The sequence below is a fragment of the Phaseolus vulgaris genome, chromosome 6, assembly GCF_000499845.2.
Source record: "Phaseolus vulgaris cultivar G19833 chromosome 6, P. vulgaris v2.0, whole genome shotgun sequence".
Lineage (NCBI taxonomy): Eukaryota > Viridiplantae > Streptophyta > Magnoliopsida > Fabales > Fabaceae > Phaseolus > Phaseolus vulgaris.
The window spans coordinates 1-62145 of NC_023754.2; the positions used below are offsets into that span (position 1 = coordinate 1).

General features: G+C 41.0%; 3 protein-coding genes and 1 long non-coding RNA gene across 4 annotated transcripts; 1 reads left to right on the plus strand and 3 right to left on the minus strand.

The window, feature by feature from the left end:
- Positions 1-12934: 12934 nt before the first annotated feature.
- On the minus strand, positions 12935-15472 carry LOC137832951 (uncharacterized). The gene is made up of 3 exons (XM_068641356.1): positions 14969-15472; positions 13310-13779; positions 12935-13181 (listed from the first exon to the last, which is right to left on the minus strand). The coding sequence occupies exons 1-3, from the start codon at positions 15470-15472 to the stop codon at positions 12935-12937; spliced, it is 1221 nt and encodes a 406-aa protein (XP_068497457.1).
- Positions 15473-30612: 15140 nt separating this feature from the next.
- Positions 30613-31169, minus strand: LOC137833000 (uncharacterized). The gene is made up of 3 exons (XR_011084641.1): positions 31071-31169; positions 30775-30924; positions 30613-30661 (listed from the first exon to the last, which is right to left on the minus strand). It is a non-coding gene; the product is annotated as an uncharacterized lncRNA (long non-coding RNA).
- An 11336-nt stretch (positions 31170-42505) lies between these two features.
- LOC137832953 (protein arginine N-methyltransferase 1.6-like) lies at positions 42506-48609 on the minus strand. Its single transcript, XM_068641357.1, has 5 exons — positions 48435-48609; positions 44685-44796; positions 44532-44611; positions 44030-44301; positions 42506-43875 (listed from the first exon to the last, which is right to left on the minus strand). Exons 1-5 carry the CDS (start codon positions 48607-48609, stop codon positions 43786-43788), a joined length of 729 nt encoding a protein of 242 aa, XP_068497458.1. The 3' UTR covers positions 42506-43785.
- A 4611-nt stretch (positions 48610-53220) lies between these two features.
- LOC137832954 (uncharacterized) lies at positions 53221-56095 on the plus strand. Its single transcript, XM_068641359.1, has 4 exons — positions 53221-53244; positions 53868-54413; positions 54461-54845; positions 54975-56095. The coding sequence occupies exons 1-4, from the start codon at positions 53221-53223 to the stop codon at positions 56093-56095; spliced, it is 2076 nt and encodes a 691-aa protein (XP_068497460.1).
- Positions 56096-62145: the final 6050 nt, after the last annotated feature.

Here is a 62145-nt window from a genome sequence, read left to right on the forward strand (position 1 = left end):
AAGTATGAAACGGCCAAGGGCTATAGATCGACTTCAACTCCTCGGGAGGTGCCTTGTGCCAATCGGCGTGCTGCTGGCATTGTTTGCAGCACTGGGCATACTTCTTGCAATCTTCTCTCATAGATGGCCAATAGTAGCCTGCACGGAGAGTCCTCGCGGCCAGAGCTCGACCCCCGACGTGGCTTCCACATATACCTTCGTGGAGCTCTGCCATAATTCTCGTGCACTTCTCGCCGTGTATGCATTCCAGGAGTGGGTGAGTGAACCCAAACCTGTACAGATCGCCATCAATCAACGTATACTTGCTGGAATTTTTCTTTACCTTCCTAGCTTCTGTTGGATCCAGCGGGAGGAGGCCATCTGCCAAGCACCGCTTGTACTGTGTTATCCAAGTGTCTGGCTCGTGGGTGGCGCAGACCTGCATCACATTCACCTTCTCTCCTCGACATGCTCTGATTCTCGGCGATCTCAGAGTTTCTTGCGTCAAGGACTTATGGCTTCTCGCTGCTCTCTCCGTCGACTTGCTTATTTGAAGGACCAGGTGATCTGCTACAAATGCCCTCGGCGTCTTCAGAGTTTCTTGAATCACCGTCCTCTGCCTACCCCCCTTGCCTGAGCTGGCGAGCTTAGCAAGCAAGTCAGCTCGGGCATTCTGCTCTCTGGGCACATGCACTACTTCAAAGGAGGCAAAGGAACTCTTCAATTCATGCACATACGCCAAGTAAGCCGCCATTTGTGGATCTTTAGCCTGGAACTTACCTGTTACTTGCCCTGTGACTAGCAGCGAGTCACTCTTAGCCATCAGCACCCTAGCTCCCATTTCCTTGGCCAGCAGAATCCCGGCGATCAGCGCCTCATACTCCGCTTGATTGTTGCTGGCTTTGAAGGCAAATCTCAACGATTGTTCGATCAGCACGCCGTTGGGTCCTTCCAATATGACTCCAGCACCGCTGCCCTGCTGGTTCGACGATCCATCCACCGAAAGCACCCAACGGAAATCGTCTCCCTCAACCCGCGTCGCCTCCGATGAGAGCTCAACCACAAAATCTGCAAAGATTTGCCCCTTGATCGGGCCTCGGGGCTCATATTTAATATCAAACTCTGACAACTCTACCGCCCACTTCACCATCCTTCCCGCAACGTCGGGTTTCTTCAAGACCTTCTGGATGGGCAGGTCAGTCATCACCAGTATTGTGAAGCTGTGGAAGTAGTGGCGCAACCTCCTCGCCGAAAACACCACAGCCAGCGCAGCCTTCTCCAGGGCCTGATATCTCGTTTCTGGGCCCTGCAACACCTTGCTCACAAAATAAATAGGCTTCTGAGCCTGATCTTGATCCTGGGCGAGCACCGCACTCACCGCCCTCTCAGTTACAGCAAAATACAACCTGAGAGGGGTTCCCGCCAGCGGTTTGCACAGAACCGGCGGGCTCGCCAGATACTCCTTCAGCTTGACGAAAGCTTCCTCGCACTCTTTCGTCCAAGCAAACTTATTATTGCGCCGCAGACATTGAAAATAGGGATGCCCCTTTTCTCCGCTAGCTGACACGAAGCGAGATAGGGCTGCCATCCAACCTGTTAGCTGCTGGACTTCTTTCACCGTAGCCGGGCTTCTCATCGCCAAGATGGCGGCACACTTGTCTGGGTTAGCTTCTATCCCCCTTTCAGTCAAGAGAAAACCCAAAAACTTTCCAGCCTCCACGCCGAAAATGCATTTCTCCGGGTTGAGCTTTAACTTGAACTTGGCGATCGTCGTGAACAATTCTTCCAAGTCCGCAACGTGCTTGCTCTTCTCCTGCGAGGTCACGACCATGTCATCGACGTAGGCTTGCACGTTCCTTCCCAGCATCGGTGCAAGTACTCGATCCATCAACCTCTGGTACGTGGCCCCCGCGTTCTTCAGCCCAAACGGCATCACCTTATAGCAGTAGCACGACCTCTCCGTCATGAAGGCTGTTTTTTCTTCATCCATGGGATGCATCTTGATCTGATTATAGCCCGAGAAGGCATCCAGGAAACTCAGCATCTTGCACCCTGCAGCACTATCAACCAGGGCATCAATGCTTGGTAAAGGATACGAATCCTTTGGGCAAGCTTTGTTCAGATCGGTGAAATCGACGCATATGCGCCATTTCCCGTTACTCTTCTTCACCAGTACGACATTTGCCAACCATTCAGGGTACTGGACTTCCCTGATGTGGCCTGCAGCGAGGAGTTTTTGTGTTTCGTCCTTGATCGCCTGCCTCCTCTCCTCATTGAATTTTCTTCTCCTTTGTCGCACCGGTCTCACCAAATTGTCCATCGCCAGGCGATGGCACAAGAAGTCGGGATCAATCCCGGGCATGTCCGAAGCGGACCATGCAAACGCATCCAGATGCCGCTCAATCACCTTGGCGATCTGGTCCTGGAGATCGACCTCCAGAGATCTTCCGAGCTTGAAGATTTTCCCTCCGATCTCCTTCTCGAGCCACTGCTCGACAGGTTTGGGCCTGGATTCTCTCGCGATCACCGCCCTGGCGATTCCCTGTTCCCTTGCTTCCTCGGGGCGATTTCGCGCCTCTTCCTCCTCCAGGCCAGCATTCCTCTCCCCTAGTTCAGCGTCTACCATCTCTACATCCCTTCCGGCGGCCTCCTCTGTTACCGGCGGTCTGGGCTTCACACCGGGAGGTGGGGTGGTTGTTACATAACTCACTGATCTTTTGTTTTTCAGGCTATTCTCATAGCACCTTTTCGCTTCTTTCTGATCAGACTTTATCGTGATCACCACCCCTTCCATGGACGACAACTTCACCTTCATGTGCCGAGTCGACGGGATGGCACCTATCCTGTTAAGAGTGGGCCTTCCCAACAGGATGTTATACGCTGAGGGGGCGTTTACGATGAGGTACTTGATTTTCTCCGTCCTCGACCCAGCCTCATCTGTAAACGTGGTTCTCAGCTCGATGTACCCCCTGACCTCTACCTGGTCACCAGCGAACCCATACAAGCACCCTCCATAGGGCCTTAGCTGGTCAAGGGGCAATTCCAGCTGCGTGAAAGTCGGCCAGAACATCACGTCTGCCGAGCTTCCTTGGTCCACCAGAACTCTGTGGACCTTCCTCCCTGCTGTAACCACCGAAATAACTATGGGATCGTTGTCATGAGGCACAACGTCCCGAAGATCCTGCCTGGTGAACGTAATGTCCACTTCCGGCGAGTGATCTTCAAACATGTCCACTGTCATCACCGATCGCGCATACTTTTTCCTCTGCGATGCGGTGCATCCACCACCTGAGAAACCCCCTGCAATGGTGTGGATCTCCCTGTGGATAGGCATCTCGTGTTGCTGGGCTTCTCCACCTGCTGGCTGGGAACTCGACGCTCCCCCCGTCCTTCTATCCAGCAGATAGTCATTTAGGAACCCGCTCTTAACCAGATCGTCGAGCTGGTATCCTAAAGACAAACACGAGTCCAGGTTGTGGCCAAAACACTGGTGGAACTCGCACCAGGCGTCCGGCTTTGACCCCAGCACCTTGTCGCCCACCTTCTCAGGCGCCTTCAACCTAGCCGATATGTTGGGGATAGCGATCAGGTCCGCTAGTCCTATGACAAATTTGTGTTTAGGCGGGCGATTGTATTCCCGGCGTGCTGGTTGTTGGCGTGCTTGGCTTCTTCCCTTGTTTCTCCTGTCGTAAGGATGGCGAATCCTCTGGTCTTTTCTGGCCGCCGCCGCCGTTTCCAGCACCCTCTGCGGCTGGATCCTGGTCTGGGCGCGTGGCCTGGCGGGAGCCACGCTGCCTCTCTTCTCGGCGACTTCACTCTCGTCGGCGATGTGGGCCACCGCAAGTCGCCTGACTTCAGCAAACGTCGCTGGATGAGCCCTGATCAAGGCCTCGCAGAATGGCCCTGGCTGCACGCCCTTCTTGAAGGCATAGACCAGCATTTCTTCATCCTTGGCTGGCGATCTGACCATCTGCGCTCCGAAGCGATTGAGGTAGTCTCTGAGGGACTCCCCATGGTACTGCCTTATATCAAACAGATCGTAGGACACCCTGGGCGGTGCCTTATTCACAATGTACTGCTCAACAAAGATTTTCGAGAACTGTTGAAAATTGGTTATGTGGCCGTTAGGCAAGCTCACAAACCACTCCATCGCCGTTCCCTGGAGCGTACTCACAAACATCTTGCAGTAGACGGCGTCTGACCCTCCCGACAGCATCATCTGCGTGTGGAACGTGGTCAGATGAGCCTCTGGATCCTCCACGCCGGTAAAGACAGCCTCAACCGGAACCACGCTCGTGGGAATAGGCGTGTCGGTAATCGCCTGAACGAAAGGCATTGGGAAAACACGAGGTGGCGTCGACGGTGCCACCTCTTCAACAGAAGTACGTCCTTGCTGCTCCTGAAGAGCTCGACACAGCTCCTCAGTCACCTTGCTGAGTTCCTCGTTCCTGGCGCGAGAGGCGACCAGGTCCTCATGTATCCTCGCCTGCTCCACACGCGAGGCTTCCACAGTTGCCTGCAACGAGCGCATCATCTCTGCCATCTGCGCCATGGTCATGGCGGCGTCGCCTTCAGCAGCGACAGGCGCCACGGGACTGGAACGATTGCTTCTCATTTTTCTCATTAACTTCAGCGAAACACAGGAATGCAGCGAACAACACTTCAGCCACGATCGAATCAGCGATCAATCAGAGGAAATAGCGCGAAACTTGCGCAAGAAAATTCAAGAACACCGTAAGCCTTCAACGAAAACCGCAACTTCACCAGAAACCAACGTTTCCCTGCGAACGACCAAACAAACGAAAGAACTCGAACTTCCACCAAACAGATTGCGCGCAGGCAACAAAAGACCTCACTCCACCGATCGAAAAGCCACACGAACGGTTCAAAACGCAGATTCACCGAACGAAACTCAAAGAAACTGCGAACGACAGTCGCACCAGCACACAACCACGCAGAAAACCTCGAAAACTTCCACGAACTCGCGCTGTGGATGGGAGCAAGTTTTACACGACCCCACGGTGGGCGCCTGATGATCCTGCCTGTTGACCGGAACGCTGGAGAATGCCTCGTCAAAGGATCGACGTGCGCACCGCTTCTCACCTTCGTTCCTCTCCGGGATCTACCTCAAGAACCTGCAAAAAAACGATACGGCGCCGCTGCGGCCGATCGCACTCCGACGCTCAAGTCAGTGACGGTATCACCAAAAACTAAGAGAACTAGAACCGTGCAAATCCTCTCTCACAATCAGCTCTATCACTCGCAAGCGTAAAGTGTATGAACTGAACGTGCGTACCTCAGAAAGTTTGTTAAGAACTCTTATATACCTGGTGGCTTTCTCTCTCCTTGCAGTTACAGACTTGGACACGTGGCTCGCATCCAACTGTACACGTGCCATCATCTGGAGGCTCCCTGACCCGGCGCTGCTTCTGCTCTCATTTTGGCTAAGTTACTTATGCATGGTATTGCCCAGTGCATAGCTAACTTAGGAGTGCGATCTCTACTGGAACTGGCGAGTTAGGGCCTTCATACACCTTCCCTGTGGTCTCGCCGGCCGCCTTCATAATCTGCTTCTCCTTCATCTTCGGCGATGTGCTCGCTCTAGCGATCTCCGACCGCTTGGTCGCCTGGGTCTACATCTGGCGACTTCATCTTCAACCTGGCGATCGCCTATTCTGGTAAGCTGGAAATCGGAACACGCCAGCTTAACAACTGGCGACTACACGTGCCCCCCGACTTCCTTCCCTTCTGCCAACCTGGCGTCTTATCAACACGCCTATACTGTAGCAGGATGCCACGTCATCAAACCCGACCACCAGGGCGGTACAACTCTCAAATAATTTACCAGATTAACAACAGTCTTACCATATTATAAGATAGAATAAAGATGAACAAAAGATAATAAAGATGAACAAAAGAGTAAAAGGAAGACAAATGATATGAGAATGAATATATCTTTTTTATTGATTGAAATCAAATCAAATAGTTTGAATATATACAAGCAGTACACTCATTCTAGGTCTAGCTAAAAAGAGAAAGAATTAATCAATAAATACTAGAATCATAACAGACAAAGACAAAAATAAAGGTTATTCACCTCTATAAAGAGAAACAACTAAGAATTAGAAAAGACACAATTAATATTAGCATCCTTCTACAACTCTTTTATCCATATCTTTTAATATCCCCCACAAGCTGGGAAACAAATACTCTTGAAAGATTGAGGACTTAAAGTTTTGGTATAAATGTCAGTCAGTTGCTCTGTGGTGGAAATGGGAAGCAAATGGATGAGACCCTTCTTTAATTTTTCCTTAACAACGTGACAATATATTTCTATTTGTTCTTACGCTCGTGAAACACTGTGGATTTGTTGCAATATATCTTGCTGAGTCATTGTCACAATATAAAAGAGATGGTTGCTCAAAAGGAATTTTGAAATCTTGAAGAAGATAAGTTAGCCATTAAATTTCACATGTAACAGTGGTCATCTCCCTGCATTCAGCTTCATAAGAACTCTTTGATATTGTTCCTTGCTTCTTTGATTTCCATATGAGAGAATTCCCAAGATACACACTAGAACCATCACTGATTTTCTTGAATCACTACAGGTGCCCCAATCACTAACACAAAAGGCTTTGAGATGAGCAGAAGTGTTGGAAGAGAAAAATAAACCAAGACTTAGAGAAAAATAAACCAAGACTTAGAGCTCCTTTAATATATATGAGAATTCTAATCGTTGCAGTATAGTGAGCAATTGTAGGCTTAACAAGAAATTGAGACAGTTGTTGCACGAAAAATGTTATGTCAGGTCGGGTATTAGTAAGATATATAAGTCTTCCAATCAATCTTCTGTAGGCTTGAATATCTGTGAAAGGAACACTTCCAGTAGAAGAGATTTTTTCATGATTATTAATAGGAATGAGTGCAGGTTTGCAGGCTAAAAGGCATGCATCTGTTAACAATTCCAATGCATATTTCCTTTGATTCACCATTAATCCTTTCTTACTTCTTGCTACTTCTAGACCAAGAAAATATCTTAAATCCCCAAGATCTTTAATCTTGAATTTCTGATTCAAGGGTTCTTTAATTCGAGCAATCTCTTCTTTATCATTTCCTGCCAATATTATATCATCCACATACACCAATAATGTTGTAAAAGATCCTTCAGAAGAATTAATGTTCCCGTCGGTTGACAGGGTGCGTCTTCGTGCGTGGCTTGTCCTCGCGAGCTAGGACACCTTCGTTCTGCTCCGTCTGTGAGTACCTGAAAAGAAGTGAACAAAGGGGTGCCCTCGCGGCCGTTTGCACTCCGACGATCAAGTCAGCTAGCGAGAAACATCAAAGGGTGACACACCCCCGTATCGGAACACCGTGAAGGGTTGCTCTGAAGGTGGTCGAAAATACTGAGGAACTAATACTGTGTTGCCCTAATTGTCTGTGCGTACAGTGGGTGCACAGCGAAGCAACTAGGGTTTACGTGTGTGTAAAACTGCGAGAATTAGGTGAAAACTCGGATCCTCTTTCAAACATCCCAAGGCCCTTTTTTTATACACCTCCCGCATTTAAAACGCGTTGAAGCGCATTGAAAGTGTGTAAAAATATGCCTTGAAATATTTGATATGTAAACTAAATTAACGCGTACCTTAGCGAACTTTCAGGAGAATATTGATGTTCCAGTACTTATTGCCATGTGTTCTTCTGACTTGATTGTTATCCTACGCGGAGAGCCTCACAGCGTCGTAACCCAACTTAGGATTATTCCATTGTGCGAGTCCTCTTTCCTTGAAGTGCATCTGGCGCGTGGGGTGACTTTCTGGGTGCCAACTCAGACCCCCCCAATCCTCTAGTCGCTTCCCCTGGGAGTGTATCTACCTTCCTCTCGCACTACGCACATGGTTTGCCCCTAGGCGTGGCCCTCTCATGGGTCGTATCTATCCCAGGGGCCTCCCAGCGGTGGCATGAGTACTTCACGAGTCAGGTTACTCCCTATTGGTACTAGAACTATGGCCTTGAAGCCACCTTTCTCTTCTCTTTGTTACTGTTCTAGGCTACATCTTAACCTGGCGATGCTTCAACTTGACGACACCCTCTCCTGGCGACGCCTTACTTTGGCGACGCCTTCTCTTGGCGACGCCTCATCTTGGCGACGCCTCAAGCGGTCAGTCTGTTGACTTCCTTCCTTGGACTCCTCGAGTGGTCCCACTATATGTTGACTTTGACTTAATCATTGACTTTGACTTTGGTCAACGCCCGGGGACGGGACGGTACAATTAATAAACAAGGAATGATCATTCATAGATTGAGTATATCCCATAGAAAGCAAAAAAGATGACAGTTTGACAAACCACTTTCTGTTGGATTGCTTAAGGCCATATAAAGCCTTTTTTAGTTTACAAGCTTTTTCTGGTGGAATGGAAGTCAATCTAGGAGGAGCAACCATGTATACATCTTCTTTCAAATCTCCATTTAAAAAGGCATTATTTATATGTAATTGTTTCAATTCCCAACTATAGATAGAAGATAGAGAAAGAAGCAACCTTATGGTGGTCATTTTTGCTACTGGAGAGAAAGTATTAAGGTAGTCAATGCCTTCTGTTTGTGTGTATCCTTTTCCCACTAACCTTGCTTTATACCTCTCAATTGTCCCATCAGTCTTATATTTTATTTTGAATACCCATTTGCAACCTGTGGCAGCTTTGTTCTTAGGAAGAAAAGCAGTCTCCCAAGTTTGATTTGACTCCAAAGCAAATATCTCACATTGTATAGCTTTTCTCCAACAGTCATGTTTCACAACTTCATAATAAGTGTTTGGCTCACCATGTGAAGAAATAGACATGACAAAAGATGTGTAAGAAAGTGATAAATTGTTATAAGACAAAACAGAATTCAAAGGATATTTAACTATTGAAGATGTATTGGAAACATTAAGATTACAATGATAGGTGGTCTTTTTATTCTTGTACTCATTCGGATAAATTGATCTGATTCAAAATTTTGTTCTATGGCATGACCTTCATTGAGGTTTTGGTCTATATGGGAACAAACTTCATCTGGAAACTCAATGTGTGACTCACATTTATTATTACTGTTATTTTCAGCATTATCACAAGGTGCGAAAATGGCTTGTTATGGCTGACTCAAAACAGGTTGATTGTGAATGATCATGAATTTCTTTAGTAAAAAAAATTGATCATGAATGTTAGGACTGTTAGTTTCATTGTTAGTATCTTGAACCCTTTGATATGGAAAAACATGTTCATAAAAGACAACATCCTTAGACACAAAAATTTCTCTTGATTGAATATTCAACAAAATATATCTTTTTGTCCCCCTTTTAAAACCAATAAAAACGCATTTTGATGCCCTTGGATCAAATTTTCTTCTATTTGTTGACAAAGTGCTAACATAACATAAAGAACCAAACACTTTTAATCCATTAAAATCTGCTTCAATTTTGTAAAGCATTTCATGAGGAGAAGAATAGTTTAAAACAGGTGTGAGAAACATGTTTATAATATACGCAACATGCATCACAGAATATGACCAATAAATTTTGGGTAAATGAGATTGTATCATGAGAGCTCTTGCTACATTTAATAAATGAGCATTTTCCTTTCAACTATACTATTTTGTTGTGGAGTATTGACACATGATGTTTGATGTACTATTCCATTATTGACAAAGAAATTAGTCATGAAAAATTCAGTCCCATTATCGCTTCTTATTATTTTTATTGTTGTCTCAAATTGTGTTTGAACAAAAACAACAAAAATTTTCAAAACCTTGACAACTTCAGATTTTTGTTTTAAAGGAAAAATCCATGTGTACCTCGAATAGTCATCAACTATGGTTAAGAAATATTTATGACCATGAATTGATGGTATTGAGGATGATCCCCAAATATCTTCTGGTACTAAATTTTGCTCAATTAGTTACAACCACGAGGGCTAGTACTGGTGTGACTAAGAGCAACTCTTTGGTTTTTCTTAATGTTCAATAATATGTTCCAGTACCAAGTTTTGTTATCTGTATTTCTGTAGATCTACAGTTCTACCATACTATGCCCTTTTCTATATCTTAGGTTGCTTCTACTGATATGTATATATCATGCTATAGAAAATAAAAGGAGACAAAATAAATCACTTATTCATGGTTAAATAAAACACAGTTAACATAGCAGGTAGTAAAACTACAATTTCAAAGAACCAAGGAGAGTATCAATTCACTTGGTAAATAACTGATACCCCTTTCACCTCAAAAACCCATTTTCCCCAACCAATTTCTCTGTGATTTACAATAAAATAAATTGCGTCTTTACTGTGAATAAAATATAACTAAACTGTGAAAGAAAATGTCACTTGTTTTATTATTCATATCTTATTTTGTTCATCAGAATGTATGATCACATTGTGTTCCTGCTAGGGAGATGGGACCTAGAGAACTATTGAAGTCTTTGTCTTCCTCCTTCGGTCGGGCAGGTTGCTAGGGCTTCACTGGGATCCTTCTCGCCTTCGTGTTACTCGGTCTCGGGTGAATGCCAAATGGGGGAGGTACCTGCAGAACCTCGCAAAATTTCTTTTTATCTTCTTGCCCTCCTCGGGCTCTACTGGGAGTATCCCATCAGCAAGGTAGCGCCTATAGGGCGTCATCCACGTGTCCCCTTCTTCCAGGACGCACACCTGCATGGGGTCCTTTCCTCCTGGTGAGATCGGGTAAATGCTCACGCTGGGGGTTCTTACCGTGCCCTGAGTCCACGATCGATGACTCCTCGCCCTTCCTTTAGACGTGCTGATCTGGAGGACGTTCACCCTGTTATCTACCACAAACGTTCGCGACGTTTTGAGGGTCTCCTATATGATCGTCCTCTGCCTTCCCCCCTTGCCCGAGCTGGCCAGCTTGGCGAGCAGGTCAGCACGGGCATTCTGCTCCCTCGGGACGTGCACCAGCTCAAACGCCACGAATGCCCCCTTCAGGACTTGAACATAACTTAGGTACGCAGCCATTTGTGGATCTTTGGCTTGGTAATCCCCGGTTACCTGTCCCGTGACCAACTGCGAGTCACTCTTTGCCAGCAGACTCCGTGCACCCATCTCTTTGGCCAAAAGCATTCTAGCTATCAAGGCCTCAAACTCTGCCTGGTTATTACTTGCCTTGAAGGTGAACCTCAGGGCCTATTCGATCAACAACCCGTTTGGCCCCTCCAGGACTATGCCGGCTCCACTTCCATGCTGATTCGAGGATCCATCCACCGAAAGCACCCACTAAGAGCCAACTTCCTCTTCCTGTTGCGCGCTCCCTGGCGAGAGCTCCGCCACGAAGTTCGCGTAGACTTGTCCCTTTATAGACCCCCTAGGCTTGTACCAGATGTCAAACTCAAACAGCTCCACCGCCCAGTGGACCATCCTTCCTGCCACGTCTGGCTTTTGCAACACTTTCTGAATAGGGACGTTCGTCATTACCACCACCGTGAAGCTTTGGAAGTAGTGACGGAGCCTCCTGGCCGAGAACACCACGACCAAAGCTTCCTTCTCCAAAGTTTGATACCTCGCTTTTGTCCCTTACAGGACCTTGCTTACGAAGTATATCGGCTTCTGCGTTTGGTACTGCTCCTGAACTAGCACCGAACTAATTGCCCACTCAGTTACCGCGAAATACAACCGGAGGGGCACGCCTATCTGCGGCTTACATAGCACGAGAGGAGCATCCAGATACTCATTGAGGTTGAGGAATGTCGCCTCGCACTTCGCAGTCCATACGAACCAGCTGTTTCTCTTCAAGCACTGGAAATAAGGGTGACCCTTGTCCCCTCCAACAGACACGAATCTGGACAGGGCCGCCATCCGCCCTGTCAACTGCTGCACCTTTTTCACCGAGGCGGGGCTCCTCATCGCAAGGATCGCCGCACACTTGTCAGGGTTTGCCTCTTTCCCGCTCGGTCAGCAGAGTAGGCCTGCACGTTCCTACCTAACATGGGTGCAAGGACCTTGTCCATCAATATTTGATAAGTGGCGCCTGCGTTCTTCAACCCAAACGCCATCACCTTGTAGCAGTAACAGCACCTTTCGGTCATGAACGCCGTTTTACACTCGTCGCGAGGGTGCATCTTAATCTGGTTGTACCCAGAGAACGCGTCCAGGAAGTTAAGCATTTTTCAGCCCGAGGCGCTGTCCACCAGCGCATCGATGCTTGGCAACGGGTACGAGTCTTTTGGGCATGCCTTGTTCAGGTCAGTGAAGTCCACGCACATCCTCCACTTCCCATTCGCCTTTTTTACTAACACCACGTTGGCCAGCCACTCAGGGTATTGGATCTCCCTGATGTGGCCAACGCACAACAGTTTTTTCGTCTCCTCCTGCACGACCAGTCGCCTCTCCTCATTGAACTTTCTTCTTCTTTGGCGCACGGGTCGAACCTTGGGGTCCATGGTGAGATGATTGCACAGAAAGTCCGGGTCGATGCCTGGCATATCCGAGGCGGTCCACGCGAAGGCGTTCAGGTGACATGAGATCACTTCCGCCACCTGGTCCTGCTCCTCTCGATCCAACGATCGACCTAGCTTAAACGTCTTACCACCAATTTGTCTCCCCACCACATTCTCGACCATCTCGGACCGCCTCTCCCGAGCGCTATCTACGCGAGATACGCCTATGCGGCCCTTCTCCCTAGGTATGGCCTCTACAGGCGCCTCCTCCATGGTTAATACCTCCGCAGGCGCCTCCTCCATGGGTACTATTTCCATGGGCGTCTCCTCCATGGGTGGGCGCTCCACCACCATGAATACACCCCTCTTCGTTTTAAGGCTATTTTCATAGCACTTCTTGGCTTCCTTCTGATCAGATTTAATCACGATCACCTTCCCACTAAGGTCGGGCAGCTTCAACTTCATGTGTCGTGTAGACGACACCCCCTTAGTCTATTCAAGGCTGGCCTTCCTAGCAAAATGTTGTACGCCGAGTTAGCGTTCACAACCAAGTACCTTATGTTCTCGGTGCGAGACGCGGTGCCATCTGTGAAAGTCGTCCTCAGCTCCAGATAGCCGCGCACCTCCACCTGATCCCCTGTGAAGCCATACAAACATCCTGTGTATGGTCTCAACAGGTCGGGAGACAACTGTAGCTTGTTGAACGTGGACCAGAACACCACATCTGCCGAACTGCCCTAGTCCACGAGCACTCGGTGCACCTTTCTTCCCGCGGTCACAACTGAAATCACCACGCGGTCGTTATCATGCGAAACAACATCGTGAAGATCGACCTTAGTGAACGTGAGGTCGATGTCTAGCGAGTCGTCCGCCCCCTGCGCTGCTATTGACATTATTGACCGCACGTACCTCTTGTGCTGAGAGGCAGTGCATCCTCCACCCGAGAAACCGCCAGAGATGGTGTGGACCTCCCCATGGATAGGCATCTCATGGGCCTGGTCCTCTGCTGATGTCGTCAAGGTCGCGGCTTCTGATGACCCCACCAGGTAATTGTTCAAGAAACCGCTCTTCACAAGCTCATCCAATTGATGGCCCAAAGCCAAGCAGTTGGTGATCGGATGCCCGAACGCCTGATGGAACTCACACCACGCATCCTTGCGTGGTCCCAACACCTTATCCGTCTTCGCCGGGATCCTTAACCTATTCGCTATGTTGGGCACAACGATTAGATCTTTCAGCTCTACCACAAAATTGTGCCTTACCGGCCTATTCTCCCCTGAGCGTCCCCTGGCCTGAGGCTTTCTGGGCTCGTATGGGCACTTCCTTTCTTGACCTCTCCGTTGAACCAAGTGGTGTTCAAGCTTTGAAGAATCCAAACCCTTTGAAGGATGTTGAAGGCTAGGTTATGCTTGTTGTTGCTGAGTTGTCTTAGATAGGATCTGGGGTAGATTAAGTTTTGTAATCCACTCTTGATTGAATCCAAAGCATAGGCATTCTCAATCTTTTTAAAAGAAAAGTGTTTTTCAAGCTAAGTGAAAAACAACCTGTTGTTTTGCCAAAACAATCGATTGTTTTATACTTAGGTGTTTTTAAAAAAGATTGAAAACTGTTTTTCAAATGGTTGAGCTGTCAAAACCAAAACAACCGATTGATTCATGGAAACAACTGATTGTTTGTTTTGGTACCTTAACAGAAAACTGTTTTGTACTTTGACTGAGCATTAAATGATTTTCTAACTGTTTACTCTCCAATTTTTAATGCTTTGACCAATTTTTAAATGCAATGAAAAGTTTGTTAAGATTTGATAACAACAACAACTTTGATATATTCAGGAAAACAAATTTGAGTTTTCAATTAACACAAGTTTTGAGATTTTGAAAGAGTTGAGATTTGCTTAGAGATTGAGATTGATCAAAGAGTGTGAGCTAGGATTTCTGCTTGTATTGATTTCAGATTTGCTTATGTAACAAGTGTAATCCTTGTATCTGTTGAAAGAACTTTGTGTGTTTGCTGAGAAGTGTTGTGTGTTCTTGAGGGGATAAAGATCAGCATTCTTAGTGTTGGTGTGGTTACCAAGAGAAGTGTGTTTCTTGAAGGGATCAAGGTCACTTTCTTGGTTGTGTTGTAAGTGATCTAGGTTTGATTGCTTAGTGGAATTCCTCAGTGGTTTCTGAGAAGACTGGACGTAGCTCTCGGTTTAGAGTGAACCAGTAAAAATCTCTGTGTGCATTTTCTCTATCCCTTAACTCTTTAAATTCAGTTTTGATATTTGTGAACTGATATAAAAAACCGATTGTTTCTGCGAAACAACCGATTGTTTTTCTGGTGTTGTGCTTTTTGCTTTGTGTTTTGAAAAACTGATTTCTTTATCAATATATTCTCGAAGCAATTTCATTCAAGGCTTAAAAGTTTTCGAAAACCCTCTTTAAACCATTCACCCCCCCTCTAGTTTAAAGCCATATATTATAACACTCTTTTCGCTGTCGTGGCCTCGTTCACCCTCGCGAGTTGTGCGCGCGACGGTGCTCGAGGGCATTCAGGTACAACACTTGCGCGCTTCTTGCATACCTCTCCCTCCGTTGCGATGTGCTCCACCGCACGACGCCTGATCTCAGCGAAGGTCCTGGGGCGGTTCCTGATGAGCGACTCGCTAAGTGGTCCAGGACAAATTCCCTTTCTAAACGCATAGACTATCATCGGCTCTTCAGTGGTGTTGACCTTCACCACCTGCGCCCCAAAGCGATTGATATACTCCTTCAACGTCTCCCCCTGGTACTGCTTCACGTCAAAAAGATCATCCGACATCGGTGGGGGAGCCTGGTTCGCGATGTACTGCTCCTTGAGCAGTTGTGATAACTGTGCAAACGAGGTCACATAGCCGTCTGGGAGACTGATGAACCAGTCCATCGCCATCCCTGCCAACGTGCTCATGAACAACTTGCACCTTACGGCGTCAGAACCGCCAACCAGCATTATCTGCGTATGGAACGCAGTGAGGTGCGCCTCTGGGTCCTCCATCCCAGTGAACGTAACCTTCGGGCCTACGAACGTGGGTGGTATTACTGCTTCCATGATAGACTGCGAGAAGGGCATGGGGAACTCCCTGGGGGTGTGAAGCACTCGTGATCCTCTGTTTCACGATTCCCAGGGTGGTTGCGCATCCCACGACGCAATTCTTCGTTGGCGCGACACAACTCCTCGTTTCTTGCTTGCGACGTTGCCATCGCCTCTTGAAGGCCTTGCATCACCTCCATGACCTGCTGCAAGGTCATACTCTCCCCCTCTGCACGCGCCGTAGAACTCTGCCTTGTATTCCACTTTCTTTGATGTTTCTTGGAGAATCTTGAACTGTTTTGCAAATCTTGGAACTTTCTTCGGTAAACCTGAGCAAATCTTGAGGATTCCTGACGAACCTTTCAAGAATCTTGGAAAACTTCGATGAACTTCCACGATCTTCCACGATCTTCACTGAATCTCGTACTTCTTGCGGCGGGACAACTGTTTCAGATCAGGCCCCACGGTGGGCGCCAAATGTTCCCGCCGGTTGACTTGGACCCCCTTCGTGCGTTGCTACGAACTACGCTTCTAGGACTCCTTCGCTTTCGTTCCAGCTACACCTTCTACCTCCAGCGAATACCTGAAACAGAGAGACAAATGGGCACCCTCGCGGCCGTTTGCACTCTGACGGTCAAGTCAGTTGTGGCGGAAAACACCGTTACACTTCTTGTTGCAAAACACCACCAGCTCAGTGCTCAAGAAGTGTGTAACTGAATTCTCTCTCTCTGAATTCACTTGTGTGTAAAGTGTGAAAAGCATACCTTAGTTTGTTTGTAGCAAAGCCTTATATACATTTGCCCGTGTTTCTGCCACGTGTCTACCTTTGACTTAAGCCTATCTGTGGGTGCAGCCTCACGACACTGTAGCCCAAACTTAGGGAAATCCCAGTGTGCAAGGTAATTCTACTGGAGTGCATCCTGCGCGGGGGTGACTGTTTGGGTGTCAACTCATGCGCCCAAGCTCCTAGTCATTCGCCCTAGGAGTACTTCCGCCTTCCTCACGTGTCATGCATGCAGATCACCCCTTGGGATGTGACCCTCTCATGGATCGTCTCTGTCCTAGTGGCTTTCCAATGGTGGCGCGTACTGCCGCGTCCCCACACCTCATGCACGAATCCCTCGTGAGTTGGGTCTCTCCCTGCTGGAATGAGGGGTGTGGCTTGGAAACCACCTTTCTCGTCTATTATTACTGTCTGGATGTCGAGGCCCGAGGCCTCCACACCCCTGTCGTGCCGGCTCCTACTATGCCGCCCCCTCCACGGTCATTCCTACCCACGAATAACGGGGGGTGACACCATTCAGGAACAGGCACAGGCACATTCCTGGTACCAATCCGGTCAACGCCCGAGGCCGGTCAACATCCTCCATTCTTTGGGAAACTCACTCTGCTGCAGAATTTCAATCGGTTGTTTTGAGGAATCAACCGGTTGTTTTTCTGCACAGATGTCCAGCTTCTCCAAACTGATGTTCTACTCATCCTCTTCACCACTGTTCTTCGAGAATTGAATGCTTTTACGATCCACTTCATCAAAGACAACATGAACAGACTCTTTTATAGTCATTAGCCTCTTGTTGTAGATTCTGTATGCATGACTTGTTAGAGAATAGCCTATGAAGATACCATGATCATCTTTTTCATCAAACTTCCCTAGGTTTTCCTTTCCATTGTTGAGAAAAAAATAGCTGCAACCGAAAACTCTGACATGATTGATGTTTGGCTTCCTTCCATTGAATAGTTCATAAGGAGTCTTCTTCAGAATTGGCCTAATTAGCACTCTATTCATCACATAGCAAAAGGTGCTCACTACATCAGCCCAAAAATACTTAGGAAGAGAAGATTCACTTAGCATTGTTCTAGCTAGCTCTTCAAGGGACCTAGTCTTCCTCTCCACCACACCATTCTGTTGTGGAGTTCTTGGAGCAGAAAAATTATGCAGAATTCCCATCTTTTCACAAAACTTGCTGAACTTTTCATTTTGGAATTCACCTCCATGATCACTTCTTATTGAGCCTATGTAGCTGTTCTTTGTATTTTTGCAATCTTCTTGCAAGCTTCTTGAATGTAGAAAAGGCATCACTTTTTTATTCCAAGAAGAGAGTCCAAGTGAACCTAGAAAAATCATCCACAATAACAAGAGCATAGTAGTTTCCACCAAGGCTCATGGTTCTTGAAGGTCCAAAAAAATCCATGTGAGGTAGCTCAAGAGGTTTTAAAGAAGAAACAACATTTTTTATTTTAAAAGAGTTTTTCACTTGTTTCCCCTTTTGGCAAGCTTCACAAATATGGTCCTTCTCAAACTTGAGCTTTGGCAGCCCAATCACAAAATCTTTAGAAATTAACTTGTCAAGTGATTCATGTGAAAGTGAGCAATTCTTTTATGCCAAAGCCAAGACTCATCATGCTTGGATAGAAGACAACCAATTGAACAAGGTGAAGAGATATCTAGACGATAAACATTATTGATTCTCTTACCAATCAACATTACCTCTTTTGTGTTGGGAAGACAGATTTCACAGGAGTTTGTTTTGAAGATAACCTGATATCCTTTGTCACACAATTGACTAATGCTCAGCAGATTGTGCTTTAATCCTTCTACATAGAGAACATCATGAATGACCAAGATATCTTTGTCTCCTATGGATCCTCTCCCAAGAATCCTCCCCTTGTTGTTGTCCCCATAGGTAACGTGCCCTTCTTGCTTAAAGGAGATGCTTAGAAACTTTGATTTGTCCCTAATCATGTGCTTGGAGCACCCACTGTCCAGGTACCATTGTTGCATGCTCTCCTCCAAGGTTTCCTACAAAGAAGATTTTTAAGTACAAAGATTTGGTCCCCTTATGAATGTGGGTCCATTTGGTTTACATTCATCATTTGAACCTTTACTACATTTGGCAATCCACTTCATAAAGCCCCTAGGAACAACATATTTTCTGATTTTACAGAATCTGACAGAATGGCCTCTTTTCATGCAGTAGAAGCATGTAACAACCGGTTGTTTCGACAGTCCAATCGGTTGTTTTTCTGGCAGTTTAGAAAATGACTTTGAAAATCTATCTTGCTTGTTCTGTGGGTTAAAACCCAATCCAGCTTTTCCAAAAACACAGTTTTGAGATGCCAAGACATTCTCAAAGTTGGATTGACCTTTAGAAAGCTTATCCACAGTTTTAACAAGATAATGGACTTTCTTTTCAAGATTTTCGCAATTTTCACAAATAAGAGTATCACACTTGCAAGAGGAGTTTTTGTAAACTATTTCAAGGTTTTCAAAATCTGCTTTTGAATTTTCCAATTCCTCTTCCAGTGTTTTGACTCTGTTTTCAAGCCAGCTATTCATTCCCGTTAACCGGTTGTTCAAGAGGGCCAATCGGTTAGCTTCTTCATGTGTTTCTTGAAAGGCTTGAAGCAATTGACTGTAATTTTCAGAGTTTGAGGAGTTAGAAGAACTTACACTACTTGAGTCATCTTCCTTTTTGGCCATGAAGCAGAGGTTGAGACTTTTTCTGTTTTGCCTCCTTTTCCTTCATGCTTGACTTCTTGACCTTACTTCCTTTGGTTCATTGATGTTCCCATGAGTAGCTTTGAGTGTGTCCCACATCTCTTTAGCAGTTTTGCATTTTGATATCCTGAAAAACTCATTAGTATCTAGTGCAGAAGCTATTATGTTTTGAGCAGTACAATCAAGCTTGGCCATCTTACATTCTTCATTGGTCCATTGGGACCAAGGTTTTGCAATAAAAGAACCATTATTTTTAAGCTTTGGAATGAAAGGACCATTCTTGATTGAATCCCAAATTTCTTGATCAATAGATTCAACAAAAATTTTCATTCTAGCCTCCCAATACTTGTAATTCAATCCACAAAATAAAGGTGGTTTGTAGATTGAAGCACCTTCCTCAAAAGATAGTTTTCCAGCCACAGAAAAAGATTTTCGGATCAAACTTGATTATCTTTCAAGTACCAAGCTCTTGATGCCAATTGTAAGAAAGTATGACTTTAAACTAGAGGGGGGTGAATGGTTTAAAGAGGGTTTTCGCAAACTTTTAAGTCTAGAATGAAATCACTTCGAGAAAACTTGATTAAGAAATCAGTTTGCCAAAAACACAAAGCAAATAAGCACAACACCAGAAAAACAATCGGTTGTTTCGTAGAAACAATCGGTTGTTTATACCAGTACACAATATAAACTGAATTTAAAGAGTTCAAGGGATAGAGAGAATGCACACAGAGGTTTATACTGGTTCACTCTTAAACCAAGAGCAACATCCAGTCTTCCCATAAACCACTGGGGAATCCACTAAGCAATTAACCCTAGATTACTTACAACACCACCAAAGAAGTGACCTTGATCCCCTCAAGACACACACTTCCTTTGGCTCAGCACAAACACCACTAAGAATGCTGATCTTGACAACCTCAAGAACACACAGCACTTCTCAGCTTCACACACAGAGTTTCTTCAAAGTACAAAAGGATTACACTTGTTACAGAAAGATCTGAAATCAATACAAGATTAAAATCCTATTCCACACTCTCTTGATCCAAGCAAACTCAAAGCAAAATTCAACTCTTCAAAAGCAAAATCAGTAAAAAACTCAAATCTATTTTTCTTTTATTTAATCTCAGTTCTTGTTTGTTACATAAACTGAACAAACTATTTATTGCTTTCAAAGACTGGTCAAAGCATTTAAAACTGGAGCGTAATCAGTTATAAAATCATTTAATGCTCAGTCAAAGCACAAAACAGTTTTCTGTTATGGTCCCAAAAGAAACAATCGGTTGAATACTCGAATCAATCGGTTGTTTTGGTTTGACAGCAAGTCAACCATCAAAAATAGTTTTCAACCTTTCTAAAAAGACCTAAGTATAAAACAATCGGTTGTTTCGGCAAAACAACAGGTTATTTTTCACTTAGTTTGAAAAACACTTTCAATTAAAAGGTTTAAGAATGCTTAAGCTTTGGATTCAATCAAGAGTGGATTTACACAGAGAATCTACCCCAGATCCTATTCTAAAACCCATCAGCAACAGCAAGCACATACTGCCTTCCATCAACCTTCAAAGGGTTTGGATTCTTCAAAGCTTGAACACACTTGATTCAACAGCATCTTCTACCAGTCTCTTAATCACATTAGTTAACAAGTATCCTTATTAAACTAAAGTCCTTCCACCATGTCTGTTTCACTCCAATTTATCCAAACTGAAGCTTTTTTACCTCTTCCAATATCGAGCTTGTGAGGAGTTGAAAGAAGACCTACAACAACCCAAACAAATCAATAATTTCAACCCAATCACAAGAAATACATAACCAATATTATGCATTGTCTAAATTTTTTTTATAGTAGAACTTTCGAGAAAGAGAATAAGGTGTATCTGTCCTATGAGTTTTATTTTTTTGTTATTTTCTTTTGTCCTTTTTTTACACATACAATGTGTATATATTTTGAGCATTGTTTTCAAAATCAATATAACAAACTTTTTCAACATTTTTTTGTTTTGAGCTTTTTTGTTTTCACCTTCTTTTCTCACAAAAAAGATCGTAAAGTGAAAATTATCAGGAATTCATTTTTACAAATCCTCACAAATTAGCCGAGACGAACATACAACAATTTCTTCGCTTTTCTTTTGTTAGCTATAGCACATTCACAAATACAAACATCACATAAGGGCTCCACATCTCACGTCATCGCCAATATAAATAGCCTTAGCAAGCAACAAAGTACAAGAATGAGATGAAGATCAAACTGAAATAAAACTCACAACGACACTTAGTATTTTAAATAAATTAGGAAGTGCTTGTAGAAGATGAAGGTATTGTTGAACAAAATGCTTTGATGTTTCCAAATCCAAGAGGAAAGCTTGAAGACCTTGCTGTTGGGTGTGTGTGTGTTGTCTAGTTGTTTGAAACTTGTTAATTCACTCCTTAAGATGATCCAAGTTCATTTGAATCTTTAACCTTTTGAAAAGATGAGTTTTCTAAAATGTTGTTGAAATTTCAAAAGGTTGTTTTTTGAAACAACAAGTTGTTTTACCTTAGTAGTTTCAACAGGTTGAAATTTCGAAACAACAGGTTGTTTTACCTTAGCAGTTTTTGAAAAGGTTTTGAAAAGCTTGACTTTGCTGTCAAGTCAATTCAACCGATTGTTTCGACAAAACAATCGATTGTTTTTCTAAAAACCTTAATAGAATTCTGTTAAGTGGTTTTAATATGCTTTAAATGATCCTAACTGTTAGAATGTATGGCCTTAAACTAGACAGGGGGTGAATGGTTTAAAGAGGGTTTTCGCAAACTTTTAAGTCAAGAATGAAATTAGTTCGAGAAACACTTGAATCAGAATTCAGTTTGCCAAAACACAAAGCAAATAAGCACAATACCAAAAAAACAATCGGTTGTTTATACCAATTCACAAATATAAAAACTGAATTTAAAAAGATTAAGGATAGAGAAAATGCACACAGAGGTTTATACTGGTTCACTCTAAACCCAGAGCTACATCCAGTCTTCCCAGAAACCACTGGGGAATCCACTAAGCAATCAACCCTAGATCACTTACAACACAACCAAAGAAGTGACATTGATCCCCTCAAGACACACACTTCCTTTGGTCCAGCATAACAACACTAAGAATGTTGATCTTTATCCACTCAAGAACACACAGCACTTCTCAGCAAAACACACAAGGTTTCTTTCAAAAGTACAAAGGATTACACTTGTTACAGAACAAATCTGAAATCAATACAAGCTGAAAATCCTATCTCACACTCTTTGATCAAATGCAATCTCTAAGCAATTCTCAACTTTTCAAAATCTCAAATCTGTTGAATCAGTTCAAAAACTCAAATTTGTTTTTCTATATTTAAAACAAAGTTGTTTGTTGCATAATCTTAACAAACTATTAATTGCATTTAAAGATTGGTCAAAGAATTAAAAACTAGAGCGTAAACAGTTGGAAAATCATTTAATGCTCAGTTAAAGCACAAAACAGTTTTCTGTTATGGTCCCAAAACAAACAATCGGTTGTTTCCACGAATCAATCGGTTGTTTTGGTTTGACAGTAAGTCAACCATCAAAAACAGTTTTCAACCTTTCTAAAAACACCTAAGTATAAAATAATCGGTTGTTTCGACAAAACAACAGGTTGTTTTTCACTTAGTTTGAAAAACATTTTTCATTTAAAAGGTTTGAGAATGTTTATGCTTTGGATTTAATCAAGAGTGGATTATACATAAAGTCTACCCCGGATCCTATCTAAAAGACAGCTCAGCAACAGCAGACACATCCTACCTTTCATCAACCTTCAAAGGGTTTGGATTCTTCAAAGCTTGAACACAATTCGTTCAACACTAACTACCTTGGCTCCTTTGTTAAATGTTTTTGACCACTTGGTTGATCTATATAAAGGTGGTTTTACGCTCCTAATCTTGGAGTAAGAGAAAAAGTTTATCAAAACAGTTTTTCCAAGATTTGAAAGAGCTTTGGATCATTCTTAAGTGTGTGGAATAAGATTGGGTTGTAATTCTGAACTTTAAGCTTTGTAATACCCAGGTGTATTCTATTCCCTTCTTCCTTGATTACTGTATTTCTGTATTTGTGTTGCCAAGGAGTGTTGTGTGTTCTTGAGGTGTTCAAGATCAACATTCTTGTTGTGGTTTGCCAAAGGTAGTGTGTTTCTTGAGGGGTTCAAGGTCATTACTTTGGTGTGTGGTGTTTGTAATCTGGTTTTGATTGCATAGTGGTTTACCCAGTGGTTTTTGAGGACTGGATGTAGCTCTTGGTGTAAGAGTGAACCAGTATAAATTGCTTGTGTGCTTATCTCTTACCCTTAACTCTTTAAATTCTATTTTTAAGTTGTTTAAGTTCTAACTGGTATAAACAACTGATTGTTTCGAAGAAACAACCGATTGTTTTTCTGATATCATCTTAAAACAGTTTTGGGTCTTTGTTTCCTTGATTCTTTTCTCTGTAATTCAACATTGAATTTCATTATACCTTCAAAGTTTGCGAAAATCTCTTATAAACAATTCACCCCCCCCTCTTGTTTAAGGCCACATATTCTAACAGGTATGATGACTTTTTACGGTATGTGCACCGTGTTGTCAGAAGTAATAATTTGTCCATAAGGATGGATATCGATCCCACAAGGAACAATTGAATAATTAAGTAAAAGATTCACTTAATATAAAACAGAATAATAAAAGTTTGTTGGGATTTGTTATGCTGACAATGATTAACAAGAAAATAAGTCAAAGAGTTGTTGCTTCAATTGGAAAAATAGGAATTAGGTTTCATCTTTCTCACTCTTTTGTATTTTGATTAGCATGACAATATTGTGTCCTTTTATTGATATTGATGCTCGTATAAAAATCATTTATATTGATTCCTCGCATATAAAATTATTAAGATGCTTCCTAAATATCGATTTCTCGCATATTTATAAAAACAATTTATCCTTAAGATCAGACGTTGATAACAATTAACATTTCAAATCTATTTCTAGCATTCAAATATGTTAAGTATTATCATTTAGTCAGAACTTGAAAAGTACTTTCTAGTCAAATTTAAGATTCTAGATCATGGTAAACCAAGCATTACAAACAAAACAATAATACCAATCATCAATCAAGAACAAAATATTATGTTTAGATATCATCTCAATACATAAGAGTTTGAACAGATTACTCTCAAACCCAAAGGGTAGAATTAGCCACACATGATGATTGTTACAAGCAGGGAGAGCAAGAAAAAAAGATTCAGGATGTTTCTCCTTGACAATTGTCTTCTCTAATGTTTCTCACACCTCATATTCTCCCAATTGGGTTACAATTTACTCAATGGTGTTTTCCTCTCAATCTTGTACGTCTAGGGTTGTGCCTCAAGCCCCCTATTTAACATAATTGACTTGGTTTAAGTGAATTCTCGCCTGGGCGAGTAAAACGTCGAAAAGCCCAACGTTCTTGACACTATCTCACTCAAGCGAGATTGAGCTCACTTGGGCGAGTTAGACGTCGAACAACCCAACTTTTTTGGCACTAACTCGCTTAAGCAAGATTGAGCTCGCTTGAGCGAGATCCACTGGTGGCATCTTGGCTTTTTGCGAGTTTGGACATCTTTGGTGAGTGTTGATGATTTCCAACTTTCTCTTTTTAGCTTTGTATTTTTTCCTTTTGCTCAATTATCTTCATTCCCTAAAAACCTGAAATTAACACAAATTTAAAAATAAATTATTCTTATTTAAATAAAAATCATAAAATATGTAAAAATGTATAATTTCATAAATTAAAAATTATTTTATACTTATTTTAACAATTAATACCCATAAATGCTTTTTAATATGAAATATTACTTAAATTTAACACTTATTAAAGTACAAGAAGAGTCCCATTTTCTAACCGTCTATTCAACACAAAATAAAGTGTCATTAAATTATACTTGTTATTACTATGGTCAAGAAAAGTTTTACCAAATTTCATGACCAATATCAAATATTCTTATTAAAAAACATACATCTTAGGTCCAAACTCTTTGCGAGACAACAATCCTTCTATCTCATTGAGTCAAAGTCCATTTGTTAAATATATAAAGAATAGAACAAAACCAAATAGAAGTTCACATGTTAATGATGATACTCAACACATGTTAATGACATTCTAATACTCAGTATTAGAATAAAAACATATATGAACGAAAATTAACATGATATTGAAGTTTAATGGAAATAAGTCTTCTATTATAGGCAAGTTTTTAAAAGTCTTATATTTTAGTCCTTTATATAATATTTGCTATTTGTTATTGTATTAAGTCCTATTAAATTGTTGTAATTAAATAATATATTAGATGTAGCAGTCGACCTGATAAGTTTTACTTTTTGACATATCCTATTAACTGATTCATATCCGAGCATGGAACTACTTAAGAAACATAAGCATGGAAACATTCTAACGTAAAATTAGAAGAATATGCAAAAAGCTACTTTAGTAGCGTTGAAGTTTATGTGCGTCTAAACGTAAATGGCACAGTTTCCTACACAATTTTCTGTGGCATTGATCGCAAAAGGTTCATAAAAAATCAATAACAATCACTACAAGAAAAATTAGTTTTAATGACAAAAAGTTAATGATAAATATAATATTTGTCACTATTAATATATTATTTGTGACTATTATTTTTCATGTCACTAATAATATATTATTTGTGACAAAACTAAAAAAAATATCACAATTGATATATTAAAAAATTAATAACACATATAATAAATAATTACTAAAAAATTATTTTTCTTAAAAAATTTGTTCTACTTTAGGTTTGAACTCATGACTCTTTAATGAGGTAAAAAGGTAAGTTTAACATTTCCACTATACCACTTTAGAATTACTATAAAATTTGTGTCAATAATAATATGTTATAAATTCATTCTTACGTGTATAATACAAAATCTAAACATATATAAAAAATTATAAAATTTATATTATTTTATATTTGAATTTATGATCTTCCTTTTTAGAAGTAAACATTATTTTTATTTTGTGATAATGTAATTAATAGTGATATATAAAATTGTCACTATTTATATATTAGTTGTGAGTATATTTTAATTTGTCACTATTTGTATATTAGTTGCAACTATCTTTAATTTGTCACAATTGTTTTATTAAAAATGACAAAATATGCATGTCTTGAATTTATGATATTTCTTTTTATAAATAAACATTATTTTTATTTTTGATAATGTAATTAATAGTAATATATATAAAATTTGTCACTATTTGTATATTAGTTGTGAGTATATTTTAATTTGTCATTATTTATATATTAGTTGCAGCTATCTTTAATTTCTCATAATTGTTTTATTAAAAATAACAAAATATGCATGTCACAAATAATTATTCATTAATATAAAATATCATATGATAAATTTATTTTTCTTTAGATAAGAATATAATTAATATTTTTTTGAATGCTTATAAAGTAATAAGGATGATATAATATTAATTTCATTATTATTATTATTATTATTATTATTATTATATCACTAGTACTTGTTAATTTTTTTTTTCTATTTTAAAATTTGAACATCATCTTTTATTCAAGAAACAACTTTCTCTTTATTGTGTCACTTTACAATTCCAATACTTATTTTAATACATTTATCTATTTATTCATATCCTAATACATTTTATTATAATATTAGTTAATAATATGTTTACTTCAAATTTAAATTTAGCATATAAAATTTTAACCACCTAACTATTCTTTCTTTCTTTTTATTTCTCTTTCTCTCTTTCTATATATTATTTATATAAGTAAATAATAGTTATGTAGATAGATATATGAAAATAAATAGATAGATATGATTCATAAGAATAAACATAATTAATAACAAAATTTGTTTTAGAAGATCTAAATCAACAATTTGCATCCAACTTTTATCTAATTTCGTACCTTTCAAGACTTTGTGTAAATAGTGTATAGTGAAAACTAAGTTACCTTACACCTCTGTAGTTAGTTTATTTTTAGTGTTTATTCATGGGTCTTTACTGTAATAGGTCAAATCTATCAAATTAATTGATTTCTAGTATGATTCACTAATTTATAGGGAGATATGTTGGTATACTGGTATATTTGGATAAAATCTTTAGTGAAACAATATCTTTTACTAAATCAGTGTTACCTGATTTATCGACGTCTCACTCGCATTTGGTGGAGCATAGTGATAACTTGTGATGAGCTTCCATAACTATCATTGTTGCCATTAACGGTGCTTTAAATGTGTTTTGACACAATTGGTTGGTCACCGAGACCCCGAGTGACTGACTCGTCCGGTATTGACCGATACATTAACAATTTGAGTACTTATACAACTAATGTATTAAAGTGAAAATGAAAACATATAAATAGAATTCATGAAATTATAGAATAAATAATTAAAAATACATAATTCATCAATTTCTTTTCAATTTAACACTCTTTTTATTTGATTATGTTCTTCTTTTTCTTCATACTTTATAAATAATATAGACTTATACTATTTATTAAATTTTATCTCTTTTTAAAAATAAAATTTATCCTTATCTTTAATATATTTTATATTGTTAATTTGTTTAGAAAAACATGTTATAAAGTTTGTTATTAAAGTCATACTATATAATATGATTATATTTATTAATTTATTATTAACAAGATAATATGATTATATATAATTATAAAATATCATTGATTAAGTATAATTTTTTTTATTATATATAAATGCATAAATATAGAAAATAAGGAATCAATCTCTATTTGTAGGTTTTTTTTTATATGTTAAAATATTCAAAGAGAAGTTTAGAAATAATACTTCAATCACTTATAACTATATCAGTTATAATGTATATTGTACATATCTGAGTTGTTTGGATTCTAAGAAAATAATATATCTCTAAATAAGAAGTTAGTATTTAGATTTATTATAAGAAAAATACAATTATTCTCTTTAGGAATTAGGTTTATCAAATTATTAATGTTGTTTTACAAAAATATATACTAAACATTGTCATTAACATCGTAATATATAATATATAATTATTTAATTATAATTATTACTTTATTATGGATAAAATAATATATTTAAATAACTAAATACTAAAATGTGAATATAACTATATTTAAGTTAATATATAATCAACACCTATTTTTAAATAAAATAAGATAATTAAGTATTACTTTATAAAAAAATATAAAAAAGTAACCTTATTTATTAAAATAAAAATTATAAATTTATTTAAAAATATATAAATATATAAATGTTATTAAAAGTATAAGAAAAATAAATATTTATTTTAAAATTATAAAAGTTTGAATAACATTTAACATGATTTATAATGAGATAATTAAATTTTTTTTAAATTAAATTATAAAAAAGGCATGTTTTTTTAAATAAAATTGAAAAATAACTGATGTTATTTTGGGCTTTTTAGATGGATCCAGCACATATGTAACCCTAGAATTAAACTTCTTCTCAATATTACTCAAAGACTTATATTTGTGGATATCTAAAATTGAAGCAGTTATTCTCCTGATACTTGAAGCAGTTATCTTCGTGCTCTCTGAAGTTGCAGGAAGAGGATCCTATTCTTTTTTGTTTTCATGATTTATTGGTAAGTCCAGACTTAATTGGTTTTTTAAGACCTTTTTTTTTTGCTTCCCTTTGATAGAAGACATTCAAGGCACTATCGCATTTTCCTTTCTTTTCATCCTAGATTCCTCAATCTTTCACGGCACCGTCACATCTCCGGGTAGAGTGAACTGCGGGTAGAGTGAACTGCGTTTTGCAACTGCAGACGCTTTTTACGACGAAAGTGGAGGAGCATTGAGGGATTTCTTGTACGAGGGTTTTCGGAAGTGGAGGAGGATCCTGTTGGAGGAAGGAAGGTTGCGATGTTTGGGAGTTTGTTATTATTCTTTCATTCTTTGTTGCAGATAATATTTACAAGTCCAAAATTTAATTAGTGAAAGTTGTATCAATACATACAGATCAATATTGCCTCCTGTTATTTGATTTTTTAGCAATTTTTACATCTTTGTTTTATTCTTTATTATTATTATGTAAGTTGAAATTCTTTCGTTCTACAAGTGAAATGTAATGGATTCAGTTATTTGTGTTCCTATGCTCTCTATGCAATTTCGTTTCTTATTTGTTATGTTTTTTTCCTCAAGTCTGCAAGAACATCTCACTGTTATCCAGTCTTCTCTTAATACTGATAATGATTCAATTGACACATTTAAAATGTTAAAATTGGGCCAAAATGATTTTATTGCTTACTTTCAATACTTATTTCTAAAATCTTTACTTTGTTTAATCTCCTCCTCATTTAACCGTTAAATGTTCCATTAAGTTGTATTAATAATTAAAATCAATTAATAAAATATTAATAATTAAAATCAATTAATAAAATAGTAATAAATTAAAATCAATTAATAATAATTAATAATTAAAATCAATTAATAATAATTAATAATTAAAATCAATTAATAATAATTAATAATTAAAATAAATTATTAATAATTAATAATTAAAATAAATTATTAATAATTAATACTTAAAATAAATTAATAAATAATTAGTAAAAAAATTGACATTAAAATGATATTAATTATTAATTCTAAATTATTGACAACTAATTTATTTTTATTCTCTTATAACTTGTTATTGTCACTATTACAAAAAGATATAGTGACAATTAATTTATCACTGCTATCTTATATACTTGTGATATTTTTTGGTTGTCACGTGATAAGTATTATTGTCATAATAGAGTTTAGTTTTAGTGACATTTAAAATTATTGTCACAAGTATAATAGTGACAAGACCACTAGTGACAATGTAATTACATATTTATAAGTTTTAATGATGAAATGTTTATATCACTAAAACTAATTTTTTTTGTAGTGAATTTTGAGTTCCTCCTTCAATGGGCTAAAACAAGCTTCGACAACTGCAGAACAAGGTTGGGGGCCTACTGTTCTAGGAGTTCCAAGAAGCTTAACTCCCTGCTTCCAGTACTTCCTACCTACAATCTTAAAATGGAACAATAAGCTATAGTTCATAGATTTGTTTTTAGAACCTTTACAAGAATGAGTTCAGTGTTAGGTGTTCATTTAGTCTTTCATATATAAATTATAATTCTCCAGTGTTACGGAAGAGTGGAGATTCAGAGGTTTATATGTATTAGAAATGTAAGAGTGACCTGGACCAGTTGAAATCACAATAGAATTTTGTAAATCCATCACCCAGTCAATCCATGACATACCCCCTTTTGGTGAACCTAACCTGCAACAGACCATTTTCAATATTCATTATATAAAAATTATTTATATTTGCAAATTACTATTCTATAAGATATATAGGCAGATAAAATTAAAGTCAATTGATGTCCTTTGTAATCTCCTGTTAATAACTGGTTAGTAGTTAGGTCAAGTTTTTCCTATGAGCATGCTTCTCTCGAGCTAATAATAATTTTTCAGTTAATAGGCTACACCAGGGACTAACTGTTGTGCAATATAATAACTAGACATCATAGTCCCTGACAACGCCAAGTACCAAACCTGCTGATGACGCCAATGAGTCCAAAACTTAGATTATATATCATAATACCTGAGATTTTCCTTGACATTAGCACATTTTATTTTGAAAAATCAAACTCCATCACGTCAAATGTCTCACTAAGCACCTGAAACATTATGCATAATAAGACCAAATTGATACTACTACACTATTGTTTTTTGATAAGTGGAATTTTCTTTCTTCACTGAGGGAACCAGATCATTGCAAAACATGAATTACATCAAATTCTCCACACTGCCAGACGAAAAAAGGGAGACAGGGACCCTCTTCTAGTTCAGGTAGACGACCGCAAGCCCCCAATGTAACATTTACCACTGAATGGTCAAAACCTTCAATATTACTCAGGCAACAACGACTTCTCCAAAGATCCTGCAAATTGTATGTCACATTAATCCATGTATATGGCTCCACTAGCAACCAAAAAAGAATAGTCATGTTCTCTTAATCCACTGAATAAATAAAAGAAAAATTCCTAAGCTACATATTTGAGCTTTGATTAATCCCCAATAACTTACAGGAAGAGACACGGCACATGCTCTCAATATTCCTTTACTAGGAATTATCAGAGCATCTTCAGAGAGGATATCATTAAGTGTAGTGCGATCTCTCCTAAAAGGAATAAAAGTAACTGTAATGGTGTGATGATATATATTGAGTTTGGTATTCAACTAACAACGCAACCAGTAAACAAAAGTTCATAATTAAATCAATAATAAAAGATAGCAACACTGCCAGTACGTGATGGAACAGTAGGGTGGATGTATGAATGGCAACAGAGTCAACCCGCAATGGAATGAGGGATATTCAAATGTTGATTAAAGAAAAAATGATTCAGGGAAAGAAGAAGAATGTCAGACACTATGGATTTTGGAATGCCATGCAATTTCACCACATTGTTGATGAATGCGTCTGCCACTTATTTGCTGTTGAAATCAGACCTCATCGGAATGAAGTGACCAAACTTAGATAACCTATCCACAATAACCATAATAGCAGTGAAACCTTGTGAAGGAGGAAAGCCTATGATGAAATCCATAGTGATGTCATCCCATACTTGAATAGGAATTGGGAGAGGTTGCAAGAGTAAAACAGGGAAAGTTGTCTCAGTTTTGGCTTGTTGGCATATCTGACAGTTCTGCACAAACATTCTAATGTCTTGCTGCATATTCACCCAATAGGACTGAGAACATATTCGAGCAATTGTCTTAGCTCTACCAGCATGGCCTCTAACTAAGCTATTATGAAATTCTGTCATAATTTTCTTCTTCAATTCCTCATCATTAGGAATAAATGTTTGTTTATTCCAAAACAGAATGTCATCGTGAACAACAAAGTGCTTTATTGTTGCAGGTTCTAAATGAAGTTTGGCCACTATGGTTTGCAACTCAGGATCCTCCTTTATCCTTTCTTGTATGTCTTGTAGCCATTGGTTGGCAGGTTCGGATATAGCCATGGACATGCATCTTGACAATGCATCTGCTACCACATTTTCTTTTCCAAGCTTATATTCAATTGTGAAATCATACCCAAGAAATTTAGGGAGTCATTGTTGTTGTTCTGGGGTGTGCAGGGATAGATCAAGGAGTTCTTTCAAGCTTTTCTGATCAGTTTTGATGTTGAACTTATGGCCAAGCAAGTAGTGCCTAAATTTGGAAATTGCTTGAGTGATGGCATATAGCTCCCTAGAATAGGCAGATTGCTTCTGTTATCTACCAGATAATTTCTTAGAATAGTAGGCCACATGATGAGCATTCTGTAATAAGACAACTCCAATTCCTATCCCTGATGCATCTGTTTCCAGAGTGAAGGGTTGAGTAAAGTTGGGTAGTGCTAATTCTGGTGAGGAGGTAAGAGTTGCTTTCAGTTTCGCAAATGCTTCCTCTGCTGTAGTGATCCACTTAAAATATCTTTCTTGAGCATATCTGTTAGCGGGGCTGCCAAAGAAGCGTAATTCCTGATAAACTGTTTATAGTAGCCTGTGAGGCCTAAGAAGCCTCTCAATAACTTGAGAGATGTTGGTTTTGGCCAATCATTCACAACACCGACTTTATCTTTCTCCATTGCAATACCATCATTGGATATAGTGTGACCAAGGTAGTCAATGTTGGTGGCACCAAATGAACATTTGGACAGCTTGGCAAAGAGGTGTTCCTTTTGTAAGACATGCAAAACAGTCGCTAGGTGTTGTAAGTGAGAGGACCAATCAGGGCTATAAACCAATATGTCATCAAAGAATACTAACACAAATTTTCTCAGTAACCCTTGGAAAATGTGATTCATTAAACTCTAGAAAGTAGTAGGGGCATTAGTGAGACCAAATGGCATGACTAGCCATTCATAATGGCCTTGATGAGTATGAAAAGCTGGTTTATACCTGTCTTCAGGCTTCACCAATATCTGATGATATACGGACCTCGGGTCAAGTTTAGAGAAATGAGTGGCTCTATGTAGTTCATGAATTAACTCATCTACTGTTGGAATGGGAAAACTATCCTTAATGGTTAGAGCATTAAGAGCCCTATAATCCATGCAAAATCGCCAGGTTCCATCCTTTTTCTTCACAAGAATAATTGGTGATGAAAATGGACTCGTGCTTGGCTGGATGAGCCCTTCATGCAGCATTTCTTGAATCATTTTCTCTATTTGAGCTTTTTGGCTGTGAGGATATCGATAAGGCTTAACATTGATCGGGTTTGATCCTTCCAATAATGGAATAGAGTGGTCATGCAGCCTGGGAGGGGGTAAACCAATGGGAACATGAAACACTTGTCTATAGGTTTGCAATAAGATTGCAAGTTCAGGTTCCATTTGTTTTGGCAGCTGTAATACGTTGATATCTGCTGCTGTTGCAACCTGAATGGCATAACACTCGTCAATGGCATTAGTGCTAGAGAGCCTTATGATATGGTGGTATTGAGCAGCTTCAAGGTGTATTTGGTGGTACTTGTTTCCTTATAGAGTAACCTTCTGCCCTTTATAATGAAATTGTATGTTGAGATCCTTATAATCATGGATGTGAAGGCCTACCGTTGAAAGCCAATTAGTACCAATAATCAAATCAACCCCAGAAACCGGTAGTAAAAGGACAGGAAGATCAATTTGGGCACTCTGCATATTGACAAAGATTTTCTGAATATAACCTTCAGTTTCCAATCTGTTTCCATTTCCCACCATTACTCTTAATTTTGGACTTTGTTCCACTTTGAGCTGCAGGAACTTAGCCAATCGTGGTTGAAGAAAATTGTCGTTGTTGCTCCATCTATCATAACTTGAATGACAATACCATTTAGTTCTGCTGCAAATCTGATAGTTCTGGCACACCTAACACCTTCAAAAGCATCCAAGGATAAGTGGAGGTCTTCAACAAGGACTTCAATTGGTGAGGCTTTAGTGTCTGGGGGTTCTGGTGTTGAAGTACTAGGTCTGTTTCAGTGTCTTCATCATCAACTTGCAAAATCATCAAATGTCGATTGGGACATCTATGGTTGAATGAGAATTTTTCATCACATGTATAGCATTGGCCCTTTTCTCTCCTAAGTTGCACCTCTGCAGTAGTAAGCTTTTTTATTTGGTTGGGTTTGGTAGATGGTGTGGGGAGTAGGGGAGATAGTGGACTTTTAGATGGTGAAGGGCTAAAATGATTGGTGTTATAAAAGTTGGGTTTGGGGTTGAAAATTCTAGTGATGGTATTTGATGCCTGAGGTTTGGTATTAATGGGTATATCTGTCTTCATAAAGCTTGGCAAACGCCACAGCTCTCAATAAGGAAGGTGGGGATTGGGCAATCACATCTCTTTGTAACTCAGTATGCAATCACTGATAAAACAGTTCAGCAATGCTTCTTGAGGTAAGCTACCTGAACGATTAGCTAAGGACATGAATTGGAGATAATATTCAGAAACTGATCCTTTTTGTTGGAGTTTAAACAAGGCTGCTTGCGAACAATCAAATGATGAAGGGCCAAATTCAGTTTCCAAGGCTCTAGTTAGAGCATTCCATGACATGAATGGGTTGGTTCTTTGAATCATTTGGAACCAAGGTACGACATCTTGTTCCATATGAATTGCAGCAATAGTTAATCTATCCTCATCAGCAGTTCCATAATAGTCAAAAAATTGTTCAGCCTTGAAAATCCAAGCCATTACATCCGAGCCGTTAAATTTAGGAAATTCTAATTTCACATTCCGAATCTGAAATGCGTGCCTGGGCTGAACTGCTTGGGTCTGCGTAGAGTTCATGCTAGATCCACCATGATGTTGGGCTTGGTTCTGAAGCAGTGATTCTACCATTGATTGAATGTGCTCCATGCGAGCGTTTGTTGCCGCCTCCACTTGTGTAGTGTGTGCACGTTGTTCTTGGTCATGTAACTCCAAGAGATCCATTACTCGTCTGAGATCAGCGTCATGAGCTCGTATCTTCGCTGCCATTGTGGCCATTTGTGTCTTATCAGCCATGGTGGCTTAATGAAACCACCTATGTAATGGTGTGATGATATATATTGAGTTTGGTATTCAATTAGCAACGCAACCAGTAAACAAAAGTTCAGAATTAAATCAATAATAAAAGATAGCAACACTGTCAGTACATGATGGAACAGTAGGGTGGATGTATGAATGGCTACAAAGTCATCCTGCAATGGAATAAGGGATATTCAAAGGTTGATTAAAGAAAGAATAATTTAGGGAAAGAAGAAGAATGTCAGAGAGAGAGAGAGGTCATACCCAAATCATGTCCCCCCCAGTTCATACTTTGCAAGCCTCTTATTGGCTGTGTGCATTCTGCTGCTTCTCCTGATGGTCTCAGTATGTGTATCCTTATCCACGTGTAAATTTTTTCTAACTGTCTGGCTATTTATCAAAAACCCCTGCTCTTTATTTATTTTTTCTTTTCTGCCCATTTTGTCCGTAACAGTAACTTTAGAATGTTAAGTGCCAAATTAAAATCACATTGCCATTGATCATTTATTTTATTTTTTTGCTCAGCAATAAAATGAAATGAATAAAGTGGGATACTTCAGGGGTATCCCAACCCATATACAGCAACCAAAGAGATACTTCTCCATAAGGCAAGGAGAAGCTTACTACATAAGTTATATAAGAACAACAAACTAGCATCAGCACATAGTAGACACACTTAACAGATCCATCAGAACCAGCATGAATACACCACCATGATAGCACCACCAGAAAAAACTTTACAGACAAAGATACTTTATAATCCACTAAAGAAGTTTGCTCTTTTAAAACCTTTCCTTTCCATTGTGGATCAACAAATGCTGTCCACACTATTACTTATCATTGCCCTGTGCATCTTCATTATTCTTCTTGACTTCCTTGACATAGTGGTTGGGCAATCGTGGAAGATATAATGTTGTTCGCAGCCAGAATTTGCACCAACGGATCAGCAAAGCACAGTTGGTATAGGATGTTGATTGGCAACCTAACCCCTACACAGACTCCAACCATCCTTTTGTACATACACCTCACCGTAACACAATACAATCTTCAGCTTTGTATCTTTAGCTTCATTGTACCCGAAGCAACAGTATGGTGACAGAAAAAGTTGCACGCTCACACCAGCAACCAGGCCAGGGCAGCCAAGGTCCTTTTACACCATCATTCTACCATCAACCCCTCCTACGCCCATTGTACTTCAGCTCCCTCCACCAAGAGTCAACGTCCACATACCCCATCACTACTCCTGCACATCAGAAAACCCTCCAATACCAGCCTGATCAGTCTTTACCGTCACCAACAGCAGACCCCTGGAGCCGGCTCCTAGCACTAAAAAGAACCCCACAGACCAACTCCTTACCTACTGATACTCATACCCTGTACCATCAGTTTTGAACCTCCATCCTTCTCTCATTACAGCTACTTATGCATAACATTGGGTTCATCAACCAGTCAGCAAAGCAGCGAGCAGAAGTCTGTTCTTTATGTTTAAGCCATAACCAAGATTTGAGCTGGGCATTGTGGAAGATTTCTTCCACGTCTACCACTCCTTGATCGAACACTACTGAGTTCCTTTGCTCCCAAATGCATCGAACTACTGCTGCCCACACTCCTCTCCAAATCAGATTATGTTTATTGTTGCTTTGAACCAAGTAAAAGCTTTCAAAGTGAATCATAATCTCATTATGTTGGACAGATAAAATCCCAATCCATCTATGACACAGATTCCATACTCGTAGGGCATGAGTACACTCCACAAATAAATGTTGGCATGACTCCTCTTTTGTTTGACAGAAGGCACAAAGAGTATTCTACATCACCACCCCTCTCCTGTTTAAGGTCATTCTTGTGGGTACTCTACCCAAGAGTACCCTCCAAGTTGTGGTCAACACATTAGGAAAAGCCTTAGCCTTCCAGAGATACTTAAAGGCTTGACACTGGGGGCCCCTATTAGGTTTGTCAATGAGATCATAAGCTGATCTCACAGAGTAACGTCCTGAAACATCCCCCGTCCATACATGCACATCATTGACATCCTTTACAATATTAGCACTAGCCAAGAGCATTTCGAGCTCAGATTCTAAAGGGATTTCCCACTCAAATCTAGCTCGCCTCCACCTTAGGGACCACCTCCACTCCGAATCAAACCATGCACCTACCTCCTGTACCTTCTGACCTTGGTTTAGGGATAAGGAGTACAGTCTAGGGAACAAAGATTTGAAGTTGGTTCTTCCAACCCATACATCCTCCCAGAACCTAGCTTTATTCCCAACTCCTACTTTCCATGCAACTGCGACCTGAACCCATCCAACTACCACCAGGATTGATATTTCAGAGGTATTTGTACAACGTCTTGCTCCATCCCATATTTAGAATCCAAGCAGTCCTTCCATTTCCCCTTCTCACTAGATATACAACGCCATTTCCGCTTAGCCAAGAGAGCTACATTAAACTTGCGGATATCTCTTATGCCTAAACCTCCCTCTTCCTTCGATTTACACAAGGATTTCCAACTTACCCATGAAATTGGTCTTGTCTCCTTTCCCCAACCCCACAGAAATCTCCTTTGGATGCTGATGATATTTTTGCATACTGATTCCGGCGCTTTAAATAATGAAAGGTAGTAGAGAGGCAGCGTTGAGATAACAGACTTTAAAAGACAAATTCTACCTGCCATAGACAAAAATCTTCCTTTTCAAGTGCTAAGCCTGGACTTCAGCTTGTTGATGACAGGTTCCCAAAACTTTTTCTTCCTTGGATTCCCCCCCCCCCCCCTTCTAGACCCATATACGAAAACGGGATACCCATTTGTGCACAATTCAAGGTCTTTGTGTAGCACTCGATATCTCTGCTAAGGACATTAATACCGGCTAACTTTGACTTATTGAAGTTAATCTTCAAGCCCGATGCCAACTCAAAGCCCCTGAGGATAGCCTTAAGAGTAACCATATTGACATAGGAATCCTCACACAGGAACAGGGTATCATCAGCAAACTGGAGTAAGCTCAACTCGACTTCCTTCCTTCCTATTTTTAGTCCGCTTAACAGTTGGGCCTTCACGGCTTGCCTTACGAGACCCGCCAGACCTTCAGCTACCACTAAAAACAGGAAAGGTGCTAGAGGGTCACCCTGCCTCAGTCCCCTAGACGGTATAAACTCATCCGTAGGACTCCCATTAACTAGCACTGAGACTGTAGCACTTTCAAGGCATCCTTTAACCCACATAATCCACCTATTGTGAAAACCCAGCCTTTGCAACATGTCATAGAGGAAATCCCATCTAACTGAATCATATGCCTTTTCAAAGTCAACTTTTAGGCACAAACCTCTTCTCCCTTTCCTCCTTAAGTCCTCCACCATCTCATTAGCCGTGAGCACACTGTCCAGAATACCTTTGTCTCTTAGAAAAGCCGACTGGCTTTCATCTATAACAGATGGTAACACTTTCTTAATCCTTTCCGCCAACACCTTTGCTATAATTTTATACATGGCACCGACAAGGGAGATAGGTCTATATTGCTCTAAATAAGCCGGATCCCTTACTTTAGGTACCAAAGCTATGAAGGAAGCGTTACACCCTTTTGGAATATAACCAGTTTCCTGGAAGAGGAGCACAGCTGCCACTATGTCAACCTTAAAGGTTTCCCAACAAGTCTTAAGGAAGTTAAAATTAAAGCCATCAGGACCTGGGTTCTTCGTGCCTTCACACTGCCACACCGCATTCCTTATTTCTTCCTCGGAAAAACCAGCAGTTAAACTCAAATTTTCTTCTTCAGAGAGGGATTTAAATTCCACCCTATCAAGTCTAACTCCACAATCCCTCGTTGCTTTGAACCTCTTCTCAAAGAGCTTTTTTGCTTCTGAGCGCACTGTACAAGGCTCCTCACACCATTGACCCCCGACCTCCACCCCTTTTAATTCATTCCTCAGCCTCCTCCATCTCAGTGTCGAGTGATAGAACTTAGTACATGAATCCCCATTCTTAAGCCAATTTACTCTATCTTTCTGACACATAAGAGAATCAAGTTTCTTTTCTATTTCCCTCAGGTCACAGATAAGCTCACATCTCTTCACCCTGTCACCAGCTGAAAGGTTACCAGCACAATCTTGGCAGTCTAGCTCCTCAATTTTCTGCAAAATATACTTCTTTCTAGTATGAATGTTGCCAAACACATCCCTATTCCAGACTTTTAAATCACTCTTCAGCCTCTTAAGCTTTTCCTTGAACTTAGAGAACCCATTACCTTCCATAGGATAATCCAACCATTTATCTCTCACCATTTCACAGAATCCCCTCTCCAACAACCAGGCATCTATTGTTCGAAAAGGCCTAGGTCCCCAGTCTTTGACCACAGATTTCACCACAATGGCGCAGTGGTCCGACACTTCCCTTTGTTGCACATACTGTTTACAACAAGGCCACTGAGCCAACCACTCCTCAGAAACAAGCACTCTATCCAACCTACTCTTTGCCAAACCATTAGAATTAAACCAAGTGTACTTTTTTCCCACAGTAGGAATGTCCAACAACATATTGGACTCAATGAAATTGTTGAAACCATCAATCTCTTTAGATTGGTCACCTCGCACCGTACTACCCTTCCTTTCACTTGGACTTCTGACTGCACTAAAGTCTCCACACAAACACCACACTACATCCTGTGAAGCGGACATAATATTGGTCAGCTCCTCCCACAAAATCTTCTTATCTCTTAAATTACACGCAGCATAGACATTAACCACTACACATCTTATATTAGTTTTGGAGTAAGTCCCAAAGACAGCGATAAATCCTTTACCCATCAAGTGACTATTATAACTAAAAGCCTCCTTATGCCACATCGAGAGTAAGCTACCACTACCATTGTCACCTTCATAGTGTAACCAACCACTATTATTATTCCCCCATAACGAGAAACATTTAGCATCAGAGAACCGTTTGGCCTTTGTTTCTTGAATGCACACAAAATCCGCTCCCTCGCGCCCTATAAGATGTCTTAAATACCCCGCTTTGGTATTTCCTCCCATACCTCTTATATTAAAGTTAACAATAATCATAAAACACCATGCTTACTCCCCTCCTTAGGATTGTTCAACACCTCTGCGTCCCTTACTTCCATGCACTCATATTCAGAGATAACTACAGGTTCATCCCTACGGCACAGCAACCCAGCTTTTTTACCAATTTCCAATAATTTAGGTGATTCGGCCATGGCAAGATCGGTACATACTCGGATGTTGCAATTACTAATATCCTTATCAGAAATTGAAACAAGGGGTGTACCTTCTCTACGAACCAAAGGTGCAATTGCATCCATCTTGGATAGTCTCGCGCTAATCCTCGCGGACCGTCTCGGGTGGGAAGAAGACTCCCCCAGTTCAGCTAGCACTTTCTTCTTCCTTCTTCGTGGTGGGGAATTAGACACGCTTCTCCCTTTGACGCTACCATCTTGTACCCAATGAAAGGAGTGTACTTCCTTCCTGGCACCGTGCTCGGGCTTCTCCCCTCTCCCTTCCTTTGTTCCCATTAGAGATGACCCTCTCTTTGCCCCGCAACCTTCATAAGACGCACCTTCGTAAATCGGTTTGTGAGATAAAAGAGTATGGCCCAAAAATGGGCCTTCATAAAGGTTTACACCCATCTTTCTTGAAAAACCCGTAGTATCCCTATGCCCATTCAACTCTTCGTCCAACCTATTCTCGTTCCCGTTGTGCACCATATTTAAATGGGCTGGACTAGGGTGGGCCTTTAACATCCTTACATGGCCCGATCCCTCACCCAAACCTTGTACATTATTGGCCTTTTCGATATCCATAACAACTTTTGCCATGTCATCTTGAGAGGGGTCGTTTCGTAAAGCTGTTTCGCCCACAATGTCAGAGAGAAGTAGGTCAACCCCTTCTGATACCTTCTGCACTTTCCTTTCTACATTCGTTTTTTCTTCTGCAGTTTTCCTCTGCCAACTTTTGTTATGCGACACGCAACCTTCTAAAAGCTGTTTTGTTGTTTTCGGGGACTGTTCACCTCCTCCCTCTGCCGCTTGTTCGACTTCCTTCCTACGTAACCTCCGCTCCTCCTCCTCCCACAATCGGTCATCTGCCGCACCAAGGTTATCTGAGAACTCTGTTTCTTCTACATAGGTTTCCGTAGAGGATACACTACCAAAAGATTCAGAGAGGGCGTAGTTAACCTTGTAGCTTTTGTCAATGCCCGCGGGCACCTCCTCTTCAATGAGAATATTGCACAGTTGCTTATTAACTTGCACACACTTGGCTAATCTAGCACTCTCTAATTTCAAGATACGAACTTGGAGTCTTGCATATTCCAGGGTCTCCCACGTTTTCGTCAAGTTATCAATAGCCATCAGCACAGCCGACAGAGCCGTCAGACCAATGAGTTTAGAAAAACACTCTCTATTCCACACGGATAAGGGAAGGCCATAACATCTAACCCAGACGATTCTATGACTAGATACACTAGTTACCGTCCAGGGCTTCAGACTAGCAAACACAGAGTCAAACCACACACCATTTTGCTTAATAATGACCTCCATACTCTCCCCTTCACTTGGGGTGAGCATAACCATATTGTCCCCCAAAGGTCTAACCCTGAACGTGTTCATTCCTCCTTTCACAATTTCTTCTCCTAGTCGAACCTCATCTACATCCTCTCTAAGCTTCCCAACCGCACTACATTCCATCCAAGGCATGATAGAAAAATGTGCTTTAAGACTGGGACCCTTCCACTGTTCCTGATATTCCCCTGCAACCACTTCAGCATAGGACCTCTTCCCTTTCTTTTCTAACCACATGTCCTTACTACTCTGCTTCCTTGTGGGCTCGCTTTCCTTCTGGTTACGCATTTTTTGTACCGGCTGCTTCTCCTTACTTGATGACCTCTGTTCCCTCATTTTCGTCCTCCTATGTTCAGACGCAGAAAACTTATATTTAGGGATGTTCACGAGCAGCTTCCTACTCCCTATATACACCTGATCTAACTCTCTTTCAAGGCGCCCTGCATCACTCACACCGAAGAAGCTCACAAACCCGAACCTCCGCCCCCACTTATTGAGTCTTCGCGAGATAAAAACCTCTTTCACTCTAGCCCATTTCTGAAAGATCCTGTGCATATCGACTTCCTCAACTCCACTAGGAAAGTTTGAGAAGAAGAATTTAGTACAGTCTAGTGCCCCATAGACGCCGTGACGGGTTGGGCTTCCTCTAGCCTGCCGTTCTCTCCGCTCCCTACCTCTCCTCTCCTCTCCGCTCCCTACCTCTCCTCTCCATTTTCTGCTAATATTAGTTGTTAAAGCACAACTAATATTAAAATAAATAAAAAATTATCATTGCAAGAGAAGTTAATAAAAAAAATATACCAAAATCGCAGGTTCTGCCATGGCAGCATACCATTGTGTCCTACATAGAAAGGTTCTGCTATTAACAGATCAACCTACAAACATAAGAAAAAAGCATACATATTTAACCTGATTCAAAAGGCAGAAGTGGCTTAAACATTCCAGGAAAAGGAATTAATGTCACATGTATAACATAGATATTGTTTTCTACTGAATGCAACATACGTTTAGACACACTACTTTCCTAAAATGTAATGAATATATTTTATGTACAAAAATATTCAAAAATAAGAAAGGTTTTGATGTAGGATAACTGAATAGTATCCTTGGCAGGGTGCTTCCATGAAAAACCTATAGTAATCCTCTTGGACGAAGTGTTCAACCAACTCCAATATCAAGTACTCTCTATAACAACAAAGCCTTGTCCCACTAAATAAAGGTTGATTATATAAATCATACAATGCTATTGGACTGAGTTAAAGACCAAAGGTTCATCATGAGATCCCTGTTAATAAATTCCTCGAACTCAAATATCAAATACTTTTTAAATGAAAGATATTCACTATTATATATTAACAAAGAGAGTTCTATATGCTTACACTAAAGATCTATTTATAGACCCAACATAGGCAAACACTGTAATAAGTCATACACTGGAAAAATAAGAAAACTTAGGTATTTGAATATAAAAGATATGATTCAAATTGTATTTTGTAAACCTTTACAAGAGGGTATATATGGAGCACCACCACCTTAGAATAATTATTACAATATCTCCTATAGGATTCTACATTACCTTAATTTTCATAATTACAATGATAATATCTTTTTCATAACTCAACACATACACTGAGCTGGAATATGTTAACGTGCAACCGAAGAAAATTCCTAGATAACATATAAAAAAAATAAATAGAAAAACAGAGGTGGTCCAATTTACATCAGTTAATACTAGGAGGAAATACGACCAAATATTGTTTAAATGCAATAATCATAAAATAAAATTTATGCATTTACTATTAATTTGAAAAGATGAGCAAGTTTGTTCCCGAGTTCAAAAATTAAGAAATAAAGTTCCATATAAAAAATATAAGAAGCAAGCAAAGTAAAACAATATTTTCTGAATTAATGTTCATTTCACAACTTCCAAGTCTCTTGTTCAAATGCAAAGTTATTCCAGTTTTTTGGATTTATGCATCATAGACATAAGTGAAGTATATGATATAGGTTTCTAATTGAAGCAATAATAAATCAACCATACAAGTGGAATCAAGAAAATTTAACCTTTTTCTGATGTATATCATGCATGTTTAACTGTTGCACGTTTTTTTCAAGAACTTCAATGCAACTGTGTGACAAACCATTTGCATGGGCAACTGCTTGCAAATATTGGAGGCCCCTTTCCCTCAACCCTGGAAATAATTACATTACACTTGCTTCTGAAAGCTTTGCCACAAGAAGTGGTAAAACGACACTATCATCTACAACCAAGCATAGCAAACGATCTTTTCCCTGAAATGGTAAACAATATCAGTTATGGTAAAGTAAATAAAATATGTTAATTTTAATTATGAAGTAAGACCTAAAAGATGTCTTAGTTTATAATTTGTTCCTTTTACAAGCAAAGCTCAATCATATGGCATGGGAAAGAGGCTGAATAGCTTACCATGCTTTGTACTGCTTTCAACATTGAAAGCCTCCATTCTTTGTCTGCATAAATTGCAGCTCTTTCTGGTGGTAGTACAAGCTGAAAATCTCCAGTCATGCACTTATGGTTCAAAATCTCAGAAGTTGGTACTCGGGTATCAAAATTATATGAGAAACTAGTTTCAGTATGAGTAGCAAGTAAATGAATTTCTTCCCCTTTGAGTATGGAAATACCACTTCCTGGGACAAACCAAACACACTGTTTCCAGTGGTCAGACCAACCAACAGGACCTAGGGTAGAACCAATGCAAGAACATTAGTGAAGACTCTAAAATATTAACAATTAACAATAAACAATAAAAATTATAAATATTCATAAGATATGTTATGATTAATAGTACTATAATTCTTATTTCATATAACTTTCAAACAATATCAAAGCAATGTACAATAGTAATGTAATGTGTAATGTTGAAGTCAATGCACCCTAACTAACAAACTAAATCATAACAAACTCTCACTTGTAATTGTTGGTGAGCTTGTCCACCTTGGAGCAGTGGAATAATAGATGGTCCCTTCCTGATCAAGTCGAAGTACCCACCTAAATCAAACACAACAGGACTGTGAAAGGAAATAACATACTCTAATAATACCATTAAAAAACACATGATTACCAAGAGATCACAACATGAACTCTCCCATCATTCGTTGCCTTTACATACAACTCAGTTTCTCCATAACTCTCTGGCCGTTTCCAAAAATCAAATTCAAAAATTTTGAAGGGTTCTGAAAGCTAGAGGATCTCAATTTCATCTCTATTTTTTATTTTTTATTTTTTTGGGTTTCGACATTGTCTTCCTAAGTTGAATATGGTTTTCACATTGTTTTTTTTTTTCTCGGATTTTGTATTAGGTTTTTAACTACATTTTACTAATACGATTTAAACCTTCTTTTTTTTGAAAATGTTATATTTAGATCATGGTTTCGATATCTCAATTTTTTAGGTTTCTTTAACCCCTACCGGTTTCATCTATATTTTTCACTTTTGATATTTTTGGGGTTTTGACATTGTTTTCCTAAACTCAATATGGTTTTCATATTGTGTTTCCTTTTTTTTTAACTCAGATCTTTTATTAGGTTTAAACTTTTTTTTAAATGATATGTTTAGGTAATGGTTATAGTGGATCTTTGTTTTTAGGGTTTTTTAGCCCCTTTCCTTTCTGACAATGTCCTGTTTAGGTTATGATCCTTTTGGTGAACATTTTGAATTTTAAAATCACGAAGATATATATATATATATATATATATATATATATATATTCATTTATTATTTTAATCTTTTGAATTTGTGGTTAGTTTTTTTTTCTTCATTCATTCATATCGTTGTACATTTTGGCCTTTTATTTTGTTATCAAAAAATGTAAGTGAGAATGTCTCGCTTAAACATGATAATACCATCAAAGGAGTGAATCTTAAAAGAGAAAAAGGGATGTTCATACCAAGGGTTGTTTGTCTGTGGTTTATGGCTGATTTCAACAAACCCAAATTTCTATTTTTTATGGAGTTGGTAATCCAATATAAGTACGTAAATTTTTATTATTCATTTGTATTATAGTATTTTAGTATTATTTTTTTTTTACACTATTTTAATATTCGTTTAATTTTCCACATTTTTTTAGGAAGATACAATACATGTATATGTTAGGAGGACACTTATTTATAAATTCCAAAACGACATTGTTGAGGATAAAGGTGTACTCTTTTCAATTTTTTAGTGTTGCAACTAATTCTGGTTGTTATAGAACAACTCGACACCTTTACAAAATTAATTTTCAGTCTAGTACTAAGGTAGCGTCTTTACATAATGATTTGATTTCAACTTCAACACCTCACTACATTCCACTGTCTATGAAGTTTGCACCTGAGTTTGATATTGATTACTTAATTGGTAAGTTGAATAATTATGCTTTAAGCTCAATATAATTGTATTTTGTGTTAAACTCATCTGTTTGCGTAGATGTTATTGGACTTCTCACAAGTGTGGACACTTAAAGAAAGCTTCAAAGAACAGGGAAAACAACAAAGTTGAATGTTATCTCCATTGAAGTTGATGGGTAACATATTATTTTCTTGAAGAAGTAAAAATTTAAATGTTGCAATTTGAAGTTGTTTATCCACCTTTGATTTCTTTGCAACAACATCCAGTGTACCTTATTTGGTAATTATGTTGATGACCGTAATGCATTTCTATCTTCGACAGAACTTCAAAATGTTGTTATTAGTATCCAGTTTGCAAAAGTAAGGGTTCCAAACTAGGTCAAGTTATCATTCAAAACTTGGTATTTGTTTTACAGGGATAGATATACATTTGACATGATTATAACTCCATGATATCTTTTTCTAAAGTGTAAATAAGGTTTGTCTGCAAAACTATTTGGACTACACCAAAATTGTCTACAACATGGAGTCCAAAGAGGCAAGAGAACTTAAACAAAGGTGATTAAAAACATATTTTTGTTATTCAATACATTATTGTAATTCTTATTATAGTTAAAGTTGATGATGCAATATTACCAAATGTTTAAACTATGTATGATGATTCAGTCTACCGATTCTCCTTCTCAGGGATTGAGTTAATTTTTTGATGGTGGAAAAACTAATCTTGAATATGAGTTTGTGCACTTGAGTTCTCAAAATACAATTCAAGGACTTAAAGAATGTAAGGAGGTATAATTAAAATTTATTGATTGTACTATGGAAATGAATTTTGTATATTTTTAGGTTATAACTATTTTTTTTTGTTACAGAAAACCACTTTTGTTGTTTTGGCCACTATAAAATATATTCTAGATGACGATGGGGGTCTCCCTTCAAGCTTTAGTGAACCAGTTTTCAGAAAACGAGGGGGGCTCCTCCTGCGATGACACTCCGACGCTCAAGTCAATAAGAATTCGAGTTCAGATACTTCCTGTGAGTGGTTGTCTATTTATAAGCCTTCATGGTTTTGGATCTTTGACACTGATTTCTCCAGGCCTTAATGTGACATATTATAGTATTTTGTCATAAAATGTTAATATAATGTATCTAGAACGAAATGTTTCTATCATATAATCAAAGCATTTATGCAATATAATCAGGGATATTGTGCAGAGCATTTATTAGACTTGACAAAGCCATTTATTTATGATATTATTTCTTAAAGATTTTCAGGTTGTGCTTAGGCCCACCTTTCCTTCTTTTGGGTTTACTTGTTCGGTCTCATCGTGTTCCCTAGCGGGTCAGCCTCATCGGCCCAACTCCTGGCAGGCCTCATAGGCCCAAATCCTGGTAGGCCTCATAGGCCCAATTCCTAGCAATATCGGGACGGTATAGAAGGTCAGTCTGTTCGGCCCAATTCTTAGCAGCCCCGGGACGGTACATAAGGTCAGTATGTTCGGTCCAATTCCTAGTAGCTGCAACTCGGCCTAGACCTCGAGCTGCTAGAATGGAGAAGTTTGACCTTCTTGTTTTTCCTACGATTTAGGCCTAAATGGAATACATTCGACTTGGACTTTGATCGGTATGTGTCCAATCGAATCCAGGACGGTACACAGCCCCGCAACCTTGAGCTGAGCGAGCGAGGTGAAAAGGCTTGTCAAAAATATTTGTGGCTAAGTCTGATCGTTTAATACATCTATCTTGAAGAGTAGTATAAGTTTTTATGTGAGAAAGGTCATGTTAAAATCAAACATGAACTTTGATCCGTATGCGTCCGATCGAATTCAGAACGGTACACAACCCCCCAGCTTTGAGTTGAGCGAGTGGGGTGAAAAGGCTTGTCAAAAACATTTGCGACTAAGTCAAACCATTCAATACATTTTTCTTAAAGAGTAGTATAAATTTTTATGTGAGAAAGGTTAAGTTAAAATCAAACCTGGACTTTGATCGGCACATGTGTGCAAGCATTTGTCGAAGTCGTTGTGGTTAAGCTCAACCGCTTGTTCGATCTACCTTTGAAAAATATTATATTTTTAAGCAATAAATGACCTATCCTTTGGCGAGGGTGTGGGTTCGGCCGGGCAGCTCGGTTCTGAGTTCGGTTGGGTAGCTCGGTTCTAAGTTGATTCTGAGTTGCCTTGAAGCTACTACTGATTGCTGACTCCCGAATCTGATGTAGGGGCAATTTGTTTTGCATTGCGGCAAACTCATTGGATCCGATGTAGATTGTAGAGGCAACTGGTTTTTGTTCTGAGTTGCTTGTCGATCGCGGACTCCCGAGTCCGATGTAGAGGCAATTGGTTTTTGTTCCCAATTGCTTGTCGATCGCGGACTCCCGGGTTCGATGTAGAGGCAATTGGTTTTTGTTCCAAGTTGCTTGCGGATTGCGGACTCTCGGGTCCGATGTAGAGGCAACTGGTTTTTTTTCCAAGTTGCTTGTCGATTACGGACTCCCGGGTCCGATGTAGAGGCAACTGGTATTTGTTCCAAGTTGCTTGTTGATTGTGGACTCTCGGGTCTGATGTAGAGGCAACTGGTTTTTGTTCCATGATTGCGGACTCCCGGATCTGATGTAGAGGCAACTGATATTTGTTCCAAGTTGTTTGTCGGCCACAGACTCATTGGTTCGATGTTATATTCAAACATTAGTCAATATTTAAATTAAATCAAACATTTTATTAAGATACAACCTCGCTAAAAACCCTTGAGAAAAATTTTTAAAAACTCAAGGAAAAAGAGTGTCGACTTTGGGTTGCCAACTCCTGTCAAGACACTTCAACATCTTTATATAGAGCTCTTCTTTGTCAAACGTCTTTCCAAGTCTAGTGAGATGGTTTACAATGTGGGTAATTACATCAGCAATGGTTTCTTCAGGTTGCATCCTGGAAAGCTCATATTCTTGAATGAGTGAGTGCTTTGTTGATCTCTTCACATCATCCGTTGCTTCATGAGTTACCTCCAAAACCTCCTACATTTCCTTAGCAGAATTGCATTGAGATATTCTAAAGAATTCATCCATTGTCAATGCAGAGGTTATGATGTTCTTTGCTACTAAATCATATTAAGCTTTCTTTCTCTCACTCTCACTCCATTCAGACCTTGGTTTCTTCACTGTTTCATCGTTGATAACCTACATTGGCACAAAAGGTCCATCGACCACAGCTTCCCAAATACCAAAGTCAATAGATTCCATGAAATTTTTCATTCTAATTTTCCAGAAAGCATAATTCATCCCACTAAACATAGGGGGTCTATTAATAGAGGAATCCTCAACAAAAAACACTTTAAACTCAGACATATTGCAAACGAAACTTGAGTAAAATACAAGTCCTAACTCTGATACCAATTGTTGGGTTCAATAGTGTCAAAGATCAAGAGGAGGGTGAATTGAGCTTTTAAAAATATCACACAGATTCGGTCTTTTTGCAAAACAGAGGAAAAAAAATCTATTTATTTAGCAATGAACATATTTATTTTATTCTGCTTAGTTTATCAAGAAAATTATTCAGATATCTGATTTTAAGGTTTTAGTTGATTTTGACAAAGAGCACAAAAGCACCTTGATAAGCACATATGAGAAACACCAGATTGTTGAATTCGGAACCAATTTATGAAAGACAAACTAGAATGATTCGTTCTAACTAATATACTGGGTTTTTGCAAAATAATGTGCTTCACTTGAATCCAAATAAGTTGTCCAGATTATATTCAGATAGACTTATCAAAAAACAAGAACAATAAGAACAAACCTAGAATGAACAAATTCAATTTTAATTGAATAGGTTTATTTTCTGACATATCAGCAAACAAAACAGTAAATAAGTGCAGAGATTAAGAAAGATTGAACACCACAAGATTATACTGGTTCACTCAAATGAGCTACATCCAGTCTCACCTTTACCAAGGTGAAATCCACTAAAAACAGTACACACCAAATACAAAACCTGAAGTTCTTGAACCCTACAAGAACAAGGCACACCTAGCTGAAAAACTCTATTTCAGCAAACACAACTCTTCAAGAAACCCTATCAAGAAGAGTCTTACAGTCACATTTACAAAGGAAAGAATGATGAAATGAATACACCTGGAAAGAGAATGCAAAAATTTGACTTAGACCAATAGAACAGATTGCGCACACTATGACATCACCTCCAACCAAGCTTTAGAACCAAGCATGAACAAGCACACTTTCTAATTTGAAAAATCTTTCAAGATCATGTGCTAGTACTCTGAAAAACTCTTAATCTCTGTGGTAAACTCGTTTTCTCAACAACTACTTTAAGTCTGAACAAACTCTCTTTTTATAAGAGACATTTTATAATAGACTTTTAAAAAACAGTTATAAAAAGAACACATTGAAAATAAAAGGAATAGATTTATTTTCAAAAGCAAAGAGAGTTTTTTAAAGGTTGCAGCTTAGTTACAAGAGACTTAGCCAAGCTTCTTTGTGCAACGATAAAGATGGGAAAACCTCTTAAAAACAAGAGATTTAATAAAGAACAAATGCATTTAATAAAGAACAAATTCATTTTCAAAAAGATAACAAGAGATATTTGAACAGATGAAACTCAATCGTTTTGATAGCATGAAGACTTGAGTCAAGATACTTTATGCACAAAACAAGGTTATAAAAAACTTTTAACAAAACATCAGTTTAAGAAAGAATCTATTTATTTAAGAAAGAACAAATTCATTTTTTTTGTGCAGTAAAGGATATTTTGGCAATATATGTGAAAAACATTTTTAGAAAATGTTGTGCTTGATCTTATCACATGGTTAAGGGTTAAGAGGTGGGTCATGCTGCAAAAAGCTCACTTTAAACAACCTCTAATCTAAACACAAGACAAGCCCTAAATACAAACACAAACAACAAAGCAAAATACACAATTGGCTTCATCAAACACATTGTCTTGAAGAGAGCAGCATCCATCTTCAACAATAAATATTTACATTTCCCTATTTTGTTGCACTAATTTGGTAACTTATTTACCAAGTCTTTCGTATTCTTATTCTCAAAATAAATATTTTAGTAACGATTTTTAGTGTAAGCTAAAAAACACCCTTTCACCACTGGATCATTTTGTCTCAATCAAATATTTTTAGTGCAAGCTAAACTACATCCTTTCACCACTGGATCATTTTAGCTTAATCCAATATTTTTAGTGCAAGCTAAACTGCACCCCTTCAGCACTGGAGCATTTTCGCTTAATCCAATATTTTTAGTGCAAGCTAAACTGCACCCTTTTAGCACTAGAGCATTTTCGCTCAATCCAATTTTTTTAGTGTAAGGTAAATTGCACCCCTTCAACACTGGAGCATTTTGGCTTAATCCAATATTTTTAGTGCAAGCTAAACTGCACCCTTCAACACTTGAGAATTTTTGCTCAATCCAATATTTTAAGTGCAAGCTAAACTGCACCCATTCAGCAATGAAGCATTTTGGCTTAATCCATTTTTTTTAATGCAAGCTAAATTTCACCCCTTTTGCACTAGAGCATTTTGGATTAATCCAATATTTTTAGTGCAAGTTAAACTACATCCCTTCAGCACTTGAGCATTTTCGCTCAATCCAATTTTTTTAGGTAAGCTAAACTGCACCCCTTCAACACTGAATCATTTTGGATGAATCCAATATTTTTAGTGTAAGCTAAACTGCACCCCTTCAGCACTTGAGCATTTTCGCTCAATCCAATATTTTTAGTGCAAGTTAAACTGCACCCCTTCAGCATTGGAGCATTTTCGCTCAATCCAATTTTTTTAGTGTAAGCTAAACTGCATCCCTTCAGCACTAGAGCATTTTGGCTAAATCCAATTTTTTTAGAGCAAGTTAAACTGCACCCCTTCACCACTGGATCATTTTGGCTGAATCCAATATTTTTAATGCAAGATAAACTGTACCCCTTCACCACTAGATGAATTTCGGTCAATGCATTAATTTTAGTGTGATCGAAAAGGCACCCTTTCACCACTGGACATGTTTGGCTCGAACGATATTATTAAGTACAAGCGAGAAAACATCCGTGCTTAAATACAAGTAATCTTGGCCTTTGGGTGGAACAGTATATCAAGTGAAAATGCATCACTACTAATAGCACTCACATAATTCTTAGATTTAGAAAAATCTTCCGCATTCTTATTTCCAAAATAAATATTTGAGTAACAATTTTTAAAAGAAGAGAAAACATAACATTTTGTAAAAAATATATTTTTTGGGAATAACCATGTACACTTTTATCTTACAAAATATATTCAATACGGTCACAAAAATTTCATACAAATATACAACCCACCCATTGCACTAAGTGGGTGACTGAACATTTACCATAATTGTTCAATAATACATAACAAAACTGTACACATGTCATTCATAAACTCCATCCTGAATACATTGTCGCATTTGTCAACATTTACTCAGAGTGTTGTTTTTTACCTTCAAAGAAATAAGAAAGATGACTTAAAAACATCTAGATGTATAAAAAATTTAGTGAATAAAGAGATTGAAATAAGTTATAGTAGAAATAACAGAATGACCAAAGGTGCACTTCAGTGGTGTGAACTATTCAAATTACTATTTAATGATGTCAAGAGCGAAACAAACCCAATAGAATGACTGCTTGAGACGTAAGAATGGATACAATACCATTAGTTATTATTACATATTATTCAAAGTTATACATCATTTGAAACAGTTAAGTTCTCAAACAACATATATATTTTGTACGTACCCCCTTTATTGTGTTTACGTATCCCATTGAATGTATTTAGGTTGACATAAGTTAAACCCATGACCCTCGAACACATAACTTCTGAATTATGTAAGGGCGTGGAGGCCTCGGGCCTCGGTACCTCAGAAGAGTAATAAAGAGAAGAGGAAGGTGGCTTCAAAGCCATACTCCCAGTACCAGCAGGGAGAGACCTGACTCGCGAAGTACCCCTGCATGAGGTGTAGAGACGCGGCAGTGCACGCCACCTTTGGAGAGTCACTGGGACAGATACGACCCGCGAGAGGGCCACGTCCCAGGGGGTAATCTACATGCATGGTACGAGAGGAAGGTAGATATACTCCCAGGGTGAGTGACTAGAGGCTGGGGCGCATGAGTTAGCACCCAGGTAGTCACCCCCTGCGCCGAATGCACTTCGAAGAAGGGAGACTTACGCGCTGGGATTTCCCTAAGTTGGGTTACAGCGTCGTAAGGCCTCCACCCAGAGGTGCGCTTAAGTCCTAAGTGACACATGGCAGAGGCACTGAAACCCAAGGTATATAAGCTTTTCTGAAAGCTTAGTAAGGTACGTTTGAATCATTTGCAAGCTTACAGACTGTACGCACGAGTGATTTGAGCACAAGAGAGAAGTTAGTTAGAAAACAGTTACGCACCTTCAGAACACAGTAGTTGCAGTGTTCTGATACGGAGGTGCACGGTGTTTACTGCCATACTGACTTGAGCGTCGAAGTGCAAACGGCCGCGAGGGCGCCCTTTGTTCTCTCTGTTTCAGGTACTCACAGCGGCGAAGGGTGGAGATTTGGAACAAAGACGAAGGAGTCCTTGACACGCGAGTCTTAGCTACGCACGAAGCACGATCTGGTCAACCGGCAGGAACATTTGGCGCCCACCGTGGGGCAGATCTAAAACATCAGTCCCACCGCAAGTAGTTGGAGGTTCGGTAGCAAGTTTTGTTGACGTTTCTCAAGAATCTTGCAAGATTTACCGATAATCTTCGAGTTTCGTTCAGTTTCACCGATCGTTTTCAGTTTCGCTTAGTTTCCACTGTTCATCTTTGAAGTTTCGTTCAGTTCCACCATTTGTTCATGGTTTCGTTCAGTTTCTACCGTTTATCTTCGGATTTGTGCAGTTCTCTCAATTGTCTTCCGGTTTTTCTAGGTTTACATCGATTGTTTTCGATTTCGCTCGGTTTTCACCGAAGGATTTTCCAAGAATCACAGTAACAGTTCGAAGTTCTCCAAGAAGTTGCGAAGAATGAGGACAACGAGGCAGAGTTCGACGCGCACTGAGAGTGATGACATAACCATGCAGCAGGTCATGGAAATGATGCAAGGCCTTCAAGAGGCGATGAAGGCATCAAAGGCGGAGCAAGAGCGCATACAGGTGGATCTCGCGGCGTCGCAAGCGAGGAATGAAGAGTTATGTCGCGCGAACGAGGAGTTGCGCCGCGGGTTGCGCAATCACCCTGGGAGTCGTGAAACAGAGGACCGCGAATGTTTCACGCCACCTAGGGAGTTCCCTATGCCGTTCTCACAGTCTATCATGGAGGCGATGATTCCGCACACGTTCGTAGGTCCTAAGGTGACATTCACGGGGATGGAAGATCCCGAGGCACACCTCACTGCGTTTCACACGCAGATGATGTTGGTTGGCGGTTCTGACGCCGTGAGGTGCAAGCTCTTCATGAGCACTTTGACAGGGATGGCAATGGATTGGTTTATCCAGATGGCCATATAACTTCCTTTGCACAGCTTTCACAGTTGTTTAGGGAGCAGTACATCGCGAACCGGGCTCCCCCACCGGTGTCGTATGATCTCTTTGATGTGAAGCAGTATCAAGGAGAGACGTTGAAAGAGTATATCAACCGCTCCGGGGCGCAGGTGGTAAAGGTTGGCACCACAAAAGAACCCATGATTGTGTACGCGTTCAGGAAGGGGATTTTCCCTGGACCATTCTGCGAATCAATCATCAGAAACCGCCCCCGAACCTTTGCAGAGATTAGGCGTCGCGCGGTGGAGCACATCGCCATAGAAGGCGAGGTGTGCGAGAAGAGTGCGAGTGTTGCACCAGCACGCCCAAGAACGCAGTCGCGTGCACAGCCCGCCAGGGTGAACAAGGCCGCGACTGGGAGGAGAGGTCAGGACAGGAAGCGCCCTTACGAGGCGAGGAAGCCCTAGACGAGGGGGCGTACAGAGGGGAATAGGCCGGTGAGGCACAACTTCGTGGTGGAGTTGAAGGACTTAATTGCTGTGCCCAACATTGCAGATAGGCTGAGGGTCCCCACGAATACTGATAAGGTGTTGGGTCCTCACAAGGATGCATGGTGCGAATTCCACCAAGCGTTCGGACATCACATCACCAACTGCTTGGCCCTAGGCCATCAGTTGGATGAGTTAGTGAAGAGTGGATTCTTGAAGGATTATCTGGTTGGGCCCTCTGCGGCCGCGGCCTTGGCAGTACTAGAGGAGGATCAGGCACACGAGATGCCCATCCATGGGGAGGTGCACACCATATTTGGTGGCTTCTCAGGAGGAGGATGCATTGCCTCTCAGCGCAAGAGGTACGTGCGATCAGTGAACTCGGTGGTCGAGCAGGAGGCGGATGACTCGTTGGACATAGACCTTGCGTTTACGAAGGCTGATCTCCGCGATGTTGTCCCCCACAACAATGACCCCGTGGTGATTTCAGTCGTCACCGCAGGGAGGAAGGTACACCGAGTGCTCGTGGACCAGGGCAGCTCCGCGAATGTGATGTTCTGGTCCACATTCAATAAGCTGCAGTTGTCCCTTGATCAGCTAAGGTCGTACACAGGGTGCTTGTATGGTTTCGCAGGGGACCAGGTAGAGGTACGTGGCTACCTAGAGTTGAGGACGAAGTTCACCGATGAAACGGCGTCGCGTACCGAGAACATTCGGTACCTAGTCGTGAACGCCAATTCGGCGTACAACATTCTACTGGGGAGGCCAGCTCTAAATAGGCTAAAAGGGGTGGCCTCGACACGGCACATGAAGTTGAAGCTGCCAGACCTTAGTGGAAGAGTGATCTTGATCAAATCCGATCAACAAGAGGCAAAGAAGTGCTATGAAAATAGCCTAAAAACGAAAAGGAGGGTATTTATGGTGGTGGAGCACCCACCCAGTGCGGGTACGCCCATGGAGGAAGAGTCCGTGGAGGAGGCAGTACTCGTGGGGGAGACGCCCGCCGAGGCAGGGCCCACAGGGGAGGCACCCAGGATGGCGGCATCCATGGAGGAGGCGACGCCTAGAAGAGAAGGCCGCGGAAGCGGTCACGTGCAGAGAATGCCCAGGACAAGCGACCCGAGCCAGTGGAGAACGTGGTGGAGAGGCAAATTGGGGGCAAGACCTTCAAGTTGGGACGACTGCTGAGTCAGGAGGAGCAGGACCAGGTGGCGACAGTGATTTCACGCCATCTGGATGCCTTTGCATGGTCCGCCTCGGACATGCCCAACATCGACCCAGATTTTTTATGCCACCATCTCACCATGGACCCCAAGGTCCGCCCAGTACGGCAGAGGAGGAGGAAGTTCAATGAGGAGAGGCGCCTCGTCGTACAAGAAGAAACTAAGAAGCTGCTGAGCGCCGGCCAAAATAGGGAGATCCAATACCCTGAGTGGCTGGCCAATGTGGTGTTAGTGAAGAAGGCAAATGGAAGGTGGAGGATGTGTGTGGACTTCACGGACCTGAACAAGGCGTGCCCCAAGGATTCGTATCCTTTGCCCAGCATCGACGCGTTGGTAGACAGCGCCTCGGGCTGTAAAATGCTGACCTTTTTGGATGCATTCTCGGGGTACAATCAGATCAAGATGCATCCCCGAGATGAGTGCAAAACGACGGTCATACCGTGTAGTTATTGCTACAAGGTCATGCCGTTTGGATTAAAGAATGCAGGCGCCACCTACTAGAGATTGATGGATAGGATCCTTGCACCTATGCTGGGTAGAAACGTGCAAGCCTACGTAGATGACATGGTGGTGACCTCTCAAGAGAGAGGGCGACACACAACTGACCTGGAAGAGCTGTTCGCCACTATAGCAAAGTACCGCCTCAAGCTGAACCCAGAGAAGTGTGTTTTCGGGGTCGAGGCGGGTAAGGTTTTTGGCTTCTTGCTCACTGAGCGGGGAATAGAGGCAAACCCCGACAAGTGTGCAGCGATTTTGGTGATGAGGAGTCCCGCCTCGGTGAAAGAGGTGCAGCAGTTGATAGGGCGGATGGTCGCTCTGTCCAAATACGTATCAGCTGGAGGAGACAAGGGGCATCCTTACTTCTAGTGCCTCAAAAGGAATAACAGGTTTGTGTGGATCGAGGAGTGCGAGGCAGCGTTCCTCAAGCTCAAGGAATACCTGGAGGCTCCTCCCGTGCTTTGTAAGCCACGGACAGGCGTGCCACTCAGGTTATACTTCGCGGTGACTGAGGGGGTGATCAGTGCAATGCTAGCTCAGGAGCAGGACCAGACTCAGAAGCCCATATACTTCGTAAGTAAGTTCTTGTAGGGGTCGGAGGCAAGGTATCAATTGTTAGAGAAGGCGGCTCTGGTAGTGGTTTTCTCGGCGATGAGGCTCCGTCACTACTTTTAAAGTTTTACGGTGGTTGTAATAACGGATCTCCCCATCCAGAAGGTGTTGTAGAAGCCAAATGTCGCGGGGAGGATGGTCCGCTGGGCAGTGGAGCTGTCTGAGTTTGATATCCAGTACGAGCTCAGGGGGTCCATCAAGGGGCAGGTATACGCGAACTTCTTTGCGGAGCTTTCGCCAGGAAGCACACAGCAAGAGGTAGAGGTAGGCTCCCGGTGGGTGCTTTCGGTGGATGGGTCCTCTAATCAGCAAGGAAGTGGAGCCGGCGTAGTCCTAGAGGGGCCAAACGGTTTGCTGATCGAGCAGGCCCTGAGGTTTGCGTTTAAAGCCAACAACAATCAAGCAGAGTATGAGGCCCTCATAGTTGGGATGCTCTTAGCCAAGGAGATGGGTGCGCGAAGCCTGTTGGCGAAGAGTGATTCACAGTTGGTCACGGGGCAAGTGACTAGGGAGTACCAAGCCAAAGATCCATAGATGGCGGCATATCTGAGATATGTCCAAGTGTTGAAAGGGGCGTTCATGGCATTTGAGTTGATCCACGTCCCGAGAGAGCAGAATGCCCGAGCTGACATGCTCGTCAAGCTGGCCAGCTCAGGCAAGGGGGAAGGCAGAGGACAGTCATCCAAGAGACCCTCAAGACGCCACGAACGTTTGTGGCCAATAACAGGGTGGATGTCCTCCAGATCAGTGCGTTCAAAGGAAGGTCGAGGAATCATCGGTCCTTGATTCAAGATACGGCGAGGACCCCAGCGTAAGTGCTTACCCAGCCTCGCCAGAGGAGGAGGACCCCATGCAAGTGTGCGTCCTGGAGGAAGGGGATACGTGGATGACGCCCTATAGGCGCTACATCGCGGATGGGATCCTCCCAGCAGAGCCAGAAGAAGGTAAGAAAATAAAGAGGAATTCGGCGATATACACCCTCGTGGATGGAGCGTTGTTCAGTCACGGGTTTACACACCCGATTTTGACATGCGTGAGTGGAGATGAGTGCACAAGGATAATGTTTGAACTCCATGAAGGGATCTGTGGAAGCCACGTTGGAGGGAGGTCTTTGGCATCCAAGGTGGTCCGTGCAGGCTTCTACTGGCCGACGGTAAGGGAGGATTGTGTAAGATACGCCCAGCGTTGCAAGCAGTGTCAAATGCACGCTGACTGGCACAAGGCGCCTCCAGAAGAGCTGAGGTCAATTTACAACCCATGGCCCTTTCACACATGGGGAATTTACATTTTGTGGCCCTTCCCGCTAGCGATAAGGCAAATGAAGTACTTGATAGTTGTCATCGAGTACTTCACGAAGTGGATAGAAGCAGAGCCGGTGACGCAGATCACCGCACACAAGGTACAACACTTCGTTTGGAAGAATATCGTGTGTTGCTTTGGGGTACCAAGGCGTCTCGCCTCAGATAATGGTACTCAGTTTGCCAGCCTGCAGTTGGGCAAGTTATGCTTAGAGGTAGGTATCAAGCAAGTGTTCGCATCTGTCGAACACCCCCAGACGAATGGACAAATGGAGTCCGCCAATAGAATTTTGTTGAGGGGGTTGAAGAGAAGGCTTGAGAAAGCCAAGGGAGCTTGGGCGGAGGAGGTGTCGAGGATAGTATGGGCCTATCACACCACGCCCCAGACTACCACCATGGAGACGCCATTCAACCTTGTATATGGGTCAGACGCGATGATCCCGGTGGAGATCCACGAGAGCTCACCACGTTTTCAAAGCTTTGTGGCTAAAGAGTCTAACGAGGAGAGAAGGGTAAACTTAGACCTGTTGGACGAGGCCAGAGAAGAGGCAAGAATCAAGGCTGAGACTGTGAAGAGAAGGGTAGAGCATTAGTACAGCTTCAAGGTGAAACCACGGCAGTTCCAAGTAGCTGACCTGGTCATGCGAAAGGCTCATCCATATGAGTTGGAGAACAAGTTGTCTCCCAAGTGGACCAGGCCCTTTAGAGTAACCGAGGCTAAGGGGAACGGTTCGTACAAGCTTGAGACTCTGGAGGGAGGCCCCATCCCACGCACTTGGAACGCGGCAAACTTAAAGTTTTACTTTAGTTAAAGACTTTATGTAGTATACAGTTTAAGGGGACACTCTTTTTCCTCTCGGGGGTTTTTTAATGAGGTCACCCAAGCAAAAATCAGTTTAAGCATACATTGTCTTGAATTTTCCTTTCTTGCAATGTAAAGAAACGCTAAAAAGAAAGGGCGCAGTTCATTAAGAAACGAACCCGCCACCATGGTGTGTAGACACCTCAGAAGGAGGGACGCGGATATCTCCTCTGGGCGTGGACACCAAGCACGTGAACCGCCTCGAACGTTTAGACACCCCAAAGAGAGTGGCGGGAGCGCACTCTTCGGGCGTGGGCGTCGAGTTTGAAAGGTACGCATAGCATAGTTAAAATCTGGGCGTCTTATCCCTGGGTAGGGGTTAACGGATTCCTTCGGGACGCCCCCTCCCCAGGTGAGAACGACTAGCCCCGGTTGTCTGATGCTTAGACACCTCGCAAGGAACTGGCGGGGGGCGCCTCCTTCGAGCGTGGGCATCAGGTAGAGAGGAAGTTCGGAGCAGTGGAGAGCCAGGCGACTTGGTGCAGATACACGCCATGTAGGAGAAGCACCATCCTTCGAGAAACCTTCTCCTTAGGCGTAATCACCAAGTCCCTGGACATCTTGGTGTTTAGACACACCGGGGACGATATGACTCTACTTTCAGCATGCCTCTCCTCGGGCTTGGGCACCAAGTACACTGATCGCCTTGGTGTTTTTAGACACACCGAAGACGAAACGGCGCTGCTTCCAGGCAGGCCTCTCCTCGGGCGTGGGTACCAAGTGCGCAGAGATAAGGACTAGTTGCCTTGGCGTTTAGACACACCGAGGACGATACGGCGCTGCTTTAGCAGGCCTCTCCTCAAGCGTGGGCACCAAAGCGCAACTTTGTCCCAAGTGTCTAGACACACTGAGGACGAAACGATCTTGCGCTCAACAGGTCTCTCCTCGAGTGTGGGCACCCAGTACGAGTAAGCAGGCTTCGGCCAAGATAAGTCCTCCTTTGCCTTTGAGCGATGCCGAGGCCAGGGGAGTTAAGTCCTTCTTCTCCTTCGAGCGATGTCGAGGCCATAGAAGAGATGAATGCTCCTTCATCTTTAAGCGATGAAGAGGCCAATAACACCTTCGGTGGTAGGCGCCTTAGGGCCACGAAGGATAAGCAAAAATCAAGTTACAAGTTATTACGAGTTAAAGAAGAGGAAGGGGTCGGAAGCAAGCAAGAGGCATGCACGATTGACTTCATAAGAGAGATAAGAACAAGAGCGACGTGCTACCTATTGCTCGCGAAAGTAAACAAGTTAAGCGAAAGGAATAAAAGATAAATAGGCAGAGGAGGCAGTAAATAAAGGCAAGTAGAGATAAATTGTTAAAGTTACAAACCATACAGAATGTGCCAAGTTAATAAGGAAATGTTAAGATTACAATGGAATGGAAACTAGTTGTTATCAAAAAATTCCAGGGGAACAATCTTTCCATCAACGACCTCTTTGGTGGGGGCGTAGTTGGAAACGTTCACCCCAAGATTTTCGCAAGCTACTTGAGACATAGCCTCCTCGAACCCTGCAACAAAGGCATGGGCGCCATCCTCAAGGAGTTCCTTCTCAACTTTTTGAGAGCGCTCAGCTTGAGAGGCCAGCTCCTTCTGCACGACCGCCAAGGCTTCAGTTTGCTTAGTGAATTCAGCCTGCAATAGGTTGAAAGCCTCATTCTTAGCAGCAAGTTCACCCTCAACTTTACCCAGATTTACCTCTTGGGGAGTGCAGCGTGTTTCAAGGTTGGAGGTATGAACTTTAGAGGCCTCAGCGGCAGCGGTCATCTCGACTACCTTTTCATGCAAGGGCACTAACTTGGCCACAAGCTCGATGTACTTTTGGCTCGCTGCATGAAGTTTCTTGTTGGCTTCTTCTTCAACTTTCAGCGCCACCTTCAGAGCATCCTTGATGGCAGCTTCTTGAGTAAACCAGCGGCGAGCCTAGTCAGTTGTTTGTTGCTGCAGCAAGGCTAACTCTTTGGCCTTGGTCTCAGTTTCTTGCTCCCAAAAATTAGCGATAGAGATATACTCACCGAGACAATGAAGGATATTCTCCTCTATAGCCTTGCGAGGGGGGTTCTCCGGGAGTGTCTGCCGAAGGCCCTTCAGCAGGAAGTGGACAGCTTGGGAAAGTTCTGAGCTGGCGTAGGGGCGGGCTCGGGGTTGGTTTCAGCCCCTTCCCCCAGTGCCATATAGTTGGGAGGTGTGAGGGCACTGAGAGGGTCTTCTCTTGGAAGTGGAGCATCTTTGTGGGAGGTTGAGTGGGAGGTAGCCACCATGGTCGTCCTCCTCCTTTTGAAGACTGGGCCCTCAGTTGTATCCTTCTCTTCGTTGGAAGGAACAACCACCACGCCCTTTCCTTTGTCAAGGGAGGCTGGTGGAGAAGCAGTTCCAACCATCGCCAAGGGGATGGCTTCGATGGGAAGCGTGGAGGTAGGGGTAGGAAGGTTTTGAGGAGAAGGGAGTTCTTGGGCAGATTGAGCAGATGGTGCAAGGGAGTTGGCAGCACCAGCCTCGGGAGCAGGGGATGTAGAAGCACCAGCCCCACCAGAATTGGCCTTGCCAAAGGTACCCAAGACCTTGGCAAATCTCTTGCATTTTTCCTTTCCCAGCATCGTGTCTGCACCAGAAAGAGGTAGTTATAGTCAAGTAAAGTTACGAAAGCAAAGTGAAAGCTAATAAAGTTTGCAAAGAAAATGGCATAAGTAAAAACAGAGAATTGAAGTTAGTGAAGAAGGGATTTCTCTCATACCAATATATTTGGTCAGTTCAACTGA

Excerpts from the sequence above, each read along its gene's own strand:
- LOC137832954 (XM_068641359.1), top strand. The coding sequence starts at position 53,221 with ATGGCAGAGGCACTGAAACCCAAG. Across the intron at positions 53,245-53,867 it reads CAGAGGCACTGAAACCCAAG|GTTTACATCGATTGTTTTCG; the intron begins GTATATAAGCTT and ends CGGTTTTTCTAG. Across the intron at positions 54,846-54,974 it reads GGCCGCGACTGGGAGGAGAG|ATAGGCTGAGGGTCCCCACG; the intron begins GTCAGGACAGGA and ends CCAACATTGCAG.
- LOC137832951 (XM_068641356.1), bottom strand. The coding sequence starts at position 15,472 with ATGGAAGCAGTAATACCACCCACGTTCGTAGGCCCGAAGGTTACGTTC. Across the intron at positions 13,780-14,968 it reads ACATCGCAACGGAGGGAGAG|GGTTTGGATTCTTCAAAGCT; the intron begins GTATGCAAGAAG and ends CATCCTTCAAAG. Across the intron at positions 13,182-13,309 it reads ACTGCCTCTCAGCACAAGAG|TTGTGACCGCGGGAAGAAAG; the intron begins GTACGTGCGGTC and ends TGGTGATTTCAG.
- LOC137832953 (XM_068641357.1), bottom strand. The coding sequence starts at position 48,609 with ATGAGTCTGTGGCCGACAAACAACTTGGAACAAATATCAGTTGCCTCT. Across the intron at positions 44,612-44,684 it reads GTTCATGTTGTGATCTCTTG|GTGGGTACTTCGACTTGATC; the intron begins GTAATCATGTGT and ends TGTTTGATTTAG. Across the intron at positions 44,302-44,531 it reads AAGCTCACCAACAATTACAA|GTCCTGTTGGTTGGTCTGAC; the intron begins GTGAGAGTTTGT and ends GTTCTACCCTAG.